Consider the following 58,133-nt stretch of genomic DNA (forward strand, 5'->3'; position numbering starts at 1 on the left):
TTAATAAAAGCCATATAGTATGTTTGGTAATGCCTCGTCTACTTTGGACATGGATTCACATAATCAATAAAAGCCTTGTTCTGCGTTTTCTTCCAACTTTTGACGTGAATTTGAGGGCGAACATGGATCCAAGACACACACAAACACTCACTGTATGTATGCAAAACTACAATAATCTCAAACCAAGTAATGCCTCCAAAAAGAGATAAAATGTACATCTCTTGAGTATGATCTTGATTCATGAGTTTGAATTTTCTAAATAAAAAAATATGATTAAGAAGCTTGGAGACTAGCTCCACTAAAAATAATTAATTAAATTTATAAAAAAAGAAAAAGATAAAAAGAGGAAATAAATATTTTAATAGTATAAATATTTCTTGTTATCTCTAAAGCCAGTTTGTTTCATGGAATAATATTATATTTTCATGAATCATATTCCAAAGAATTATATATGACTAAAAATGTTATTATTCTTGGATATATTTAAAAAGATGTTTGATTACATTTTAATATTTCTAGGATTATTGTTTAAAATTCAAAATAACTTAAATAATAAAAAAATACATTGTATTAATTATATGATAACTTTCCATATTCCGATGCAAATATCACATTCTCCTCCCTCTTTGTGGGAAATAAAAACATGAAAAAACATAATAAAAAATAAAATTATGACATTCCTAATCAACAATATTTGAAAATATTTTTTAAAATTTGTAACATAAAAATGTTACATTTTCATGCTTACATTCTTGCGAATAGACTTTTAATCCATGAAATAAAAACATTCCAACCATTTGTCAAGTAAAATAAGACAATCGTTCATATGACAAGTTAAACTGTTAAACGTTTAAGTTATTATTCATTTTTTTTAATAAAATAAATATAATTTTTAAAGTGTTTTTAAATTATGAAGATTTTTTCTTTTGTAGTGAACTAAGAAATCATCTTTGCCGCTTTTTTATTTTTTACAAAAAATATCGGTTCACTTCATTTTATGCGCCGGAACATGGAAGATTGTGGCCAATGATCGATCTCAAGTCCTTAAACCCCCCTGAAAAAACAGAAAGTTATTACAAGAGATTGAGTTCAATTAACCTGTGTGGGACATCTAACTAATTTGTGAGGACAAAATGCAATTCCAGCACGGTGTTTTGGGAGACATGGGGGAAGAACTAGTGTTTGGCCATGATTCAGTAGGTCGAGTTCACATTGAAGCATTAAACAAAAGTGTGTCACTTTGATCTGTTGATAATTGTCGGCCAAAAAAATAAAACAAAATAAGATGCATGATGCATATCATATCAGATCATCGGTCCATATTTTGGGTCAATGATTTCTGGGCCACACGGTGCCCATAAAGACAATAATCCAAATCTTCAACCAACCAAATTCCACAAGTATCATTGTGATCCATTTTATAAATAAATAACAATGATTTCTTCTTCTTCTTCTTTTTGGGACTTATGTTGTTTATACTTGGCTTTTTACGTCCACCTGTTGTTTATAGTGCTTAGTATTTTATGTCCACATGTTGTTTATACTTGCTAGGTAGCAGTCATCGTATGGGTATTTGAGAACTTTAAGATTGGAAATACTGGCACCATTTGGGTGGCCCAACCTTATTATTATCACTAAACAGCTTCAAAGTTCGCAATGTATACTCTCTGGTTAGTGTCTTGGTGAATTGGAAGAGGGAATTATATATTATTCTACAAATATAGATACTACTTTATTTTACTTTTTAGCCGTACCATGCTTATTGCTCAATAAACCATCTTTATTCAATTTATGAGAGTACTATATACGATGTAAGTTCGAAATGCTTCTTCTTTTGGTATATTATTTTCTTAATGACTTGTATCATTTGAATTCATTATCGGACTAGTATTAGGAAAAAGTTTTTGTAACATAAATTTAAAATTAGCTATATGCATGCTGGATCTTTATCGTCTTAAAAGTCTTAATTAGGTCCTTAAAAAAGTTAATTAGGTAATTTTTGTTTTGTTCGTAAACATATATAATCAAACGTTTTGTCAACTAGACTAAATAACAATGCAAGAGGGTCATCACGGGCATAACCACTCTTCTCTCGAGTTTCTTGAGGCAGGTCAACAATGCATTCCCAATAGGTCACTAACCCATAATTCCACCGAATAAAACTCGAAAGCAAAAAAGATTCCAGTCAATGGTGATTGCCATAGCGCAATTTCCTCCACCCATGTTTGGCTCATTATAAAAGAAAAAAAAAAAAAAAACCTTTTTTTTACTCCTTATAATATTTACGTGTTTGTATTTACCGTGCATTTGTTATTGTCCTAATTATAAATTTGTCAAAATAATATTCACGTAGCAAATCATAAGCCACTCAAAGTGATTTCCACGGAATTGCAAGTTGTGGAAAACGGCTATCCTATTGGTATCCCAAAAACCATAATCAATAAATATAAGTTAAATCAGCTTTTTTTTTCTCTAATTTATTTTTCAAGTTTGATTTGGTTATCTGTTTTTTTTAATTTAATTTAGTTTTCTATTTTTTTTTTTGGGTTCAATTTGATATTCTAATTTATTAAATCAGTTCAATTTTTGTCACGCTGTCTAAATTAATTTAAGTAATCATACCGTTTAAATTTGATTCTACCTTCTAAATGTATGTTTTGTGGTGTTTAAAATAGTTATTAAGTAATTTTAAGTATTCACAAAGTGACAAGATCAAATTAAATTGATTTTAAAAATTAAAAAATCAAATTGAATCTAAAAAAAGTTAGAAAATCAAATCAAACCTAAAAAATAAATTAAAAGACTAATAAACTAATCTTACCATAAATATATAAACTCACGACAAAACTCCAAAATCGGATAAGTTTCTACGGATAATCAGAATAAGCATGTATCCCTATAACTAGGATGTATAATCATAAAAATAAAAAAAAACTAGGATGTATTAACGCTGTCTCCGTATATAACACGTAACATGACATTTATACTACTAGTGATATTCTTCATTTTCAACGTCATGCAAAACCTAATTCTGATTTTGAGCCTTTGAATAGAAGTATGGTACTTGATAGAACATTATGGCGGAAGTTGATCCATGTAGCCGATCCACCTAGTGGGATAAGGCATTGTTGTTGTTGTTGACGTATTGCGAGAAAAATTACATTTGTTTGAGAAGATCATACTTAATTGAGATGAATATATATATATATATATATATATATATATATATATATATATGCATGCTTTTGGCAATTTAATAGGCACTCAAGATGACCTGTATATAATTATGCACGACCGCATCATCTCTTAAATACTCAAGTGATAATAATTATAAATAAGACAATATTTGACGATATGAATAGGAAAAGAGTTGGGAATTTAGTGTGTTGGGTGAAAATCAATATCAATAGCTAAGGAGTTGGCCAAAAATGTCATATAGCAAGATTCCCCGACTCTCCTTTTTTCGATAGCCTTCGAGTTTTCACCAACGGTAAGTTTGGCATTGTGTGGTCTCATCAACACATATTAATTGGACCCAAAATTCTCAATAATTTCATAATGCAAGCTCTCATCCCATTAATTTCCTATTCTATAAGCTCGTGTACTTGCAGCAGAACTTAAATTACGCTCAAGCAATTGCACCCTTCAAGTGCTTGGATCAAGGAGGTGCTCGTTAAGCCTGACTGTATTAATAGTTCTAATAACCTAAGTTGTCACTCAAGTCAGTCATGCAAGTAAGTTGTAGGCCGACCATAAATATTGGTTTAGAATATCATGGCTCTTAGCGAATTAATTAATTTTCATGTTGATTCAATTTATTGTCTCTCTTACTCAATTCTAACACTATGTTACTATTTGAATGCTCATGGTAATAAACAAGCAAATAATGAAAAATATGAACTAAACATCTAATTAACTCCTATATAACTATTTGTTTATGATTTTTAGCTTTTAGGATGAGAAGTGGGTTATAAAGATGGTTAGGGTTCAAATCCCTTCATGGTCCTCCCTTAATAATCTCACCCAGTCCAGTTTATTAACTTAGTCCTTTTTAGTTAATCCCAATGCTTTGATTCCAAGAGCACGTAAATGCTGGTTGACAAGTTGAAATTTGAATTCCAAGATGCAGCGAGAATAAACACGTGTTGGGGTCGCGGGCCACAATATTAAATTGGCAAGGGATGCAATTGCAAATTTGCCACGGAAATTGAAATATATTCTTTTTTTATTACTAGAGGCATGACTCTCTAAATTTTTTGAATAAAAAAATAGCTCAATAAAAAAATAAAAAAGAAATAATATAAAAATAATGAAAAGTTAGTATAAATTAAAAGAAAAATTTAAAATTTAAAAATAAAATTATTCAATAAAAATATTCATTAATTAGGATAATTTTTATTATTAATATTTATAAATTATAGATTAATAGTTATTGATTCTAACAACTTAGGTACAAAGTTACAAGTGCATAAAAATGTGTATTTTTTTTCCCACACACGAGGAGGGGAGAGAAAGCGAAAACGTGAGAAACAACTTGGCTCGCAATTCCGAATATACAAAACGAACACACAAACTCAACTGTCTCGCTTCTCCTTTCAAACCATTCACCAAACTTCTTCACTGTAAGATCCTCTCTCTCTCATTCTCTCTCTTCGCATTTCACACACAACACACACTTAATCCCTCTCTCTTCCACTCTGCAACTTTTGACTTATTCATTTATTAATTAATTAATTTTAATTTTCAACCGCTAATTGCTTGTGGCGGGAACCGGGTTTTTTCGCCGATTCAAGATTGTCCCTTCGTTTCGGATTCGGTGCCTCTCGTGAATGCGGGATGGCGCCTTCGTTCCTTTCTCTGTTTGCGTTTTGGACATTTGTTGCCGCGTTTTGCAGTGGCGTTTGCGTATTATTTCGGTGCCCCGAGAGTTACGCGTTATTATGTGATCCCCTAATAGGGTCGCATTCTAGGGTTTTCTTCTATTCTCTTGCGTCGGGTTTCTTCATGGGATTCTGCGATGCTCTACGCTTTGATTTTCAATGTTGGGCTTTGCGTAGCGTGCATTACTTGGAAAAATAAATATGTGTAATTGTCTTCTCTCTTTTTTTGTTTTTTGGGTTTTTGAACCGACGTCTCGGGGTTTTGTTTCGACCTCGTGTTGCTTTTTTAGCATGTTGCATTGGTTTTAGATTGGATTTTTGTGGTGTTTTTCAATTTTGTCGTTAAGATTGTTGCGGATTGGTTTTCGTTGTTTGTTAGTTATCAATTTTGGGATTTGGGATTTTCTTAGGGTTCCTGCTTCTGAGAATAATGGCTTCAACGAGTGAGTTTGAGTGACATGAGATTGTTATTCGGTTCAAAGTTGTGTATTTCAGTGAGGAAAGTGTATCTGCTGCTTGTTTTGGGTTAGACTGGTCTTAATTTTCATTTGTTTAGTTTTTAAGCTGCTTGTGATTGAGGAAGGAGACCAAATAGAAAACAATGAAGATACTTTTTTCTTCTTCCTTCCTTTGTAACTTTCTTTATCAAAATTCAGATATTGTGATTTTCTTAAAAATAATTCAGACAGTTAGAACTAACTGTAGTGCCGATGTATATTATTTGAGTTGGCTTCTGTGTTGTGGCTCCTCATTGCTTGTTCTGGAACTGTTGAGATTCTTTTATTATTTGCCCCCTAATCAATGGAACTGCTAAGATCATGCCACTGACTGGTTTCTGTTCTATCAAATTGTCGGTGTAGGGTGCAATTCTCTGTTTGATGAGAACTGAGGTTCATCCGCAATGCCACTTTTAAGGAGAAAACCTTTTTCCTTGGCCGAGCCTCCTGAGGATTTGAAGCCAGATGAGCCTGTTTACCAAATTCGATTTACAAAAGAAATCTTTCAAGATTATCAGTATCCTATGTAGTTATCTGTTGTTGTTGTTTTACTTTTGGCATTGTTGCTTTTTAACTGTAACTTGAAAGTGGTTAAAATATATTGATTCGTTTGTCTAGTTTTTTTTAGCATTTTAGGCTAGTTTTTGCAAAGTTAATTAATAATATATGTCTTTGTCATTCCATCCTTAGTTCTGGCAATGAGAGATAATGGTTCCTTAACAAGGAGTAGTGATTATTTGAAGCGATTGAATCTATACCGCCAGAGGGTTTGGATGTGTAAAGTCACTGGAAAAACTGGCTTGACATATGAAGAGGCTTTGGTGTCTGAACAACTTGCTACCGAGAAAGTTCAACAGTTTCCTAAAGAATTAATGACTATTGCTTTAAGGATTATTCAATACAGTAAGAACTACTCTCTTCTGAGTTCTGTGATGAAGTAATATATGTCCATACACTTATGCATACTTTTTTTTTTACTTTATGCATTTCTGTATATATTTCTTTTTGTTCTACATGAATAATTATAATGTTGTCTTCAATTATAATCCCTCTACATCAGCCAAAATATGGTTCTGATTCTATTTTGATCCAATGATGGTATTCAAAAGAGAAAATGACTAAATGAGAGTAGGTTTGTTACGTTTGTACTTTCGTGTTGCACTGAAGTTTGGGGTTCCTGTTTTGTCTGGATGTGTAGTTATCAAGTGTCTACCAAAGGGTTGAAACTAGGTTCCCATTTTTATTCTATTAATTATCAACTTATGTTTCAGTACATACGGTACCTCCAATATGATGCCCTCGATATTGTGTTTCCTGACTTTTGTGGACTAGAGACTTTGACTAACTAGTTGATATTTTACTATTCAGCTGGTTAAACATGTATACATTTTAAGCCTATTCATGTATATCCCACCAGGATAATCCCCATATTGTTTAGATTTCTTCTTTTAGACATTGAGACAACTAGAGTTTCAGTTTTGATATATCCTTTTATACGTATTGCTTCTATTGTGAGCTGTCATAGAAGGTCTTAACTTTTGATCATAGAATGCTGTACAGAAAATGAAAGTGTGTTCTAGGTTTATTTTTTGGATGAATATAAAGACTTCTGTTTTTCTTAGAGAAGTCCTTGACATTGTGAGCATTGACATTTTGATTATTCTCCTTGTATATCATATATTTTTGTTCATTATATTAGACTTTTGACTATTTGGGTTATAATGCTGGCAGCACTTGCTGAGATTAAATTGAAGTGGTTAAGTGATTAACAACTTGTCTGGAGTTAAGACTACTTAAATGTGTTTCGTGAACAGTTATGAAAAATAGTAGAAGACATGTTTCTGAGAATTGAGATTCTCAACTACAAAAACCATGCATGTTTAAGAATTGCTACATAAAATGTTATTGATACATATGCCAGCTGTTGATACAAGTTTGATTATACATTGCTTTTCATCCAAAATTTTGCAATATTTTTCACTTTGTACTGGACTGATTTGTGATCTTTTGTTTTTGCAGGTATGCTCCCTTTGAAGGATCTTGCTGATTCTATTGGTGAGAAATTGCAGGAACAGTTGTTTGTGGGTGCTGAACTACATTGGAAAAAGGATGATGGAGTTCATCCATGCAAAATATTAAAAGTCATTCAGAAAGGAGTTGACACAGTCTCTTATGAGGTAGCTTGGCTTGACAAAAACAAGAATATAAGAGAACAAGCAGAAGTCAGTGCAGAAGATTTGGTGCATAAGAAGCCGCTTTTTAGTAGAAATATTTTGAAGTCTTTTATTCGTGAGTCTACATATCGGAATGCCCCTTGGGTTTTACATGATGAACTGGCTAAAAATCATGGAATATCAACTGACATTCCTGAAGAGTTAAGAGGAAGGGTTTTTTACAAAGATGGACTTTTAGTTTGCTCCAAGAAAAGGAAACACGAGGTACACAGGATAAGGGAAATATGAAAGTTTCTGTTTCTTTTTGCTCTTTTATAGAAGTATTATATTATTGATAAATGAGATAGTATAAGAACATGGTTTAGAAATCCTAATATATGGCTTTTATGATTGGTTTATTATTTTTTTAATTAATTTTATTGCATTATTTTCTGTCCTAAATTTGTCATGTTTAGGAATCACGGGAGGACACCGATACCTGTAAAAAGAAGTTGGATGGTGCACAAGTCGATGATTCTGTCCAAGAGAAAGGTAGAGTTTAGAGATTGAAATCATTTTGGGCCACATGTTAATTTGGTTCTGTCCTTTTATTATGTGAAGTTGTTTAATTCATTTGTTTCCTGATAAAATACTTATCATGAGTCCTGGAGTTTTGGAAGTCATTTTTCTCCCTTATCTCCTCTTTGTCTCTATTTTGTTGGAATTGGCTGGCTGGTGTGGTGGGACTGCAGGTGAATCTCTTCTTGTTGTTTACCTATGTACTACATAGAAAGCATTTTCTCTTATGGTTTAGAAACTACAACGGTCAGATATATTTTCCCTTTACATCATATACCTATAACTATACATAATATCTCTAACAAAAAAATCATGAAACCCCTTTCCCTTGTGATTTAGTTTTATCTAAAAGGTTTCTGTAACCACAAAATTTCCAGAAAATGGTCAACCCAAGGATGCAGCAATCAAATACCCCATTGATGATCTATTGGTGATCCCTAGTCCAGATGATCCTGTTTTCACTGATCGTCCTTCTCCAGCAAAAAGCTTCAATATTCCAATGAGTTGTGTAGGGGAACTCTTGATGGTTTGGGATTTTCTTAGTTCCTTTGGTAGACTGTTGCAGCTGAGCCCCTACTCTCTAGAAGATTTTGAAATTGCAATCTGTCATAAGGATAGCAATGTGGCTCTCGTTGTGGAATCTCATGCAGCACTTTTTCGACTTCTCATCAAAGATGACGATGAATACTCTTTGGCTGTGAAGAATCGAAAATTGAAGTCTAAGGTTACCATCTCACTTACATTAATTTTTTGTTAGTATTAGTATGAGCAATAGATAATTGTCCATATTTCGTGAGATGGCTTGACCCCCAGTTGAATATTTCTTCTTCCTATGTCTGGTATCCTTTGTGACTTGGTTGATGGTTTTTTCATTATTGTTTTTAATGTGACAATGTCTCATTCGTTTTTATTTTCAGATTACAACAAATAATTGGACAGAATATTTATGTCATTTTCTAGAGATGATCAATATTCCTGAACTATGGCAACATAAAACAACTATAAAACGGGGACATTATGGCCTTGTAGATGCCAGTGCTAAATTAAGAATCTTAGGCGAATTGGTCAATCGGGCCCTTGAAACTGCAATTTTCAGGGGAAAGTTAGATGAGATTATTGAACAGCGACAGGCACTTGGGGCCACTAGAAGGGGAGAAGCTTTGGAAAATGGTAGAAGGAGAAGAGAAGAAAAGGAGCGGTTGAAAGCTGAGTCGGAAAGCAATGGATTTGTGGATGGGTATCATCTGAACGGTGAAAATGTCCTAGCAAACAATAGTATACAAAATGGAGATGTGGGAGAGAAAAGAATTATAGAGATAGAACCATCTGGGCAAAATGATCCATTGGGCAGAAGGTTAGATTTTATCATGTGTGCTGTTTCTGCTTACCAATATATATCTACAAAACACCTTATTCTATTTGGAGGTTATTATTAAGTTCACCAAAAAAAATTTGGTGGTTATTACATTTCACTTTATTTCCTTTTAAAAATTAATTTGTAGTGGGATCAAGCATTTAAATTCTGCTCCAAAAAAGACACTTAAGAAGTTAAATTCAGAGCTGAAAGAACCAACGGAAAATGGAAAAGAATTATCCAGAAAGGAATCACCAAAACAGTTGAAGGCTGATAAGGATTCATCAGAGAAGAATAGTGACGAACAGAGGGTGCTGCCTATCTCCCTGTTTAGATTGTTGTCTGTTCCTTAAATTGATCTTTTATTGACATTGCCTATTGTACAGAAAGAATATTTCGAACGGGAGATGGAGAAGCGATTTATTCGTAGGAGCCCATTAGGTAAGGACAGAGATTACAATAATTATTGGTGGTTCTGTCGTTATGGGAGGATATTTGTTGAAAGCTGTGACTCCAAGAAGTGGGGATACTACAGCAGTAAGGAAGAGGTACTAGATGAAAACAGCTTTCTATATTCCCATTATTATTTGTCCACATTTTTCTTTCCTAATTTTCTGTTGGCTTGCTTGAATAGCTTGATGCATTGATGAGTTCACTGAATTGCAAGGGTGAGCGGGAAAGGGTACTGCGAAAGCAGCTAGAAAAATATTATAGTACAATATGGTGAGTCAGATTTGTTTTTCAATGTATGAAGAATACCTAGATGGCTTTTTCCCTTGTTTTCTATTTGCATGATAATTAAGTTATATCTTGATGCATACTTCAGCAGAAGCCTTGGTTTTTAGACTTGTCCAATGTGCACATATGCTTCTAAGGTCGCTTGTACTGTTAGCAGATAAAAATAAATGATATTTTGCTGTTGTGTGTGTGATGTTAGATTGATAATGTTCTACTTATGTAGAAGGATCTTCAAGTTGGGCTAATCAATATTCTGGAGTTGTTGGCTGTGGCTTAAGTGAAATATAATATTCTCTAAATTTATTATAAATGTGGTTATATTAGTGACCATGATAGTGACATTATTTCCATCTATCATGTTTCTGATTTAGATGTTGTGAATAAACGTACTATATTTAACTGAGTACAAGAATTTAAAACTTTAACCATGCAAAATTAAGAGAAAAAGTGGTGGAGAGGAGAGTTGAGAAAACAAAGAAAAGGGAAGGGAAGCTATGGAATTAATACTATCTAGTGGTTTTTACCCAAAAAATTATGTTTCGCTGTTCTTCTTGGGATTTAAATTTACTTTAATAGTACTAATTTGTAGTAGTTTAGGTAACAAACATCTGAATTAGATAGGAATTTTTTGAAACTTTTGGAATAGAGTGAAGATTGAAAGCTGCCTCTGTGTTCACTTTATTAGTTAAGATTTTATTTTTTAATCCACCCCCCCCTTGTTTTCTGAGATTCGTTCTTTTTATTTTTATGTTTTCAGCTCAGAACTCCAGAAAACATCTAAGGATTTGATGCACAGGTTTGTAGATGAGTCTGTTCTTCGTAGGTCTACTCGTGTTAGAGCTCAACCAGGGCAGAACCCCTCCGATGCTTGCCTCAGATATAAAAACAAGTACCATAAAGAAGAATAGGTGGTGCTAGGGGAAATTCAGTAAAGTTACCTTCAAACGAATGGAACTTGGAACTTTTAAAGGAGCTTAGTTTGATTCATTGCCTTGACTGTAATAGAGATTAAGCAGTTTTCCGATCCATTTTTGGATGATGGACAAGCATGCGTGTATGCTTGTTTCAGAAATTTTGTACATTACTTATTCGATTCATCAATAATATCTGAAACTGCAAAAATTGAATGCCGTTTTATTCCCTCTGTTTTATTGACGTAGCAAGGATAAGTAATTCCAGTACCGCCAAGGCACATGTATGTATCCTTACAACTCACTTGTATACCCCGGGGGCATTAGGGAATCTCTTTGGAAAGGAATGGCCATTGAACGAGACCGTGCTTGTCAAAACTCAAAACAATATTTTAAAAATTGAACCAAAAATTCAATAAGCGAGACTTTTAGGTCTTGGTTTAATTTGTTAAACTAATTTAATTGGTGTTTTAACATGATCTGGATCCGGTTATGTAGTTGAATCATAGGTAAAATCTTTTAATCAAATTCCTGTGATCGTGTAAACTTTGACAAATGTGAATTAGGAGTTGTATTGTTATGGAGTTTGGAAAGTTGAAAAACCGTTGATCAATATTTTTTTCTCTACTTTGTTTGTATTGTTATGGAGTTTGGGAAGTTGAAAATTAACATTGGATATTTCGAATAATTTTCAAGGTACGTAAACTCCAAGTTTATTAAATTTATGGAGTTGTTTAGTGGGACTGCTAAGCACTAGGATTTAAATCTATACCTTGGAGAGTACCAACAAATGTGAATTAGGATCCTATTTCCGACATTGTTGGAGATGCAATGATTATTTAACAAAGGATCTTCAAGAATTTGGCTGCTCTAAGTACGTAAAGTTAAAAAGTAAAAGCCACATTCACCCATAATTTGTACAAAAATTCATTTTGGAAACATTTTTTTTAAATTTACTTTCTTGGAGCATGTCTAGCTTTTCTGTTATTTTCCTGCTTTTTCATCATCAGTTTTATGGCATGCCAATGATGAGCATTCAGAGACTATTATTCTTCACCTTGGTGTACCTATTTGATTACATGAGTTAGAACTTAGAAGCAAAGCAATGCACAAAAAGAAAAACAGTTTTCATTTGAACATGTCCCTGCAATGACACATCAGAGGACATCTATCTATTTGTGTTCTCAGGGCACCAACACCTTGCAACTCCAAAGCATGTATATCTTGTAGGGTGTGAGAAGCAGAGCTATTGCTGCTGCAGAAAAGCATTGCTGGGAATATAGAGCTATATTATCTCGATCACAGCTCGACCGACAATTTTTCCTTCATTGAGATCTTGGAATGCTTTTCCTGCCTCGTCAAAGGTGTATGTTCTAGAAACAGCATGGCCAAGATTGAAGATTCCTGTTTCTGCCAGTCTAATTAACTTAGGAAGATCTTGCCTCGCTCTGCCTCCATATGAGCCAATAACTTGTATCTGCTCAAATAAGAATTTAACATTTTTAGATGAAAAGAGAATACAATCAATTAACATTGCAGAAAACAAACGGGTTTTGTTAACATGCGTCCTACACAGGCTAAGAAGCATTTTTGTCCCTGATTATATTATCCTAGTAATTGAAGAAAATATCAAATGCTTTTTGGATTTTCAATATATTAAATGCTTTTACTTTTCAGTTGATAGTTTCTATTTTAATTTCACATGTTAACAAAACGCAAAACAATATTAAACTTAAGTGAGTGTGTTTGATAAACTTAAAACTTTTGTAATGTTTGAATATATTCATTTTAGGTACTGAAGGTGTATTAAGATAAAACAAGGTTCCTCTAAAGTAAGTTAGAATGAATCCACCCTTCATTTAATTTAAAGTACATCATGATCTTAACCCCCTGAACATTCCTTGCTTGCTTCAGAGACAATCTCACTTTAGAGTGGCTTTTTCCCTTAAAATATGCTACTGACATTTAGTAAAATAAATGAGGCTAGTTTGCTACACTAAAGGAATCTATTGTCATTTAGTAAAATATACTGAATATTTTAGCACTTCACTCGAATTCATTTTTGGAAGAAACTAATATTGAGGCTTCTACTGCCGAGGTACCTTCACCTTCCCCTGCAACAGCTTCTTTACCTCAAGCTACTACTTCTCAAAATGATCTTGTCACAATGTGCACAAGAGCTAAAGCTGGTGTTGTCAATCCTAGACTTCATCCTACTCTTCTTCTAGCTCATTCTGAGCCCAAGTCAACAAAAACTGCTTTTTCCAATCCTACTTGGTTTGCTGCAATGAAGACTGAGCATGATGCTTTGATGAAAAATGTTGCGTGGACTCTTACTAAACTGCCTCCATCTAGGGCTCCAATTGGCTGTAAATGGGTGTTTAGGGTGAAGGAAAACCCTGATGGCACTATCAACAAGTACAAAGCAAGACTTGTAGCAAAGGGATTTCATCAGAAACTTAGTTATGATTACAATGAGACATCCTCCTGTAATCAAACCAGTAACTGTCAGAATTCTTTTGTCTCTTGCCATCACTCACAACTGGAGTCTTCAACATTTAGATGTCAACAATGCATTTTTAAATGGCATTCTTGAAGAGGATATTTACATGAGTCAGCCTCTTGGTTTTGAAAACAGCAACAAGCAACTTGTGTGCAAGCTGCACAAAGCCATCTATGGCCTAAAACAAGCTCCTAGAGCTTGGTTTGACAAACCTAAGGCTACTCTTCTTCAATACAATTTCAGGTCCAGCAGATGTGATACTTCATTATTCATCTACACTGAATCCAGCACTGTGATCTACATGTTGGTGTATGTTGATGACATTACTGTCACAGGCAACAATCCTAATTTCATTAAATCCTGGTTACTAAACTTAATTCTGAGTTTTCTTTAAAGGATTTAGGTAATCTGGATTATTTTCTGGGTATTGAAGTCAGACCTCAGCCTAATGTGCTCTTATTCTAACTCAGTCCAAGTATACAAGAGATCTGTTGACTAAAACCAAGATGGATGAAGCTAATTCCATCTCCTCTCCAATGGTTGGTGGCTGCAAGTTAACCAAATCAGGGTATGAGTCTTTTTCTGATCCCACTCTATACAGATCTGTTGTGGGTGCTTTGCAGTATGCAACCATCACCAGAACTGAAATTAGTTTCTTGGCCAACAAGGTCTGTCAATTTATGTCAGATCCCACTGAACAGCATTGGGCAGCAATAAAAAGGATTCTCAGATACTTGGCAGGCACTATTAGTTTTGGCTTAAGCTTCCTTCCTTCCTTCCTCTTCTGGACCTCCATTTTCACTGCATGCATATTCTGATGCTGACTGGGCTTCTGACCCAGATGACTGAAGGTCTACTTCAAGAGCAGCAGTTTCTTTGGCTCAAATCTGGCATCTTGGTGGTCTAAGAAGCAATCTGTGGTTGCTAGGTCCAGCATAGAAGCTGAATATCGTAGTCTGGCTTTGGCTACAGCAGAGGTCACATGGATAAATTCTCATGCAACTCCTATCATTTTGTGACAATATGAGCACTGTTGCTCTTGCTCATAATCCTGTGATGCATTCTCGCACCAAACATATGGAACTTGATTTATTTTTTGTCAAGGAGAAAGTCATTGCCAAGCACCTTCAAGTTGTTCATGTTCCAGCTGTTGATCAAAGAGCATATATTCTCACAAAGGCCCTCACTCCTAATTTTACTACATATAGGTCCAAGCTCAGAGTGGTTGAAAAGCATTCTGCCAACCCCTCATGAGCTTGCGGGGGGTATAGGAGTACACTTACTCGGTGTAGTAGTTTTCTTTTTCCTTCAGCTAATATGTAAGGCTTAACTATAGTTAGTAGTTAATCTATAGTGAGTTGTTAACAGTTAGGACAGCTGTCACTAACTAACTCAGGTTAGTTGATAGTTACATAACTGTAACTGTTATATAAACAGAATTGTAAACTGTTTTCAATTGGGTTGAATACAATCATCTTTTCACCTCAATTTAGTTCTCTTTCAGATTTTCTCTCACGGATTCATTTAGTCTTCAACAAAGACTACTAAATATTTTCAGTCTAAATATTTCTCATAATTTGCACTGAATTAGGTTTCAAAGAGGCCCCTTGGCATGTACAATTTCAACCAAAAGATCATCTTCAATCAGTTTGTTCAAGTAAAGGCAAATTACTTCTACTTTCTAGTCCTTAAAAGCCAAACTTCAGTTTAGCCAGGGAAAGAGGATGGCTACTAAAGAGAAATTGGAAAAAGGAAAACCGAAGTTGATGACAAAACAAACATTAATATGTTATAATCATAATAAGCAGTTTAAATTCATTCTGAATGGAGGTAGTGGTTATATGTGGGAGTACCGGTAACAATCACATTGACAACAGTTAAGTAAGAGAACACACCTTTCGGCGAACAAGCCGATTTATATCCACCTCTCCTAAAGAACCAGCTTGTGCCAGTCCAATCATCACAGCTTTCCCCCCATCCTTCACACTTTGTGTGCACTGAGCAAATGTCTGTGGTTTCCCCAAGGCTTCCACAGCAACATCAACACCCTTTCCACCAGTAATTTCCTGTGTGATAATGTAAACAATTAAAAAAGAGAGTCTCTTCAAGTGAACAAAATGATGCCATGATAGTTTGAGCAGATAACATATCAGGAGCCAACAGGCAGTGTGTGTATGTAAAAAGGTGATTTGGCAGAGTACACAAACCATTAAGTATGTCAAGGTCAATATAAACATGTAATGAATGAACTGCTCTTCCTTTTTACATATTGAAATACACAGCAAATCCCTTTTAAATTTTGTGATATAGAAGTCATTCAAGAGCCATAGAAGGTCTTTTTGCTTTGAAAGTTTTCTAATGGAATTTATCTAACAAATATTGATTCAAGGTAGATACATATAGAGAAATGCACATACAAGTATCTTTTCAATGGGATCTTCCTTTGCTGAATTTACAGTGTGAGTAGCACCAAATGTCTTTGCTTTCTGTAGCTTTTCATCCCGTACATCCACAGCAATTATATCTGAGGCACCAAAGGCTCTAGCTATCTGTAAACAACTGGAATGGGTGACAAAGTTAAAAGGATACACAATTTGATTAGAGCCAATAGAGCTGATACATGGTCAACATAGGAAATCTACTGGTTCCCAATTATACCGTAAATGAGTATTAACTAATCTAGTGACCAGTGGGGTTTCTACAATTTATATAGCTCTTCTCAAGTTCTCAATTGCCAATGGCTAGCACATATAATGTTTTGCATATCACAAACAAGAACTATGTTTTTTTCTTATTAACTCAAGATAAATAAGACAACTACAAAAGGCAATAGGCACAGCTAGGTGAAGATTTAACAGCATAAAAATCTTCCAAAAATAGATTATTTACCTAGAACCAACACCTCCAGTTCCAATAACAGCAACAGAATCACCAGGACGCACTTGAGCTGCATGAGCCATAGCGCCGTAAGCAGTAAAAACAGCACATCCTAGAATTGCAGACTCTGTATATGGCAATGAGTCTGGTAATACAGACACTCCATTTGCTGGCACAACGCAGTATTCAGCAAGCCCTCCCATACTATACATGAATGCTGGTTTTCCTGTAAGTAGCAAACTTTTTTCAGTATTCCAAATTTTCCAATAATGAATGATCCCACAATTAGGGATAAATGCACTTGAAGAACATTGAAATATGTACTAGCTGAATATAGAACATCATAGTAGAGAAAAAATGGGAATAATAGACACACACTCTTAGTATGAAGTTATAATTCATTACAGTTAAGCTTGTATGATAAATGAAAATATTGAGAAAATACACTTCTTTGATGAAAAAGGAAGTTGGCATGCTTAAGGATTAGTAAAATCAGTAGTATGTGTATACTATCAAGAAAAAAGTAGCTCAGGTGTCTGCAGTGGTGATGCTTGTAGTAGTGTGATAAGAAAATAAGATTAAAAAAAGTCAAATTACAAGACTTTTAAATAATATCCAAATCACTACTGCAGCTGCTGGTAGTAGACATAGGGCAAATATAGCAACATAGTTAGGCTTGAAATAATAGGTAAATCATACTAACCACTGTTTCGAAAAAAAAGTCGAGTTTCACCATCATAGAGGGTTCCTTTTGCCCGGTTATAGGCAAAGAAAGCTTCACATAGATCATCATGGCCCTGTATACCATTTGGAGACAACATCAACAATGAACAAGAATCCAGTTAACATACAGAGTGAAGTGTTTAACACAGTATTACCTTTGAACAGTAGGAGCAGTTGCCACAAGGCATGATGAAGGCCCCAACAACTCGAGATCCAACTGGAAGCCTGAAACGCAGAGAAGCAAAATTGTCATTCCTACTGGTCATTATCTAGAATGAAATTATATTTTCGTTAAGTAGAACATCATGACACAGAAATCACATTGCCAATAACTTTCACCTTTCTATGGTTTTGCTGTCAGTGAGTGCTCCATGTTCAACAACCTCACCGGTAATCTCATGCCCCACAACACAAGGACTGGAAAACGGAATTTCACCTTTCATAACATGTAGATCAGAGTGGCATACTCCACAGGCTACACCAAAACACAATTAGATTCAATGATAAGAAACCTCTTCAATAAAAAAACACATCTCATTCCCTCCACTGGACACTAGGATCCTTCCCCAGCCCCCTCTTGTTTTTTTTTTTTTTTTTTTTTTTTGTGTGTGTGTATACTTCGAAAACAATCACTCAGAGTGGTTAGTATCTAAAAACTGACACTCTACAAGCAGGTTTCATTTTTTTCTAACGCCCTTTCATTTCTCACTTGACTTGTACAAAGCACACCCTCAGAATCATATCAGTGTACGACAAAATTAAATGAGGTAAATTTGAAAAGACACATGATGAGCAGTAGATAATAACAAAAAATAAAATTAAAAAATTGAATTTCGGGGAAGACCCTTGTTGCCATTAACGTTGTGGATGCACAAGAATTGAAGGGTACCCTTACCTTTGGTTTTGATGAGAACTTCACCGGCCTTGGGGCGAGGCATGTTAAATTCCTCGATGGTGAGAGGCTTGTTGGGTTCCCAATACACAGCTCCACGCATGTAAGATGGCAATGCATCACCACCAACACCTTGGCTATGAAATGAAGAAAAAGACACAGAGAGAGGGTTGAGGATTGAGGAATGGCGAGACAACAAAGACCAAGAAGAAGCAAACTTGGAGTAGTGGGTGGCGATGTTCCTACGAACCATTGCAGATGTCATTTCTGAATTTCAGAGACAATATGCTGTGATGAATCACGACAACCTACGGGAACTGAGTGAGTTGATGATTACAACAAAGTACAAACAACTACATAGGAATTAAATACTAAATCAACTATGAGATGAGATAGAGATCCCAACTTGACGTGTCATCTTACCTTAGTATTCAACTCAACCTTAAATACAACTTGCAGCAAATGCCAAATCCATTGCCACGACTAATAATATTTGTATAATCAATTATAGTACTTTTTCTTCTTTTTTTTGTGGGTGAACCATTATTTGTTCTAACACTTTTTAATTCCGCGATCAAGGATAGATAAATGGTATGATTCACATTGGTATTTTTTAAGAAATTAATGTTTTCTTTTTTGTAAAATAATAAAATAATGTTGGAGTCATAGGTCGAATATTGAAATTAACAGAGTATCCTATCCAATCTAATTTTAATGCTCAGGTCAATCTGGTTGAACTTAGGCTTTCTTTGACTACCACCCCTTGAAGAACTCCTTACCGAATAATATTCATTTCAAAAAAACATGAAACTTATTAAAATTCACACACACACAGTCCTGCTTCTTTTTCGCACGCCTATTTGGTAAAATTATAGTTGGAAAAAATAATTGTATTATTTCAAAATGGTATATTATAAAAAATAATTAAAATAAATAAACATTTTTTATCCGAAAAATAAATAAACTTGATACTAGAGTTGTGTACGCATTCAAACACCAATTTTCAAACCGATCCCCATACTTTTTTTTTATTGAATTCCATAATTCCTACTATTAAACTTCAATAATTGCCTACGTCTTGAAAAGAAACATTCTTCGTAGTGCTTTGAATTTTTACTTTAAACTATTTCCCGAATATGCAAGTAGTCAGTAAATTATTTTGATAATAACCTTTGGATAAGACCAATCTGGCGTGTTCGGATAAAACATATGACGACACAGTTACTTTTATACAGTTTATTTATATAATAAAAACTAAAAAGGATACTAGACTAGAGTGCTCGACATGCAAAATAATCCATTTTGTGGATAATTATATAAATATATAAATATATAATATTATATATATATATATATATTTATATTATGAAAAAAAAAAGAATTGTAAATTTAGCTCATGTAATTATATAGGATTAGATATAGACACTTACGAATTGAATCGACAATATAAAGCTATAAACAAAAGCGTTTTAAATTTTGGATGATTAAAAGGTGTTATATAACTTTTCTACATTGGTAAGATTTATTTTGTTTTAAATGAATTGTTCATATTTATCTGATCTTTTTAAATATTTTTAGTTTTAGTTTCACTTAAATTAAAAATATATAAATATATGTACAATCACTTGCTCGTTGCTAGTCAAATGCATTTGTGTCACGGTTGAATCGTATTTTCGATATGTTGGTAATGTTAGTGAACAAATCAACAAAGGTTTATAAAGAAAACGACAACGTGTGCTGTACTCCAGAGCCAGAGGACAATACCTGACACTGGGACCAACCACGACCAAAGTCACTAGCAAATGTTACTAATCGCTTTGTTTGAGTGACACTTGTAAGCTATGTTCGTTGGTAATGTCTTTTTTTCTGATTCGATGACTTGGCCTCCGGGACAACTTCACATTCCATGATACTAAAAGTTAAATAAAATCTTGTGAATAATTATTTTCATCAAGGAAACCATTCTCTTTTCTTCTTTTGGTAAAACATAATGTTAGTAATCTTAAGAAATTAAATCAACATCAAACATAAAAAAGGAAAAACATCTTTGTTTTTTTAATACATGTTTTAGGAGTAGGTTAAGGTGGACCACCTCATAAATAACCTATTATGAACAATAAATAATTTTTTAACCATTAGATTAGATTAATGTTGTTATCATATGTACACCACATTAAATTCTTCTAACTCTCTGGCTCCTGCTTATTGCTATCAGAGAATATCCGACAGTATATTTTTTTTACTTTTATTCTTCTCTCTTTTCCCTTTTCATTCTTAATCTGCAATCACCTGAAACCACCCGCCTTAATTTGCATATCCCTCTCCAAAATGAAACAAAAATGATCATATTTGAAACAAATATGCCAAGTGCTCCGTTATGGTTCCATTCGAGATACTTGGTAGAAAACGCGATGGAGGTGTGGAGCTACAGAGTTGCGTAGGACGACCGCTATGGAGTTGCGTGAGACAGATCAAATCAAACCCGTTGTCTGTGTTTTTTGGCTTACGATGGTTCAGCATGATGAGATTGTGGCGGTTGTCAAAAGAATCCTTGTTGGCCACGACGACGACTAAGTTGTTGTGAGTGAGAGGAATATTAATCGGTGATTTGACACATATGATGCACTTAATCTATGTGCAAATCGGTGCATAAGTGGTTCGTAATAGATCATATACAAGATTGTTCATTGTAACATTGGCCCATGTTTTATATTAATTTAAATTTAAAACATTAAACAAACTTTTTTATTGAATGTAGATCAACTTAATAAAAAAAATTTAGTTTAACGGGTTTGAAGTCAAATTTAAATATATAATTGTATTAAATATTTTAAAGAATAATTTTGGTGGATATAGTAATTCTACCGACTTGAGACCATCTCTCATAAAAAACATCTTATTTTTTCGGTTAAAAAAAGAGTAAATAGAGGTATATTATAAATCACATATAGTTATTATTAAAAAAATTAAACAATACTAAATAATGTTAAACATTAATTAATTAAGATTAATATAATATAACATGTGTTCTGATTTGGTTTAATTTTTACCGCCAAAGCCAAAAATTGAAACAAATTGCAATATTTTTTTAATTGATTTTATGGTTTACAGGTTTCTAACATCCATAAAAGTCACAGTAAACACATATTTAATCATCTTTCATTAATTATTAGGTTTTAAGCTTATATATGAAAAAGATTTTCACTAAATGACATAACCTCACCATATAAATACTATAAAATAATATTTTACAACAAAGACTAATTTTATTGCAAAATATAAATACGTTGTACCTATAATTTCACTTAGAATCACTAAAGAAGCTAACAAGTTACATATAGATTAGCTAAGCATGTTATGACTGTTATTGTTAATTTTCATGTTTATTCTTTTGCTCTAAACTCTATTGTTTGTGAGTTAAGAGCTTATATGGCTAAGTCGTCTTCCCTAGAGGCTTTTAGCTTCTTGAATAATACTTCTCATTCAAAAAAAAAAAGTACGTTGTACCTATAGGACACATGTATGGCACAAACTATTATTAAAATAACTTTTAAATTTTTCTAATAAGTATTCTTTTTTGAAAATATTAATATGATTGAACAGAGTCGTTGCAATGTGAATAACTTGAGCATGTCAAATAGAAAATCATTTCTGTAAGGGGCAATTATAGCACCCTAAACAAAGATGTTCTCACATTTATGGAATATAGATATAGTGAATTTGGGATACATTGTCAAATAAATAAAAGTTTGTTAATAAAGAGCACAATTGTTTGTCAACTACATCACATGGTATTAGAATCACTTTTTTAAGTAGTTAATTAATTAAAAATTCCCTTTTACATAGCTTTTAAAATATTAATTATTTCCTCTAAAAAATATTTATTATTAAAATTAACAAACTTAATATTTATCATGATTTATGATTTAATAATAATAATAAAAACATGATACTCTCAGTATATATATTATTTTCTCTTACTTTTTTAATGCAAATTTTTGTTACTGACAATGGTAATACTCTGACTAGATATATCAACCCAAAGTACTATCGAGGAATTCAAGATTTTTTCTAAATTAAAATCTTGAATCATACGCGTCAACAGGTAAAAGGGTGAAGCATAGGCGAGTAGACAAAGGGAAGGTGAGGTTATCAAATTGCAGCTTCTCCTTGGAAAAGAAGATTTAGCTTCGGAAGAGTAGGGACAGGGACAGGTCTTATGGCGGTGCTGAAGTTTGTTTGTTCAACAATTACCTTAACAACGACAAACACATACCAAACCCAAACCTTACTTAGATTTCATTCTTCGTTTCTTCTCTGACCATTTTCAATTCTTCACACAACACACATTCATATAATCATATCTGACAATTTGTCACACACTTTAACTTTACTACTTACTTGCCCAATTAACTATTTCATCGTCATATGCTAAAAAGCTTTCAACTTTAAAGTTAACCATAAAGAAAAGCTCTCTGTGAAAGAAAAAAGCAACAACCAAATTGATCTTCGGTTCTGGGTTACAATTGAAATGCTGAAGCTCTCTGAGGTTTATCACTGAATCCTTGGCATCTTCCTCATGATCTTTGTCCTTGTACAAGTTAAAAATATATATTTTAATTATTATTGTTGTAGTTTTTTTTTGTTTATTGAGTGTGCTCATCTTGGCCCTAAATCATAAGCACTGCAAGTTTGGTTTTTGAGGTTTCATTTTTTCTTTTTATTTCACTTACTTCTTTGATGTGTTAAGTATTAAGATCTGATCGTTTGGGTTGTGGGCATGAAGGATTATAATTTTTGTTCATTTTTCTCAATAACATTTCTTTGAGCTTACATCGAAATTGAGTTAAATGCTGAGTTATCTCGCCTTAAATTTTGTGCTGTTGCAGGTCGTTCATGACATATAAGCAGTTCAGAATTTATCGCTACTTGCTAAGCATTTAGTTTAGCACTACCCTTCTGCTTCTGCCACAACGTGTGAGTTTCATCTCTATCTTAGGTCACTAAGTCACTTTAATTGCCTTATGGTGGAAAATGTTTTATATAGGACAAATTCTGAGTCGTGTGATCGCAACTTTTTTGTGTGTTGTGGATCAGTTAACTTTCACTTCCCTTGTGAAATTATATATAATGGTTAACAGTCTAATGTAACATGGAATCCAAGTTTTAGTTTATAGTACTATATTCTGTAGTGCTATTCATTCAAGGGCAGAAATGCTTATTTTCTCTTTGGTATTCAGTTTGACTTAATATTTAAGGTTGTATTTTGTCTCTTTAGAGATAGATCTCGTTTGTTTCTAGTAAGTGAAAGTGGACCTAATTTAATTTTAATGATATTTACTCTTTGTTTAATGTTTGCCTTCCATTCCGAATTATCTTTTAAATTTTATATTTTATTGAATTCTTATATTTTTATGTAGAAAAAGATGGCAGCTCTGGTCAATGCTGCAACAAGTGAGAAACTGGCTGAAACTGACTGGATGAAAAATATTGAAATCTGTGAATTAGTTGCTCATGATCAAAGGTACCCGACAAAGCTTTATTTTCCTTATATGATATTCAAGGTTTTTTAAAAAAAGTCCTTGACTGTAATTGCAACTGCAACATCAAGGTTTTTGGAGTTTCTGACTACGTTGCAATCACAATTGCAGCTACATCAATTGCTGCTACTTTTTACAATATCAAGGATTGTGACAAAACTGCAATTGCACTGGGACCATAATTTAAAACCTTGATGATGTTGTTTCTTTTTGTTTGATCATTGTTCATTGATTATGGTACTTGTTCACTGCTACTCCTAGATGCGCTAGCCTGGCTGGCCTATCACATGATTATGAAATCATAAATGTGCCAGAATAATCCTAGGTTCCAAGCAATGTTGATGTTGATGATCATCATATTTTTGTTTTTCTGAATATTCAGGCAAGCTAGAGATGTTGTTAAAGCTATAAAAAAGAGGCTGGGTAACAAGAACCCAAACATTCAACTTTATGCTGTCGCGGTGAGTATAACAACTTCTGTATTTCTCTGTTTATAATTTTTCAAGTGAATTTTCTAAATATTTTATACCTACACCATACCTGAAATGGAGAAGATTGATTATGTAATTTTCTTTTCTTGAATGTATTTCTCTGTTTATAATTTTTCATGTGAATTTTCTAAATAGTTTTTACCTACACCATACCTGAAATGGAGAAGATTGATTATGTGATTTTCTTTTCTTGAATATTTATATTACTTGATTTTCTAGTTGCTGGAAATGTTGATGAACAATATTGGAGATCGTGTTCACCAGCAGGTGATTGATACAGGAATTATTCCTATTCTTGTGAAAATTGTGAAGAAAAAAGTGAGTTTTTCTCCACACTGACTATTGTTCTTTAGCAAAGTTATTTTTCATTTTTTCCTTAATCGTCTCTCTCTCTCTTTTTTTTCCTTGGCATGCAGTCAGATTTGCCTGTAAGGGAGCGGATATTTCTCCTATTAGATGCCACACAAACATCCCTTGGTGGTGCTTCTGGAAAGTTTCCACAGTATTATAATGCATATTATGATTTGGTGGTAGGTACAGATATGTGAAGTACAACCGCGAGATTTCCTTATGATTCTGATATAGATTATTTGATTAATAAGTGGAAGCTAGACTATTGTTTCGGCAGAGTATGAAAGAAGTGAAGTAATTTAAGCGTTATGGGTTTTAAAATGTATATGGTTTTGGTTTTTACTATATATGCTAAATTTGGGTATGGTGGTCAGGTCATATGGTATGGGTATGGTGGTCAGGTCATATGGTAGTCTCCGTTATGAGTTTATGGAACACAGTTATAAAATTGTAACTATTGTATGAGAAGTTTGTGTTAAATGGGAAGAATGATCCCAAGTTAGTTCTGTTTACAGAAAATGGTGGTATTTTTCCTTTAGAGAGAGCCTGTGGGTGGTATGCAAATATGCTTGGTATTAGGCTTTAGAGTCTCTATTTTTGCTATAAAAAATCTGACATATTTTCTACCTGAATTATAGACAGTCATGACTCTCCTATTCCCTTTGTGTATATGTACGATTCAAATGATCATATGGTCATGGAAACACTTTTTTGTCAATACTAGTTTATTATTTGTCAACGCTTTGTTTTACTTTTTTATAGAGTGCTGGGGTGCAGTTTCCTCAAAGGGATCAAGTGACCCAATCAAATCGTCCCCGTTCACAACTTAATGGGATTAACAATGTACCGAACAGGGAGCAGGTCCCGCCTAGACATCAGCAAGCAGAGTCCCAAACTGTTCCTGAATCTAGGTGACTTATCTTCATCTTTGGTAAACTTGTGGACAGGATCTATAGAAATCCTTCTCTAACTTGTTTCATTAGATCCTTTTTTTTTTTTTTTGTATAAATTCAGAATCATGGATGATTCTTGATCTGGAGACCTGTCCACTTAGCTGGTGGAGAAATATCATTCTAAAAAATATTTGTTCTGTCATCTTTTTTATCCAGATAAGCACATCTCTTAATCTGCAATTGTGTTTTGCAGCATTATTCAAAAGGCTAGTAATGCATTAGAAGTTTTAAAAGAAGTCCTTGATGCTATCGATGCCCAACATCCTCAGGTGAGCCAAGGACCTGTCATGCTGAAATCAGATTTTGCATTCCTAGGATATGACTTGCTCTTCATTTTGATTCATACTTGATCTACCTTTGCATTGATACATCTTGTGATGCTTCTTCAATTTTCGGTCAAAGTAATAGGCCTCACTCTCAAATTTGTTTTGCTTCTGTTTTTGAGATTGACAACAAGGAATGAGGTTGAGAGCCTCGAGATAGTTCTTGATGATGATAAACAGAAATAGTATGGAAACAATAGGAACTTCTTCAAGATTCTACAACAAATTAAAAAAATCATGAGGCATAAGCTGTCACTTGGAAGGGATTTGACATATGACTATTATGTTCTTTAAATACTTTTTATTTTATGAACCAAACCTGAGATACACGTATGTAAAATGTAAATAATCACATTCCTGCATTAGCTAAAACTTATTTTTTTTTTTTTCTTTTCTAGGCTGCAAGAGATGAATTCACCCTTGACCTTGTTGAACAATCTTCATTTCAGAAGCAAAGGGTAATGCATCTTGTGATGGCTTCTCGGTAAGGCTGCTGTAAATTTTTCTTTTCTGCTAAAAGCATATACAATTTATGTTTCTCATTTCTAGACTTGAAATGTTTAACAGGATGGATTATAATGCCTTTGCTTTTGGTCTGTCGCATCTATAGAGATTTTGCTTTGATACTTGATCCACTTTAACGATTCATAAGCAGCAGATTTTTGCTATTGAACTAAGAAAGGCATAATTTTTAGTTTTTTCATGTTGCTTCTTTTTTATTTTTTTAAGAGGTACACAATTTATTAGATGTACATTTTATTTACTTTTTCAATTAATATATAATATAATGGAAAATTGATATATTAATTTAGGGAAAATTATGAAGGAATAATTTCTAGAAATTTGTTTTAAAAAATTAAATCAATAAATGGCTACTCATTAATCATTATTTGAATATAATTTATTTATTCAATGGTTATTTGTTATGAAACTGGAAATATTTTTATGCAAAAATGTTCTTGTAAATTTCCCTAATATTCATGTTTTGCACATTCATGCATTTATTCTATGCATTTATTCTATGTTTAGTTTGTACCTTCAACTGCTTTTTCTCTGTTTTTTTTAAGAGATGAGAGGATAGTTTCTCGAGCAATTGAATTAAATGAGCAACTTCAGAAAGTTCTTGCAAGACATGATAGCCTTCTTTCGGGCAGGCCCACAACAATAGCTAATCATTTGGAGTGTGAAGAAGCTGAGGATGAGGAGGAAGAACCAGAACAGTTATTCCGGAGGTACCTTGCCTATTCTTTATCATGCTAAACTTATTTCCTTTTCATGAAGGACGAAACTGTATCTTGAATATTCATTTCCTTTTTGTTTTATTTATTTTACCAAATGAACAGTGTAATCAAATGAAAGCAGTTTTGATTACTAGAGTCCTAGTTGGTTAAAGTTCTCAACAAGTACTTGTAGGAGAAGAAATAAGGAGATAAAATGAATCAAACGTCTCTGATAAGTTAAAATCAAATCATGCACCTTAGCTTTATAAAGAACTTAGATGACAGAACTTCTGAAAAACTTATCCAAACTGGAGAAAGTTTTATGTTAACTTATAAGACAAAGTTTGATTCATTTTATTTCTTCATTTTCTTCTCCCATTAAGAGTTTGTTAAAAAATTTATCCAAACTGAGCCTAGGAATATAGGGTCAGTGTGAGTTAATAACTTTTTTATGGCTGGCAGATTACGCAAAGGAAAGGCTTGTGCAAGGCCTGAAGATGAAGAAAGAGAACCTGAGTTTCCTCACTTGTGTTTTCTGGAAGAGAGACTCAACCGGCCGTTAATAAGACCACTATCTTTGGAGCCATCTCGAGAAGCTAATACTTATTCTGCACCTGCTGTGATTCCTCCTCACATGGCAATTCCACCACCGCCTTCAAAGCACATTGAGAGGGAGAGATATTTTCAGGAAAATAAAAAGGACGGTGCTACTTTGGCTGGCCACTTGAGAGGCCTCTCCTTACATAGTCACAATGGCAGCAGCTCTCACAGTGGAAGCTTTGATTTTAGTGATTGATCTCTTAACATAAGAACCTCTTTTTTAAACTTTTATTTTTCAATTCTATGGTGTTGGGAATTGAAGTTGATGGTTTCTGATTTAGTCCTTTTGTGTGTGTGCGGGGGTGGGGGGAGGGGGTGATATGCCTGCTTCAGTTTGTAAGAATGCATGTAATTAAGGGTGTTTATGAGATCATGTGCTATGAGACCGGAGGTTTTGTAAGTTGCAATCCTAGTGTGATAATGCTTTCTCTTTCTAATTTCTAGGGAACTGTAACTATACATTTTCTTCTCTCAACTTACAAGCACTTATCTGTCAAAAAAAAAAAACTTACAAGCTCTTAATATATTAGGGTATAAAAGTGTGAGTCCTACCTCCTTTGGATTACTCAACCACCTCTTCTTCATACATCACCAACCTCTCACTCCCAACCATTTTCCTTCATCTCCCTCCCTCCTTTCAATGAACCAACACATATCCACAAACGCTCTCCACGTTCTTTGCACCCTTCAAACCATGTCTCACACCTCCACAATCTTGCCTCTAGTATACTCAGACCCACACGAGAACATGAACAAGAACTACTGCACCCTTTTCAAAATACCACCCTTTTTTTGTCAACAAAATATTACATCTGACAAGGTCAAACCCACTAAGGTTGGCTTAGTAGGCGAAAAGGGTTGGGTAATTTGCACAATTTAGGTTCAAACCTTATTGCAGTCATTATACAAGTGCACACACACAAGAGAGAGAGAGAGAAGGTCTTAAGAGTTCACAAGGAAATTGTGATGTCAAAAACTGCTTTTAAGCTACAACCACCGAGTAGGTATCATGGATCATGGAACCCAAGTAAAATTGCTTTAGATACGTACAAGAGGTACTCTGCGTAGTATACAAACCAAATCACTATACATTACTTTTCTCTCATTTCCATCCACAAATTATGTGTCTAAACTACATTTGAGAACTCCTGAACGCACGCCTTCAAGGGCCATATGATGCTAATGGTATACATATACAAGCAAAACTAAATTCCACTGCCATAGAGGGTAGGTGAGGACTCACTCACCTAAACAAGGGCAATATTCCCCACTGGTGCAGAAACCCTTCACCAGTGGTGACTTCTAAAAACAACAGAAGAAGCACAGCAAGCATAGCTGCTCTTCCATTCCAAGTTTCAGCACTTTTGGTCCATCCCCATTCCCACACAATTACTGGTGGCGGCAACTCCCTACGTTGCGAGTCATATGCTGCCAATAACTCTTCTACACTGCCCAGTGGAACCAAAGACTGCCAAAAAAACAAAACTTTCTATTAGATCACATGATACAAGTAAAAAACTACAAAATACAGAATCACATAATCCTATACAGCTCAATTTGTATCAACAGTTTGCTGAAAAAAGAAATTGTCTAAGTCCGTGTTTCTGTAGCAACTCAACACAGAACATTGAATAAAATATTTCTGGCTAGAATACAAAAATGTAAATATCATGCTACCTGTCGAGCTTCAAGGTTTGAAACCGCCATTGCACCAACATAAGGGAGACTCTCAATTACAGCATCTGCTAAATCTGAAATGAAAGTGGGTTCAGTTCCTAGAGCAGGAACACGACCCCACTTTTCTATACCAGAGTTTAGAGCCAATTCTTTGTACTCAACATCAATTTCTTCTAGAGTTTCAATATGCTCGCTGACAAAGCTGTGAATCAAGCAGATTTTAACAAAATACTAGGGTCACTTATTCTCGTGTAGGTATGAGACAGAGGAACTAAGAATGAGAGAAGGAAACAAGTCAACAACTATATAGAGAAAATAAGAAACGGTAAAAATAATGAAGACTTGTGTCACCTAATTGGTACAGCCAGCAGACTTTTTACTCCCTTTTCCCCAAGTTCAATTATTGTCTCATCTGTATAAGGTTTTAACCATTCCACAGGTCCAACTCTACTCTGTAACAAGAATAATAGCCAATTGTAAGAAATTCAAAAAGGGATGCATCTAAAAGCAGTAGCCGGGTTTTGCTATAGGAGGAGATTGGTACAGATTAATTGTGTGAGATAAGTAATCTGCTGCACCTATTGGCCATGATGAGTAATCTAGTCTACAGTCTTTAGCAACAATGCTGTTTTGTAGTCATTTCCAAATTCCCCAAGATCTTTTATCAAACAGGCATACATTCCGCATAGATCTTTCTTTATGTTCTGATGGGTGAATTACATGAATTGTTCAGAATATTATTGCCTAGTTGAGCAATCATTTTTTAAGAAAAAATCCAATCATGATTTCAGCACCAATAGCTTTATAGTTTATACATAAACAGAGATCTCACTCTAGAGTCTAGATTTTTTACTTTCTTGTGCTGGAAAATTGCCATCCTTGATAGGAATGTTCATTTTTGGATGATGTTACGGTTCCCCTTGCAGTGTACCTTATTCCATATACTAGGTTAAACCCCAGTACTTATGTTTTTTTTTTTCAGTTTCCCTTAGTATAAATCAATATCATGTATTAATATTGAAACAGAATATCAGGATAACAAATCAAAAAAAAAAGTAGTGACCTGATAAGCAAGGGTGTATGCATTAGTTATCTTTCTCTTTTCAAGTTCTTCCATGATCAAATCAACACATTCCTCCATCTCTGCCTTGTATGGATCACCAGCCTCTTCTACATAAGCAAGAGGCACCCCATGTGCACTAAAGAATATCATGACCTACAATGTGCATCAATCACCAGCAGTAACAACAAATGTTTACAATGAAGTGACTACCTAGCTCAAGCTAAGGGGAACTCAAGTTCAGGAAAAACTTCATCAACAATGCCAAAACAAGATATAAAGAATAACAGATGGTGACAGAAAGATCTTGATGAAAAAAGAAAGAAGCACAATGCCATTTCACAAAGTAGAGTAAGTCACTCTTACCATCATCATTCCACTATCCTAACCAGAAATAACTGGTAATTTGACTATATAAATTATGCTATCAACATTCAAAGGGGAATAACAATGATATGATAAAAATGTCTAGAACCACACTCTTGTCTAAGTCAAGTAAACATAACATGATGTGGTACCTCCTCAGGGCAGTCAAAACCTCTTAGCTCCTTTTCAATTAAATTTGTCATGGCCTTAATGTATCCTTCACGCTGGTACCATGAAGGAATTACTGTGTGCTGCATGTTGACTAGATACTCATCATCTCTAAAGAATCAAATACATAATTCATAACAGACTGAATGTTAGATAATGTATTGGAGCCTAATGATATTGATGTGATAACAGTACATTTTTTAAATTTATAGTAACCACCTGAATATACTCTCCAAGAGACGAAGACTTGAACCACTGGTTGAAATTGAAAATTGTGGATAAAGTGGAAGCACAACAAGCTTTGTAATTCCATCCCTTTTAATCTACTCGATATATTTTGAGGCAAAAATTAATTAATACCAGATTGAAAATATATCAGACAGACAAAGGACCAATGAAGTTCTATTAATTAGACAAATATTAGTCCACCCTGTTCCCTATATCGTATCCCCAAAATGAATAAATCTAGTTTTCAGTAGTTTATTACTCAAATGACGTATATACATAGATAGATTAAGGTATGAACCAATTTAACGGTAAAAGATTATTCAAGAGGATAACCTGTTAGACTGCATATCTTTGATTATATAACATAGCAACCTTCAACTGTCCCAAAGAATACAAAAGTTATGCATTAAGAATGGAAATAATGTCTTATTTCATTTGATTCATTTGAATGTTGTTTAAATAAATATTAACAAAATAAATTGACATTTTTGACCGATTATATAATCCATTTTCTCACAGCAACTTTAGCATTTTTTTTCAACTTTTTATCACTAACATATTCTTGTTTTACCCCTCCACCATCCCCCTTTCTGTATATATTTTTTGGGTTAATTTTTCTGAATCTTTTCCTGCAAACACATTAGTGTGTGTCTGCTAGAGTGTAATGAAAAGAGACCAAGTTATTTAAAAAGTATCAGTCTGAACTAAAATTAAGTTTAGAAAATTAAAATTAGATATATGGTCAACTACACCAACTATCCCAATTCCCAAGAGCTCGTGTTTTAGGTGAAGAAGCATAATTGGTTTTATATTACATCTCTAACACACCCCCTCAAACAATAGTCATTTGGGCTTGAAGCATGGGCATGGGCAGTGCACATCGCACAGGGGCACCTACCTTGTATTGAAATTCAAGTTTTTATTAGAACAAAAGGAGGGTCACAAGAATCAAACTCAAACTCTAAACTATATAGAGTATAGACCACTTGGTCATAAAGGCTCTACTGTCTAATACCATGTCATGAACCAACTAAACCAAACTTTGCTCTTAGGTAAAGACACATGCATAGTTTTATATGACATCTCTAAGAAAGATATCAGCCAAGAAATCTCCTAATAAAGAGAAAGGCAGAGAATGTGTGTAAACATATCCCACCCAGTCATGCAGATTTTGTATTTTCAAATCAGTGAAAAATGAATATTTTCGTATATGTATAAACAACTAATCAGAGAACATCAGATAACAACCCATTGAAACTTGTTAAAAAAAGGCACTATCAGACATAATCTTAATGAAATGCTATAGTGATCTAAGAACAAGATGACCAAATACCTGTTCAATAGCCTCTTCGGTGAATGGATGCCAGTAACGCATGCCAACATACACTTTGGCTGGGACATTCTTTGACCAAAGAGATTTCCTCAACTCTTCAGCCTGTGCACAGAACCATCAAAAAAGCTAGAACAATGAGAATGAAAAACAAAGACATTCAATATCTGATAACTTGAAATTTGAAATTCCCAATGCACACTATCTAACATGTTGAAAGTGAAATATATGTACTGTAGTAATATATGGAAAATAAATTATCGGAAAGTGCCGTGCCTGTGCATCAGTTATACGTCTAAGAGGAGATCCACCACCAATTGAAGCATAGCCTTCTTTGCTCTTTGGTGCTCTTAAAACAGATACAAATTGGGCCAATGGCTTTTGAAGAAAGCTAAATAACCTTGGAAGTCGTATAATATCCTGCATAACCATCAAAAATATGAAATCAAAAGTTTAGGTTATCTCAACCTAAAGGAAACATGAGGAAGACAATTAGCTCAAATGAATAGAGTTAAAGCTAGTGTATTACTGGGTCAGCGAAAAGGTTAAACAAAAAAGGCTGCACATCTTCTAAAGTCTCTGGACCTCCGAGGTTCAACAATAACACTCCAATCTTATCATCACCAATAAGAGGTGTATCAGAAAAATCTTGAACTGTGGGAGTTACTAAAGCTTCCACTGGCAACAAGCGCCTGTTGAGTAATTGCTCAGAAACCAAGGGTTGGGTTTCAAACCATCCTGAAGTACTTCTGCCCACTACATAATTTTTCAAGGGATTAGTGTTAGTAGAACCCTCCACATGGCCTCCAGAGCAGCGATACATCTTTTGAGAGGTACGGATTGCCTGTGGCAACAGCCTATGAAAATAAAACATTAAAAATCATTGGAAAATTCTGCTTACATTTAGTAATAAAATAATAAAAATACAAGAAAAACACAGTTGGCATTAAGATGAAACTGTAAAAATCAATTATTTTAAACATGCAAATGAAAGTTATATGTTAGCATTCGAGGCATGCAAATTTAGATAGCCAAGACAGGTTGGGCTCTGAAGCATAATGGGAAAGAAATTTATAAACATAAAGACATTTGGATGATTGTAGCGCTTCACGGCTTCAAGAAAACAGGGCAGGAAAATGGAACTTGAGTTTAAATCACGACCAATTGACCACTTTAAATGCAAAAAAACTTGTCATGGAAAATTTAGGTAAACTTGAGAGGAAAGAAAGAGTACTTAAGATATTTTAACTCTTGTTTAAAATAAATCTGGAATTGGATTCAACAAAACCCTTACATGTTTTTAAAGTATAGAATAGTTAATTTAAAATAAAACTTCTTGAATAGCAACAATTCAGAAGTAATAAAATATTTCATTCTAAAATACAAAGATTGTATTCAACTACAAATACCATGTAAGCAACGCAACATAACATTAGAGATCAACCCTCACTATACATGATCTACACATGTAAAGCCATCTTATAACAGCTAGGGCCACCAATTCAGATTTTAGAATACGATTTTTCAAATACTTCCGAGAAAAAAGTTAGTTACTGAAAACTTAAAAACGCAAATAATAGTTATGTCATGGTAAAGGAATACTTACAGAGGAAACTTGAAATTACGAGAAGCATGAGCGAGACATGGAGGAGGACGGTTATAGGAGCAAGAAGAAGAAGAAGAAGGAGGTGAAGGGGCATGAATTGGAGAATTCATACTTTAACCGCTTGCTCGTCTTTCTGTTACTGCGCAATACCAAATGCATGCTTGAACCCTTAGCATCGAAACTCAAAGCTCAAAAAACAAAACCCAGAAATAATTTACCGAAAAGTAATAAACTTTACCAAATTCCCACAAAACTGGAAGAGAAGGAGCTACTCCTAAGAAGAGGCTGCACTGTGAATGAAGACCATGAAAATCTCCTTTTTAGTTTATTTTATTACATATTTTTTCTGATTACAGTGGTTTTTATACAAAGGTGGAGAATGTTATAAATGTTCAAAGGCCATTTGCATCTGAAATCTGAATGCAGAGAGGGACCCTTGAGGTTGAGAGTGACGGGTGAGATTGAGAAAAATCCACACCTCCAGACTTCCTTCTTTCTTTTTTTTTTTTTTGTTATTATCATCTCATCTCATCTCCAACAAATTTTACTGCCCACCATTTTCCAGGATTATGTGTTTTTATCCTTGATTGGTATACCTTTTTTGGCCTTATTTGTAGTATTAAATAATTTTGTATTTATGCTCTTGTTTTTACAAATATTTTGATACAAGAAATTCATAAATGAAAAAAAATAAAATTAAGGGAATTTCTGAATTATCCGTTGGAGGTAGGCACATTGCGCCCATCAGTTATTTATGGTATATATATTTTTAATAAATTTTTTCCAGATTAGGGATAGATAAATAAGATGAATTTGATTTTTTTAGAAGATGAATTTGATATTTTCTTATGACGAGTATAGTGTGACTCCAAGTGGTTTTACTATTTGTAGTTTGTCATTAAAAAACGTACAATGACGAATTTTTAGTTAATATTATTTTTAACTAATTAATTATTCAAAATTCAAAAGTTAATGAAACATTAATGTAATAATTAACAGAAAATGAAAGAAATTATCAGAGTAAAAGTTTCAAAACATAAAAATTTAAAATGAGATTTTTTAAAATTTAGTGAATGAAAATTTAAAACACTAAAGCATAAAAGAGTAAAAGTAACATTTAGCTAATAAAATTTGCTAAGAACCAATCATTATTTGAATTAGCTTATTTTTAAAAGGCATATAACTATATAAGTAAAATATTACAAACAAAAACGTGGCTAAAACTTATTTTAAATGTAATTAAGCATGCAAAAGTGCTTTATTTATGAGATTCTTTCTCATTAAATAAAAATAGTGGATAAATTATGAATTATGAAAAAAAAATTGGTGTGAAATGAATTATGAAATATTTATCAAGTTAAACTATAATGAGTATTTTTTATATTAATCCTTCGATTTATAAAAATAAAGAAATTCTGATTAATTTAAAACTAAATAAAAAGATAAGAAAAGTCATCTATAATTTATATTGGTGTGTGTCTGTTTTTACTTCTGTTAGGACGTGTTAGTTAGTTTTTTTAAAAAAATTGTACTGTACTGCATCAGCTATAAATATGTGGGCAAAGTCATGATTTGGGCTATTGCTAATTGCTATTATAAGGTAAGTCTGAGTCAGATACTCTGGGTGCCATGTAATGTAAGGCACAAATGCCTAAGCTACCATGCGTATAGGTACACAAATGTTTGTCCTTTATTTTCTCGACCGCAAAAAGGTGCACAATAATTTGTTTGATTGAGTACAGCACAATCTGAATTCCAGATTTTTTTTAATCTATCCCACGTGGGACGTGGCCTGTGGCCATATCTAGTCCCAGCTTGAATGTAGTAATAAACACAGAATTCAGATTCAGATTAGAGAACTCCTTATATTAAAAGGTTATCAATACTAGTAATTATTTGGAATCAACACAAATTAAGTCCAACTCAGCATCAACCCCAGAAATGGTCCAAGTCCATTGGGATGAGGACTCCTGTGAGATTCTCATTATTAGACTCAAACTTGTATCGCTTGGTATTTCTTAAGTTTTAATAATAAGACCCTCAACACTTGTTTATACCTCCATGTCCATGGCTTTATAATATTCAACACTTAAAAGGAGCCCATTTTCTGTTAGGATTATCTCATGGCATTATAATGTTATCTTCAGTTAGGTTCACCCAAAAAAGTTATCTGAGTTATATATAATGTTATGTTATGATTATGACTCACTAGCGGTAGCATCCACGTTATAAAATAAAGTCTTGCCAACACTACTAAGCACACCTACTTTCTCATATGTTATCACTATAAGTTGAGCGTTCCCTCAAATCTCAATTATATGATTGAAATATCTTTACATATACTTAAACCATCGCCTTCATGCTTTGCTTGAACGAGGAAAAATAAATTGAAGAGAAAGAGAAATAGGAGGAAAAAATGATGCGTTTGATGATAAGAAAATAAGGGAGAAGAGAAATTTAAAGTTGTAAACTCACATTCTATATTCACTCTATTTGTCACCATATATTCACTTGTTTCTATTTCTCTTGAATCAAATATTTTTTATTTTACTTTTTTTATTCTTTTTTTTATCTATCATATTTCTCAAATATTTCTTTTCTTTTTAGGTCTTACTAGCCGGAGCCTCGAAGCTCAAGATTAACACCTGACCTGTCACACCTCGGGAAATGACTAAAATGAGGTGGAGCGGAGACTTTTTAGTCACTACTGTAAAACATATCAATCTTAAAAAATTTTCTAAAGTATTTAAAATAATACTCTGCCCATGAAATCTAACTTAATTGATTGAACAAATTATAAGTTGTTATAAATCCTTTATTATCATATTTGATTCCCATGAATAATAAAAAAAGAATAGTACTACTCTTAATGGTAACTAAGATCTAATTTAAATTTAGATTTATAACATTTAATGTCTAGTCTAATTATTATTCTTTTAAAATCTGATCTTAACCATTTAGGATTATATGATTAAGATTAATTTAACCTGAAAAAGTTCTTTTAACACCATTATCAACGGACAACTTGAGAGAGATAGAGAGAGAAAAGAGAGAAACATCAATATGATAAATGATGTGATGTGATAGTAAAGGAAAGAGACAAAAATAAGAAGTGTTGATTGAGTGTTTAAAATAAAAGGTTATCAAAATATCACCACTTTAATTTCACACTTGAGCAAGTTCATCCGCTTGCTATAATATGCGACTCAAAGTAGAGGCAAAGCCAAGAACAAGAACTTTAGGCACAAGACATGACTGAGGCCATTCTTTCATCTACTATATTACTATTAAAAAGCATTTTAAGCTTTAACTATGCGGGTTACAACAGGCATGAGTAATTTTGAAGTAATCAGATAACTACTGTTCTCATACACGGCTTCCATGGTGATACAGGTAATACTAATACATTACATGGAAAGTGCCATAAGTTAGACTGCCTCGATGGTTTATAGTAGTTATTATAAATTATAGTACACATAAATAGATGACTTCTAGCATAAAAAATAATAATACTTTAACCAAGTACACAAGAATTATTATACTGCTTAACTGATTTGAAATTCTCCACTTGCATGAACCTCTTTGACCCTCTTGTCATACTCGTCTTCTTCATCCTCCTCTTCCTCCACGTCTTCTTCCCCTTCATCTTCTTTGCCCTCCCAGCCAAAACCTTTGACAAGCCTAGATACTGGAGGAGGGTCCCTTGCCTCTCCCACAATTTTCATGATCTCCTCCACACTTTGAACAGAAAAGCTTGGATTGCCTCTCTGGTAATAGACAGCTTGAGCTGATTCTGTTAGCTCTCTTGGAAGATTCTTTAAAAACCATGGGTGGTTCTTAATTTCCTTAAGAGATATTCTCTGTAAACCACAAAGATAACAAGATCTGGCAGTTAGCTTGATGTAAACAAGATATTGATTCCTAATATCAAATGTAGCAAGTGTATTTTCAAAAGCACCATGCTTATGTTTAAAATATTGTCTTTTGCTTAGGTATGTGCATCAAAACTGGAGAATGAACTGAAGACAACATTAAGCAACATCAAAATAGGGAGCTGTATATAGATGGAAAAACCCTTACAAAAAATTTAATTAATAAGGACTGAATGGAATATAAGTAAAAAAAGATCTGTTTGTTTTTATATAAAAATATGCAACCAATAGCCAGCAAAGTTATTATTGAGTCAGTACATGGCACCAAAATTGCAAAAGGCAAACACCATAAGTTCTCAATAAAATATGATAAGAATTCTATTCAAATTGTATATGCCTCAAATTTTGCAGTGTCTGGTTCTACGACATAAATCTAAGCAAGATAATATGGAAAACAGTGCAAGGGAGAGAAAAGAACACCAAATTCAAGTTCTGGTATAAACTAACAAGAAGAAAAGGGGTTGGGTCATGGGTGTAGAATTTCTCACTAGGTATAGCTTTCAGTCAACAGAGTTTATTTTTCAAGCAAAATTTCTTTTGATTATATTTCATTGACATAATGATTCGCAAGGGTTTTCAAGTAAACACAATAACAAAAGTGTACTTCTGGAATATAATACAAACAATGCATGCATGATCTAAACAGACACAACAATCTGTCCAAATTGTAATAATAGAAGAAGAAAAAGTTAACCATTATAGCATACCCTTAATGGATTTGCTACAAATATACGAGAAAGGAGGTGTCTGCAGTCTTGGGATATGTGAACATAATCAGGGATTTTGTATTGAACAGCCATTATACGCTGCAGAAGAGAGCAAGATATGTGGGTAAGATGATGTGATTGTAACATGAAACAATATGAAAATCAGTATTAAAAGGGTGTATACCTGAATTGTTTTCCTAAAATTCCTAGGGTCATCCTGATCCTCAAAGGGGTAAGCTCCAACCAGCATGACATAAAGAGTCACTCCACATGACCATACATCAGCCAACTGAAACAATTTTTATAATAGAACATTAATAGAATCCTGAATATATTGGTTACCACTTACCAATAGATGCACATAAAATACTTTTCCAGGAAGCATGATCAAAGGAACAAAGCTACAAAATTATAGATCAGCAAGGCTTAACAAGAAATGAAAACAAATCCCTTCCCCCCTTTCAAAGAAAACAAATGATTCTGACATGCAAGAAGGCAGAAAGATAAAGTTAACATCCAACATACACACACACACACACACAAAGATGTACGAAACTACAAAGAACCAATTATATGTAGACTAAATACCTTGCCATCATACTCCCTCCTGGAAAGAACCTCTGGTGCTATATAAGCTGGAGTTCCAACAGTTGATTTTGGTCGAGAATGAAGCAATGATGACTAAACCAAAAATATGAAAAATTCAGAAATATGAAGGCTAAAGTACATATTATTAGAACTTTGAAAGTAGATGGTATTCATTCCAGTACCTTGGAATAACCAAAGTCACAAATTTTCAGACGGGGTGCAGGACTTCCATCTAAAAGGGTATTTTCTAGCTTCAAATCTCTGTGACATATTTGCTGCAAAAAAGTGAGTAAAAGCATAGGTTCTCACTCTCTGTATTTCTGAGTACAGGAAATCCAATAATTTCTCAAGAACTTGAGCATGATTATACCATGGCATGACAGTAATGTACACCAGAAATCAGCTGCTGAAAGAAATATCTAGCCTGAACAATCAAATGGAAAAATAAATGAGATATGGCTACAGTAGGCATGACACTAAAAGCAAGAGGGTGAAATAAAGCAGAAAATACTAAGAGTAAGCTGTCAACCTCATCTTCACTGAACCTTCCAGCATTGCATATCCTCTCAAAGAGCTCTCCTCCAGCCGCATACTCCATCACTATGGCTAAATGGGTGGGGGTCAAAACCACCTGCAAAACCAAAATCCCATTTAAATAAGAGTACATAATTAATTAAATCGAGTACTCAATAGTCAATACTAAGTGATCCAACAAGTTCACAAATAAGGTCCTTGCCTCCTTGAAGCGAATTATATTGGGGTGCCGAAGGGATCTGTGGTTGATAATCTCTCTTGCCACATTCTCATCAATCTGAAATTGGAGGAGGGGGCAAAAAAAAACTTATAATCACAGATACCAAAACAATAGCTTTTCAATTTCATATATAAAAAAAATAAACAAGAAACAAATAGGAGTATCATGCTTTCCCATCTAGCCTGCTTTTACTTACAGAAGAATACAAGCAAATGAACAACCGATTTGTTGGATTTGCTAACTCAAAGATTAAGTGATAACTTTTTTTTTATTTCTTAATTCTAATTAGTAATCACAATCAACTCTCTCCGGGAAGGAGCTGCCTCACACCTAAAAACTAAATAGTTTATAATAGTATTTTCCATCCCCTTCTACATTATTTATTTCAATCACGTGTAACGAAATTGTGACAAATGCACATGTTTAGATTTTTCACTTTTCACAAATCAGAGCTTCAACCTCACAAGTCCTTCGTTGATCATCTCAAACGGAAAACGTTGGAGTGGTAATAAAAAATCGAAGATTAAAAGCAAGGAAAACAATCAGGAAAAAAAATTTAAAAATATGAAAAGAGAAAGAAACCTTTTGGCCACGCTCGATGTATTTCATGGCAACAAGCTCCTTGGTCTCCTTGTTCCTCATGAGCCTAGCCACCCCAAAATTCCCAGCTCCCAAATCCTTGACAGCCTCATACTTATCCATAATCAAATCCCTCGACTCAACCAAGGATGCTACCAGCTATGGTTATGGATTACAAAAAAGGGGGTTCAAAATTGAAAACTGAAACTCAAAGGGGCATGCAAGACCCTTGTAAAATCACATCACCATTTTACACTCTGATCAAAAGGATAATATAAAGGTGGTCGCTTTCACTGAAAAAAAAAACGGTTCTTTTTTCCACACACATATAATAATAATGTATTGGGAGAGAGAGAGAGAGAATGATGGGAACGGAGAATTATTTAGAGCGGGGAAGAGGAAGGTGCACGTGGGAGAGTGAAAGAGAAAGAATTAGAAATTTGGGGTGGGATTCAATAAATGAACATGAAGAAGAGGAAGAGAAACCAGCTTGAATCCAGTTGTGAAAATTAGTAACTGCCCTTTTGGTTTTTTTATTTGAGTTTGTGAAACTGAGAAATGAGAATTGAGATTGGAAATTTGGAATGGGATCTCTTACAACGCCGATGCTGTAGGGGACAGGAAAGGGACACCTTTCTCTTCATTCCTCAATCTTCTTTGTCGTTTTCACAAGCTACCTTCCCTTCTTTTTATTTTGGTTTAGTGTTTATAGTTTTAAATTTATTCTTTTTAATTTCTATCATTAATAAATAAATTTTTAGTCCTTAAAATTTATATTTTAATTTTTAAAAGGTTATTATCATTTTAATTTTTTTAACTACAACTAATGATATAGACCTCTTGGGAATTAAAAATATAAACATCAGAGATTAAAAAATTTATTTATTACCTACAAGAATTAAAAAGGATAAATTTAAAAAATATAAGGATCAAATGAATAGTTAAACCTTCTATTTTTTTATTTTTTATTTTAATTTAACAGCATCTTTTCTTTTTTTCAGTCACCCAAGAACCACTCCACTATTTAATTAATTAATTAATCAATCTTAATAGGTAATGTAACCCATGTATATACATTAGGTTGGTGTAAAATTTTGGTACATCTTTCCTTTTATAAATTTTTATTAGGTTGTGCTACTTGCATGGTTATCAAAATCACGTTTTAATTCGTATGATTCTACAATTTTACAAAGCCTCTGTGAGTTTAAACGGTAGCAAAATCGAAATTCGAGTAGACTCAGACGAGTTTGCGGAAAAATGAAACGACGTCATTTCATTTGTTTCATTTTTCTTTCTTCATCTTCCCTTCATGCCTACGCCCCAGTGCTTGTTGTTTGAGGGTTTGTGTTTTTCTTTCTTCCTCACTCTATATCGGCTATTCCGTCACTCCATCACAACGGTGCGATTGCGAAAGCGAAGGCAAGGTGCTCCGTGCTCATACATGGTGGTTGCGGCGACGGTGAGAACCAGAAGTGTGAGTAGCCGAGACGCCGAGTGCATGTTTCTTCCGTGAGACTGCAACCGTGCAAGTGCGTGGTGTCCGCGATGAAAGTGAATTGCGTGGTCGCAACGATGTTGAAGGGAGTCAGACAGAGTCACTAATTACTATTCTCTTATGTGTTGTGTTTTCCCTTTTCATCCTCCGCGGTAGATTTTCTTCTTTTCCTATTCTCTATTTGAAGTTCTCTTTGATGGTTAAATATTTAGGTTCTTGTTAAATTTGTAGTCTAACTCTTTTGCTTACCTTGATGTGGTCAATCTGATGACACTCAGCTTTATTGATCTTCTCTTTGAGTTTACGTTTCTGTTGTTTCCTTGTTTGAAAAAATGCAGCATCATTTCAAGTCTTGTGCATTTCCAAAACTTGCTTCAATTGTCAAATCCAAATGTGTTTATTTGTTTGTATTTTTTCTAATTTTTCGGATGGTTAATCATGTTCATGTCCATTAATGGTTTACCAAGCATTGAATTTTTGTTAAACAACAATAAGTATTATTGTGAATAAATATTACTCAGAGCCCCAAATTAATAACAGAATATGTGTATATGTGTAAAAATTCACTTCCTTCTCTCTCTGCATTCATCTCCTGAGTGTGTATTATTCTGCATTCAACTGCAGAATCACAAATAGCCATTGTAGTGAGGCATCAAGTGTTATACCTGCAACATGAGTGAGATCCAGCTCCAACAAATATAACCTTCCTTAAACGATAGATATAAGGTCAGTTAGAATATCTAAGAAACATCTCATAATATGATGATTATATAAGATTATCTTAGATGAAATATTGTTAAAGTTTGTTATTTTGATTTATTTTAGGATTGAAATATTTAGTTATGATTTTATATATAGGAATATTAATATATTTTTTAAATTGAGTAAACTCTTTCAAGTTTACGATTCAATTTCTATAAATCGAGTGTACGAAACCTAAATGAGTCTACATAGAATCGCGAGTCTTACAACCTTGACTACTTGTTTAATTTTCAATTTATTTAGTGAAATGATTAAACATATTTTTGTTGTTTAAATTGAACCTGTACATGTATATAACTAGGTAAAACTACTTGCAATTTAAAAATAATGATATTATTGTTTGAAATATGTAAAACCCTCTTTAGAATATGTAAATTTACAAGTATTATTTAATAATGATAGTGATATTTTTATGTAAAAAAATAATGATATTTTCTTATATAGTTTGTTTTAATTATTATACTTACACTAAAATATTCGTAATATGTATGAAAAACTTGATAATATCTTTATAGTTACTCTTGTTAGAAAGAAAAACATATATATGTAAAAAATACCAACATGATAAATAAGGAAGATAAAAAGTTAAAGATACAAATAATTTTAATTATAAATAAGAATATTAAATTAAATTTAATAGTAATTTACATTTTATAACCTTAAAAGACATATAAGACTTATATTATTTGTTTTTTTACCGAACGAAACTTAACTCATATATATTAATAAAGCAATACAGAATAAAAAAAGACTAGCATGGCGTGTAGCCTATCCTGCAAGAGAAGGAGCTAATATGTGTATGGATTGGTGATGATAAAATTGATTTTACACAAATGATTATTATAGAATTGATTTTGATAGAAATAAAGCTTCAGTTTTATCATATATTTTTGTATCATATTTAATTTTACCAAAATTTTGAAAACAATGTAAACATGAAAATTTTGATGAAAATTAAAGTTGACTCACATCATTAAAATCATAATTTAGAGGCTATCCAAACACACATTGCATTAGCTTGTCTCCTGAACAAAACATTCTGAACCTTGAATTCAATTCTCATATTTTTCTTATTGATAAGGATATGTAAATTAAATTAAACTTTATAAATTCTTGTTGGGGTTGATGGTCTTCTGTAACCATACAAAAAGGCATATCTTCTCCTAATTTAATTTTTTTCATTAAAAACATAGAGGGTTTGACTGAATGTTGTAAAAAATAATATCATTCCATAAGTAAATTAATGATTTACAAAATATTCCATGTAAATAATGTGTTTTAAGTACCATCCAATATCTGATAGTATATTTCTGAAAGATTAATTTGCAAAACGAAAATATTTTATTATTCTTTATAAATTGAAACAATATATTTTATTATAATACACTTAACTGAATCTTATTTCTAAAAATAATTAATGATAATATTGGATCTTATTTACCAACTAAATAAAATCAAACTTGCTTTCAAAATATCATATTCAAATATAAATCAATTTTTCAAAATCGATACCATTGATAGACAATGACATAAAAAACTCTTTATAATAAACAAAAGAGCTGAGCGTCCAAACAATAATAATTAATTACTAAGTAAAAATATATTTTATTAAATATTTAAGTATTTAAAAATAGTAAATACTTTTTCATATTTTGAATAGAATAAGATTTTTTATATTGTTAGTTACTATGATGAATAATTTAAGAATAAAAAATACTATATTTCATTAAACATTTTTATTACTTAAAAATAGATATAAAAATATTTTTTATTTTAAAATATAATGATTAAAATTTAGCAATTTTTTATTAGTATCTGTCAAAAAGGGAAATAAATGTGGATATGTAGAAAACGCGTTGAGCATCCTGGACTTTGATCCCGTCGGCGCGTAAGAGCACCACCGTCGTTAGATTGTGATTGGCTAACTGACACTCCTTTCCTCAAACAGTATGGAATCAGTTACTACTGCAAGCCTACTTCTCTTCGTAAAGTACGTTTTTTTTTTTTCTGACACCGTTAGAAGTCACGAGTAGCCTTCTCTCCAGATATTTGACATTTCCACTAAAAAAGAAAAGGACAGAAGTTGTGAGATCCATACACATACTAAATGTCACTAAATAAAGTAAATCTCTACTGAATCATAATACTAATCTTTCAAACAAATAGAGTATTAATTAAGAAGAAACTCTTCTCTTCCTATGTGTGGCTCTATTGGTGTTTGGTTTGGTTGTTTCTGTTTTTATTTTTATTGGAAATTTTTATTGGAAATAGAAAATGAGGATGAAAATGTGTTTGGTTGGATTTTTGTTTTAATTTTCAGTGAAAATATTTTCTCAAACGAACCAAAGACTGAAAACATTAAAATCTCGTTTTGAGTTGAAACCACGAATCTCATTTTGGATAAAATAAAAACAGGATGACAAGGAATGTAATTTTAAGCCAATCTAAAAATATATTTTCTTTTGAAAACACATTTTCAGTATTTTTATTTTTTTGAAAGCAGAAAATAAGAAGTTAAACTAAACATATTTTCATACTTCTAATCTTTTAAAGATGAAAATAGTTTTTAGAAAATGAAAATAAGAAATAAAAACAGAAAATGAAAATATAACTTAAATACACCCTAAGTTTCTAACATATGTTTAAATGATCCAAACTAGTTATTGGTTTGTCAAAAAAATAATTAATTATCACTTATATCAGGCTTTGTGGATCTTTCCGTCCGTCAAATATGCATTATTTTTTTAACTTGTATATAAATAAAAATAATTAATTTTGTACTAATTAAGAAAGTTAATTGATATTATTTAATTTTATTAATTTCAAATAAAAAATAAAGTTATTTCTAATATGTCTTTTATTGAAACTTTATATTATGAATAAAAAATAGTTATTGAAAATAAAATTATAATTAAAATAAAAATACTTTAGGAATGATAACATTAAATAAGATAAAATTAGTTATATTTACTTATATTTTAAGTTTAACATATAATATCACTTTTTTGCTTATATGTAAATCCATAGGAAGTACTATAATAAATATTTTAGAATATGAGAAATATATTTTTTTAACACTATTTTGAATATACTTTCCTTTAAAAAATTACAAGTCTTAGACCCCTTTAAATGATCCTTATAATTTTGTAATGTTAAAAAAATAAGAAAAAATATATTAAAAAGAGTATGTTATACTCTACTCCTTCTATATTCATATATAAGCAAAAATAATTAATTTTGCATTAATTAAGAAAAGTATTTAATATCATTTAATTTTATTAATTTCAAGTAAAAAATAAAATTATTTCTAAAATGTTATTTATTACAATTTGCTATCATGAATAAAAAAAATCATTGAAAATTGAAATAAAATTAAATAAAAGATATTTTAGAAATGATAACATTAAATAATACAAAGTTAATTAAAGTTTATTATATTTAAATCCAATAAACAATATCACTTTTCTCTTATATATGAATTCCAAGGAAGTATCTTTTAAGTATGTGATGATAGATTCAATTCTTGATATGTGCATAGAAAAAAATATAATAAAAAATATCAACTTCTTAAATGAAATGATATTAATTTTTTACTTTTGACCGAAATATACATGTTCACAAGAAAAAAACCGTGTTATAAAAAATATGTTCCTATCATTCTTCAAATAAATTTCACATTTTAAGAAATAATTTAATTATCCATTTATTCTTTATATTTATACATTCTTTTCATTTTAGTTTTTACATCTAAACATTACTTATTTCAATCCCTATATATTACATTTTAAAATATTTTTATTAAAATAATGTGAGATGACATTTTAAAATCTTAGGAGAGTACATTGTTACGTGTTTTCTACAAAAAGAAATTTACTTTTTTATTAGTGTCTTTACATTGATTTTTTTTTACAAATGCTAATTAGTTAATGTAATTGTTAAGAAAGTAGAAGAAAAAATATTTATTGGAATATAAAAAATTAATTTCCTTATAATTTCTAAACGCATTTTATATTATTTTCAATAAATAAATTTAATTTTTTTAACTAGTTTTCTTTGAGTTACTAATGAGCAAGATTTTTTTATTTTATTTTTAACCTGTGTAGTATTACCTTAAACAATTAAGAAATGTTCGGTGTTATTGTTCTCAATCTGTGCAACGTCGTCACACGTTTTCACCACATGCGATTGTCAGTATCATGTGTCATCTCTCAATTTTTCATGTTCTTCCTATTCATTACCCAATCATTTGCTTGCATTTATTATCTTCACCTATCGTTCACTTTTTTCTTCTTCTCTCATTCTTGGTCTCTTGAATTCTTCCCTTCATTTGTTGAGTCCAGACTAAGTTGATACTAAAAGGTTTATATATTGTCTTGAAATTAAACAAAAAAACTATTTTAAACTACTAACTATGATTAAAATATATTAGTTCTGATCTTATGTATAAGTAATATGATTTTTTTGTGTTAATTATAAGTAATAATGATTAATTTTTAAACTTATAGTTAAATATTTTTTATATTCTTAATTTATTACTAATTTTATTTATTAGGCACCTATTCATTTGACTATGAACATTAACATTAAATCAAATAATCACTTATAAAATTTAAATTTACGGATACTTTTGAAATAAAATTTTAATTTATGAAATATTAAATCTAACCATCACTTTGCTTGATCTTGATAATTTTTACTATATTGCTTATATATAATATAAAAGGTAATATTAAATTAATCTAAATCATACATTTTGTATTTATCTTTCATAAAAAGTTAAAGATTAATCTCTCAACCTATTAAATTTTAGGATATTACTAACATGTACCATTAGTTAAAAAAAACTAAAAGAAAAAAAATATTTATCATATAAATCATAGAAGAATATAAAAAAATCATGAATAACACAATTTTTTATCTCCCAATAAAAATATTTATACTTTAAATTTCTTATTCAATGCCCACTAGTTAACATTTACCTAAATTTTATTTGAGAAACAAACTTTTTTTTAATAAATATTTTTTCATACACAAAAATTTAGAAATCAAATCTCTAATAACTACATGATTCAGGAGTAAGATTATTTATCTATAATATTATCACACTGTATTTGTAATGTAAATTTTCTATTAAAACACGCGCACTATAAAATTTATGATTTTAGAGGTAGTATATGCAGCATAAATTGTAAAAAAACAAAAAATAAAACAATATAAAGAATACTCCCTTTATTTCAAAATAAGTGTCATTCTAATTTGTTTTATATAGATAAAGAGAAACTAATAAATAGACGAAAAAAAATATTAGTTTTACAAAACTAATCTTATTAAATAAATGAAAAAAAATATTAATATTAGATTTAAAACTAAGGTGACATTTATTAGGAATATTAGTGGAAAAAATAATTAATATTACATTAAAAAATTAAATGCAACACTTATTTTAAAATATTTTTTTTCCAAATTTGGACCTAGTCCTTCAATTCCCATTGACAGTTGGTTGGGGCTGGGTATGCAACATTTCTCGAGCATCTTCAATGGAATATCTCATTTTGAGATCTTAATCATTTTTTGTATGAATCCTGTAGTATTGCATCACTCTCAAAATCTCCTTCATTTTTTACTTTTTACTTGGATAGTATATCTCATCTTGAGATCTTGAATCAATTTTGTGGAGAGAGAGCGAGAAATCCTTTTCTTAGATGAATGCAGGATTTTGACAATTATTCTATTGGATTTTCATTTGGAGAGCCAACATTATGCTCCAATAATGAATCTTAACAAAATCAGATTTTAATGCTAAGATCTCTTTATAAGATTCCTTATTGGAGATGCTACCTAAAGATCCTTATTATTTGTAGATAAAACTTACCTGTCATATTAATTGTATGTGTTGTTTGTTACTTTTTAATCATACTCGATTTTACATTATTAATTATTAAAAGTAAGAACCAAATTCTCCTAGAGACAAATCTCCACACAGTTTTTAACAAATTTCCCTTAATGGATGTATTATGTATAGAGGTTTATGCAAAATAGGTTTTCATCCAAGATATACAACATGCATAGAGAGATTTGTTACTATTATTACAGGATTGATACAAAGAATGATTGATCAATTACAAAGATATAAGAGATATACGAAATTACGTTTAAATTTTGAATTTCAACACTTGTTGAGTCATTACACCATTCAAGATGAAATTATAATCACATGTAACTTTAATCTTGAACCTAAGTTCTTCAAATCTAGTGGTTGGAAGTGGTTTGGTAAGTATGTTTTTTATTTGATCCTTTGTTGAGACATGAGAAACTAGTAATTTTGTCATGTGAACGTGTTCTCTTACAAAGAATCCAAAGAATTAAATGTACTTTATACAAGAATGTGTTATTAGGTTTTAAGTTTAGACACAAGTATGTAACACCAATATTATCACATAACAACTCAAGAGTTTCATACAATGTGATGTGATGTTAAGTAAGCAATTTTGAAAGCCGCATAATCTCGATAGTTGCACAATCTCTGTGGATGACCTTGCAACTTTTCTTTGTTTATTGGAGTGCCATGATATGGGATTACCTCTAAGGAAGGTGGTGGTATATGTTGAAGTTAAGGCTTTGTCATTAGCATTGCTTGTTGGAAATAATCCAAGTCCCACATCGGCTAAAAGTAATCCCACATTAGAATATATAAGTGAGGGACAACCCTCACCCCTTAAGCTAGTTTTTGGGTTGGATACCTGAACCTTGGGTGGCATAGGAAAGAGGGAGAAGAGGTGTTAAGAAGATGACTTAAAGGAATTAATTGATACTACTCATACCAATAAAATGCATCCTCAATTGTTTGACTTTGAGTAATTATGAGATGACTCACCTTCTAAGAAGTTTCCCAGAAAACGTGAGTGAGGACAACATACACTAAAAAATCTCATGTTAGTTTGTGGGAATAGTCATTGATCCTCAAAGTAAGAGAAACAAATTGTTGAGATTTTGAAAAGGGATACTTATGAAAGATTTTGACCAATAAAAAATTCTGATTAATAAATATGTTAAGTGAAGTGTCGTCATATAAAATATAAAATACCGTAAAGTGCAAACTATCAAAAAGTTCACAATCAGATATGCTATATACCACACATAATGTTCATATTAAGGAAATTATATATACCTATGCACCTAGTATGAAACTAACATTATCTACGTGTGTCTAGCTTTAATGGTTTACTCTTTGAATACCATTATGGGTCTTATATTCGAGACAAGAGACCCACACTTTCAAACTATCAATATCTATATAAATAAAATACACCAACAAATTTCACGTGATGTTCATATTGTTTTTAAAATAAAAAATTTATTTTTTTTAACTTTTTTTAAAAAATCATTGAACAACAAATATAATAACTTAAGCACTTAATTTTTTATTTAATATTTAAATTTATTTAATTAATAATATATGTATATATATTGTTTGTAAATCATTATTATTATAAAATTCTATTAATTAAAGTAATTTTGACTTGTTTAAAAATTAAAGGCTTTAAATCATCGTTATTTTTTATAATTTTTAAAATAATTGTATATAAATAAAAAGTTCCATAATTTAATTATATATATAATTTTTCATTATATATATATATATATTTTTTTTCTATGATTTTATGAATATAATTTTACCAACTAACTTATATCTTTAAATGAACTTTTAAGCTAAAAAAAATCAAATTTTACAAACAATTTTTACTTATATTTTAACTCTAATTTTTAACTTAAACTCAAAAGTCAATTTTAAGCTAAAAATAAGATGAGACAAACATACTCCTAACACCCTATTATTTTTTTTTAAGATAAGAGGTATTGTTAATGGACCAAACAAAAGTGTTGGGTCTTGTCATCTAGTTTATATTGACAGATCGGGTATAGATTCCCATCTCTAAATTTGTTATTAACTACTCTTAAGTACTCTTAAGTGTGTTTTAAATTTTATTCTCCAAAAATATTCTCTTTATGAAAATATGATTCGATGGGCAAAATACACAACGAAGAAAAGGAAAAGTGGTGTGTTGGGAAGTATAAGTACCTTTTGATTTCTCTCTATTTTTTAACTGACTTTGAATCTGAATTCTATTTCGTATTTTTGCGAACTGGTTTCTCTTATCGTCTGAGGTGTACTTGCAATAAAGATTATTACACTTCTTTACAAAGTTATCTTCACATACAATTTTTTTTATTGATTTAAAAAAGTTTCATCAACAATTATGATAAATCACTATTCAATCCATCATCTTTTTATAATATGTCTTTACATATAATTTATTAAGAAATTCATATTAAAGAACAATAGTGTATATGTTAGCAAAGCAAACCCCACGGGCAGTTGCCAACTTACACATCCTTATTTTTTTATATAAGTGTATTAACTAGTTACACCATTATATGTTGTAAGATATTTTCTAATTATAATTTACTGATATAGTTATACTGAAAAAATAAGAATATATATATTAACAAAACCTATATATATACACACACGCACAAGAGTTACCTAAACCCATAGATACAAACAACAAACAAAGACAAGGGTTATAGAGAGTTTAAGGGTACTTATGAACCTATAAATTCAACATAACCCACAGATAAAAGAGAAAAAACATAGTACAACTAGCTGTCCCATATAACAGAATATCATATTCTCTTCACCGTTCCTAATGAACAAGCATCCGCAAGCACTCTTCATATCATCGAATATCATCAACGTGGCCCTCATACAGCTCTACCATAATTTATGGCTCTAGGTTACACAATCCCAAAGGAACAACTTCGGCTATGATGACCATTGTGGGAAGGATGCTTCAAAATCTTTTCTAGCAAACCTTAACGCGAACACCACGTGTGGAACATGATGTTTTGCATTAGGACTTTTCTGTCAAAAGCTTGGTCTCTAAAAATGCAGGAATTTCTAGCTATCCATGTGTTCCAAACAACTGAGCACCAAAGGATCTTCCACCTCCTAATAAGCTTGTCCGAAGTTACACCACCTGTGAATTGACAACCATGGAGGAAATTGTTTCTCGACAAGGAATAGTTCGGGTCTAAAACAAATTGAGGCTCTCTTATAAAAGAAGCCCCTAGATAATAGACCCCAAAAGAACCACTGTAAATGTAAAATGCCGTAAATCACAGGTGAATTTTGTAGATTAAATCTAACTTTCTCCAATTCCTTTTCTCTAATGTGAATTTTGTCTTCGTTCTGCTTAATGATATTCATGAACTTCAATCTTGATCGTCTGTGATCATAAAATCCTCTAGTCATACTACCATTCTTGCTTAATTACTTTATCGCCAGTAATAAGTCAGACAATTTGTCAGGGAAAAACAGTGTTATGCAGTGTTACCGACAATGAAAAGAACTAGGCCAACCTTCTAGTGTTATGCAATCCAGACCATAAGTACGAGCAACCCTTGAAGCCACATCCAAATTCTTGCAGATAACTGTTGTAGCAAATACCTAAGAGAAATATCATAAGTAATGTTAGTTAAGAGGTATCAAGTGCAATTAAATAATTAATATAGTATACTTTGACTTGTTTTTTTGAGTTAATTAAGTTTTTAGTTCTTTAAATTTTTTAGGTTTTAATTTTCGGTCTTTCAATTTTTTTATAAATTTTTATCTTTCATTAATTTTTCATCAGTATTTTTGGTCATTTTAAATTTATTTATTTTTAATCTCTTGTTTATTTTTATTACTCAAAATTAATCTATTTTTAGTCCCTCATTTATTTTATATTTGAGATTTGAGACTAATTTTAAGCAATAAAAATAAATGAAAAATTAAAAATGGGCAAAAAAAATTAAAAAGACTAAAAATGATAAAAAAAAATTAATAAAGAAATAAAAGTTGTAAAAAAAAGAGACTAAAAATTAGAAACTAAAAACTTGAGAATTAAAATCTTAACTAACCCTTCTTTTTACTACATCAGCATATGCAACTATAAATATGAGATACCTTATTTCAAACAAATAAGCATGACAATATCCTGACCTTCTATGACAATCCCATTCAATAAATATCCCAAAACAATTTTCTATAAAGTTGTTCAACTCAAATGTCTTCTCTTATCTCAGATCTCATAAGCACAGGTCTAATTTACCCAGCCAACCAGGCACAAACCAAAGCACCAGGGACATACATAGTTCTGTACCAAAAAAAGAGACATATATACAAAGTCGATTCACCATTACTTTATTACCAAGACATATTAAAAATTAATTATACATTTCCATTTTCTTGATTGGCAATACTCAAAGACCAATTATTATTAAATATTAATTACAATATTTATATTGAAATTTTTCTAGTGAACTCCTATGAAATATTTTGAAGTTGAATATTACACAGATTTCCTTTGAGTTTTCATACATATACAGAGGGAGTGTATGAGTCTAGTAATTAGTAAATATGCAAACAAGATGTTTATCTTGTGAAATTTATAACACAGGTGAAGAGATGAGTCCAATTGAAGCAAAATCAGGATCAGTACAAACAACCTGATGCAGGTTCATAGCTAACATAAGGCCTTGTCACTATATGCTTGTGGTGTGTGTTACAGTAGTTTGGAAACTTGTTAAGGAAGAAAGTGTAGGCACTCTGTTGTGATATTGAAGTTACTTAAAATATGTTTTTGTTTCAGGGCCTAGACTACAGTGAACCAGTGAGTTAAGTTGTTCATTTTGGTACATTTTATAATATCCGTTAGATTTATTTGTAAGATAATCGACGATTAGGATTTGTCTTATGAACCCTTTATACCAGTTTCAAGTAATTAAATTAAGTTGTTATTTGACTCATTTGTCCTTTTGTTATTTGGAACAGTTGGTGATACAAACAAGGACAGTGGTTAGCCTTGTTTGGAGGACAAGGACCTCCTTACTGCACTAAATCACTTTGATCAAATTCATTCTGTTTTATTCAAACATTTGTGTATTTATAAGAATAATGGGCTGCATCGTAACAGAATTGATTCTCCAATATAACAGCTTTAACATTTCACTACTAACAACCTATAACACAACATTTGGCATTTTCCTAAGACATACAATTGCTAGTGCTTCCTGCATACACTACACGAAATCATCCAAATAGGCTGGTCTGATAGTGTTCCTCTTGGGCCTACCGCTGCATCTTCCTATCAGTTGGTGTTTTGTTTTGTTTTTTTTTTTCCATTTTTTCTATTTCCTTTCAATCCTTCTCCTTCCTAATTTATTTATAACTAATTTACCAGTTGAGAGGGTTCCAAATCTCTGATCTACAATTTTGATTTCCCAAACCATTTGTGAAAAGCTCGATTGGTGATCAAAACACCCCACAATATAACCTCACTTGTCAACAACAAACCGAAATCACAATTATAATCAAGCATGGAGTATTTCAGATATTGGTTTCTACAATATTAAAGCAAACAACAAAACCCACCAAAATCAAATTGAAGGAGGGAAATTCCAAATTCAAAAATTGAAAAGACTAATGGCAATGGTCGTTGAAGGGGCTTCTTCTCTCCAACCACCGTCACCATTTGTGATATGCTAACCATTATGCTTTGTATAATTCCTTTTCCTTTTCCTTAACAAAAAGTGCCACTCAATTTGTACCTGTTCACACCACAAACTATGCCCTATACCGACGACGCTACTTGTCTGGGGGTTTGTTCTTCAATTCCGACGACGACATCTACCAGTCGAAAGCTCTCCTCTGCATTACCCAGCACCTACTCGGCGGCCAGCCGGTCAAAATCGTCGCCGTTGTCGTCGACGAGATCCTCGTCGCTCTTAAAATCGACGCCATCATCATTGTGTTTATCCACTCACATACACTCTAATCAAAACCATTTCCAGTTTTCGATTTTCAGACACTTTCCGACCCAGATCCCCTCTGATCTCCGATCACTCTTCGGCCACAAACCACTTCCTAAATCCACAAAATGTGCCAACTTTGCCACTTCTATTTAACGTTGTTTTGTCGAATCTGGTCCAAAGTTGTGTTCTTTTGGAGGTTTGAAGAAGACTTTTTTGAGTCTGAGATTGGAGATGACGCCGGGGACGAGACCACCCATGTGGCTTAATTTGGTCTATTTTTTTTTTCTTCCGAACAGGAATTCCACGCTTATTTTTTTATCAAGGGTAAAAAGGTCAGTTTCCACTTATTAAAATATTAATGACATAAAATTATATAAAAAAAAATACCTAAACAACCAACTGTGCCAGGTTAAAGCGCATGATCCATTGTATGAACTTGTAATATTGAAGTATTATACTTTATTAATTTTTGTTTAAACTTACGAGATTGAATTATTTTATTTTATTAACTGTTGTTTGGACATATGGGTTTGAAGTATTTTAAATTTAAATTTAGTTTTTAGATTGAATAATCTTCGTTAGTATATTTATATAGAGTAATTGTGTAAAATATTTGAATAATTTTAATTTTGTCTTTTAAACTATTTTTAAAAAATAAAAAATTAGAATAAATAAAAATATAATTTAATTGTATTTTAAGATATTTGTAAATTATTTTTTATTTTTTAATAAATATCTATGGGTATCCACAAATATGCAAGTGTAGATACCCCCGAAAATTAAAACAATATGTGAGTATTTTATCCAACAAGACAAGTAATATGTAGTTGTTATGTGTGTTCATCTCACTCAATTGTCATCTCTAGTTGTCATTTTGTACACATGGCATGCTACATAGGGCCCTCCATCCAAATTTAAGAAATGAAAAATAAAAATGCTGATGTGGCCTGGAACCCTCTGGTGTGATTAAGCATTGGGTTTTTAATCAGGTCAAAACAACCCTAGATTTTGGTACAGTCTTAATAGTATGTTTCATAACAGTCTTATTAGTTTCTAAAAGTGCTTTATTTTGTTCAATGATCCGACAAGAGAAGCATTTTATACCCGTTATAACGTACTCTGTTGGACAAATACAAGGCTCATAGTTGCAGCTGAAAGCACGTCCATGACCATGAGAAAAGGTACATAAAAAAATAAAAGCAACAATAAGATGAAGCCTCGCACACAGTACTGGCAAAGGCATCTAGTCAACTAAAGTGGCACCATGTTTGTTACTTTGTTGCCTTGGCGTCTCTGAATCTCCCTAGCCTCCTCATTAGTCATAACATCTTTGGAAGCCATGCCTTCTGCTTTACCACTTTACTTTTACCCTTTCCCTTATCACCGAATCATATTTTTGTCACTTCATTAACACTTGTAAAAGTAATGTGAACTCCGCCATTGAGGTAAATTACAGTATTGTTCTAAATCCCGTTACTCCTTTCCTAATTTCCTTTAACAATCCTTTTCTTTTCCAGAAAAATTTCTGTTTGACTTGACCCAAAGATATAACAATATTTGTACTATTGCCACTTTACATAAATATAAATAATGCAAGTAGATGACAGGATAGAGGGAAAATATTGCCACAAGTACTCCAAAAGATTTTAGTTAGTTAAAATTACGAGAGAGAAAAAAAATGAAAGAGAAGTTTTTGTTTGGACTTTGAATGATGAGAGAAAATAAAATAAAATAACCGAAAAGTTATTTATTTTCTATTGTTTAAATAAAAAATAATTAATTTTCTCTCTTCTTATCTAATCAAGAAAATGTGAGAGAAATACAATATATATTGTCAAATAATTTTTATATTTTTTAAAATAATAATTTATAAATGTATTATTTCAACACATTTTATTTCTCTTTTTCTTCTTTCTTTTACACGTAGAGACCAAAATGTTATTATAGGTTCCATCTAAATTACATACAAGATATGATTAAGAGATTGACAAATAACATGTTTCTTATGTATGTAATTAGGTTTGATTTCTTTATTCATGAGTATTTAAAAGAACATTTATTGAAAAAAATCCGTGTTTTTTAAATGATTCTTAGTATTACAAGATATTAATCTCTGATTTTCAACTTGAGAATATCCCAGGTTAAAAAAAAAATCCAATAAAATATTAATTTCTCTATCTTTTCTTATAACTAAGCAGTAAAGATACAATATGTCTTCAAATTTATAAAACCATTTTTCTTTTTTACTTTCACTTTTCCTTAAACAAACAAAAGCAAAATGAGCAGTGTATCCACTTATACAAGTAACGTTATTGATGATCTGACAGGCATGATCAACGAAGAAAAAGTACCAAGATGTTTTATGCCTTTACCTAACTAAAGAAACAAAAACATTTCTATAACTTTGCTGCCTGGCTGGTCTAAATGATGGTATGATCGTCCTCCTCTTCTTGCACTTCATGCCTTAAAAGGATCAAAAACTTGTTTGAAAAAAAGAAGGCAAACAAGTGCCTAAAGAATATTTAAACAGATAAAAAAAAAACAAGCTAGTTTAAAGTAATCAGTGGCCAGTGGGCTTTATGGTGAAATTCGGTGCACAAAAGATAAAGTAGCCACTGCACTCATGGATATTGAAGATCTTTGGGGCTCTTTCAATGTCTTCATTTTTGTCAATTTACACATGCGAGTTGTTCTTCATGGCTGGCATATCCAATTCGTCGAAGATTCAAGGGTCGATATACTTGATAAAGCTTGACGGTACATTTTTACTACTAATTAAAAGCATATGATAGCTGAAAAAAAGGGGGAAAATACTATAGAGTATGTGTATAATTATACAAATATCTTGCAATACGTGGTTGCCTTGCTGATGGTATACGAATTATAATATTGGTTGCTGGTAAGAAAAATCGGCTACAAATATAATAATTAGACTAATCATGTTTATAAGTAATCACACTCTGGCATTTTTTAATTGAGAAAATATAGTTGATTTTTTTTAATAAAATGAAATTTCCTTTGAGTCTTCGAAGTAACGTTGTCCCCTCTATTGATTAAATGGATGGGTATTAGAAAAATTTAATTGCACATAGTGAAATCTCTTGGCGACTTCTAGGCACTCTTGTGAAGAAGCGTCTATTTTAATGATAGAATTAAGGAAAATGCTAAAAATTACGAAATTTATTTTAGTCAAAATACCAAGGTTGATTTTCATGAAATTCTTCTTTAGTTTTATAATTATCTTCACCAAGATATGCTTTACAAAAAATCTTACCATAGATGTTGTGATTCGTGTGATTCGCACAAAAGAACTTTTGTACTAAACAGCACTGCTCTGAAATTAAAGTTGCTTAAAAAAAATATTTTATATTTAGGACAAATAGAGAATTGAGAGATAGAGTAACAATTTGAATGGAGGACGCCGATAACGACATGGTTAATGG

The 58,133-nt window shown here is 32.0% G+C and overlaps 5 protein-coding genes across 13 annotated transcripts; 2 read left to right on the forward strand and 3 right to left on the reverse strand.

Annotated features, from left to right (window-relative positions):
* The first annotated feature begins 4,481 nt into the window (after window positions 1–4,481).
* On the forward strand, window positions 4,482–11,323 carry LOC100801902 (DDT domain-containing protein DDB_G0282237). Of its 2 annotated transcripts, none has more exons than XM_006580302.3 (11): window positions 4,482–4,622; window positions 5,741–5,894; window positions 6,108–6,280; window positions 7,397–7,815; window positions 8,007–8,082; window positions 8,487–8,833; window positions 9,027–9,463; window positions 9,612–9,774; window positions 9,850–10,011; window positions 10,098–10,186; window positions 10,959–11,323. In XM_006580302.3, exons 2-11 carry the CDS (start codon window positions 5,782–5,784, stop codon window positions 11,107–11,109), a joined length of 2,130 nt encoding a protein of 709 aa, XP_006580365.1. In that variant the 5' UTR covers window positions 4,482–4,622; window positions 5,741–5,781; the 3' UTR covers window positions 11,110–11,323. The 2 variants fall into 2 exon arrangements, with proteins under 2 accessions (XP_006580365.1, XP_006580366.1); XM_006580303.4 differs by lacking the exon at window positions 4,482–4,622 and adding an exon at window positions 4,732–5,085.
* A 719-nt stretch (window positions 11,324–12,042) lies between these two features.
* LOC100802431 (alcohol dehydrogenase) lies at window positions 12,043–18,659 on the reverse strand. Of its 5 annotated transcripts, none has more exons than XM_041015617.1 (10): window positions 18,531–18,581; window positions 18,358–18,415; window positions 18,111–18,244; window positions 17,555–17,690; window positions 17,371–17,440; window positions 17,196–17,289; window positions 16,505–16,718; window positions 16,033–16,174; window positions 15,511–15,681; window positions 12,043–12,589 (listed from the first exon to the last, which is right to left on the reverse strand). In XM_041015617.1, the coding sequence occupies exons 3-10, from the start codon at window positions 18,208–18,210 to the stop codon at window positions 12,398–12,400; spliced, it is 1,119 nt and encodes a 372-aa protein (XP_040871551.1). In that variant the 5' UTR covers window positions 18,211–18,244; window positions 18,358–18,415; window positions 18,531–18,581; the 3' UTR covers window positions 12,043–12,397. The 5 variants fall into 5 exon arrangements, with proteins under 5 accessions (XP_040871551.1, XP_040871552.1, XP_025984293.1 ...); XM_041015618.1 differs by having other exon boundaries at window positions 18,358–18,424; window positions 18,531–18,562; XM_026128508.2 differs by having other exon boundaries at window positions 18,111–18,415; window positions 18,531–18,659.
* A 3,554-nt stretch (window positions 18,660–22,213) lies between these two features.
* Window positions 22,214–28,022, forward strand: LOC100802949 (TOM1-like protein 5). Of its 3 annotated transcripts, none has more exons than XM_014775801.3 (10): window positions 22,214–22,656; window positions 23,528–23,631; window positions 24,030–24,108; window positions 24,358–24,456; window positions 24,555–24,668; window positions 25,252–25,400; window positions 25,636–25,711; window positions 26,164–26,249; window positions 26,833–26,997; window positions 27,448–28,022. In XM_014775801.3, the coding sequence occupies exons 1-10, from the start codon at window positions 22,639–22,641 to the stop codon at window positions 27,779–27,781; spliced, it is 1,224 nt and encodes a 407-aa protein (XP_014631287.1). In that variant the 5' UTR covers window positions 22,214–22,638; the 3' UTR covers window positions 27,782–28,022. The 3 variants fall into 3 exon arrangements, with proteins under 3 accessions (XP_014631287.1, XP_040871553.1, XP_040871554.1); XM_041015619.1 differs by lacking the exon at window positions 22,214–22,656 and adding an exon at window positions 22,994–23,084; XM_041015620.1 differs by lacking the exon at window positions 22,214–22,656 and adding an exon at window positions 23,002–23,084 and having other exon boundaries at window positions 23,534–23,631.
* A 524-nt stretch (window positions 28,023–28,546) lies between these two features.
* On the reverse strand, window positions 28,547–34,569 carry LOC100803481 (ferrochelatase-2, chloroplastic). 2 transcript variants are annotated; one of them, XM_003525104.5, is made up of 11 exons: window positions 34,259–34,568; window positions 34,021–34,159; window positions 32,944–33,271; window positions 32,691–32,834; window positions 32,418–32,519; window positions 31,076–31,179; window positions 30,841–30,967; window positions 30,326–30,478; window positions 29,614–29,714; window positions 29,263–29,464; window positions 28,547–29,053 (listed from the first exon to the last, which is right to left on the reverse strand). In XM_003525104.5, the coding sequence occupies exons 2-11, from the start codon at window positions 34,128–34,130 to the stop codon at window positions 28,829–28,831; spliced, it is 1,596 nt and encodes a 531-aa protein (XP_003525152.1). In that variant the 5' UTR covers window positions 34,131–34,159; window positions 34,259–34,568; the 3' UTR covers window positions 28,547–28,828. The 2 variants fall into 2 exon arrangements, with proteins under 2 accessions (XP_003525152.1, XP_006580371.1); XM_006580308.4 differs by lacking the exons at window positions 30,841–30,967; window positions 31,076–31,179 and having other exon boundaries at window positions 34,259–34,569.
* Window positions 34,570–37,261: 2,692 nt separating this feature from the next.
* Window positions 37,262–40,886, reverse strand: LOC100804018 (serine/threonine-protein kinase SRK2A-like). Its single transcript, NM_001255671.2, has 9 exons — window positions 40,584–40,886; window positions 39,984–40,058; window positions 39,777–39,878; window positions 39,618–39,671; window positions 39,430–39,522; window positions 39,248–39,340; window positions 38,844–38,948; window positions 38,660–38,758; window positions 37,262–37,880 (listed from the first exon to the last, which is right to left on the reverse strand). Exons 1-9 carry the CDS (start codon window positions 40,701–40,703, stop codon window positions 37,566–37,568), a joined length of 1,056 nt encoding a protein of 351 aa, NP_001242600.2. The 5' UTR covers window positions 40,704–40,886; the 3' UTR covers window positions 37,262–37,565.
* Between the last annotated feature and the right edge of the window lie 17,247 nt (window positions 40,887–58,133).

This window comes from Glycine max, chromosome 5, assembly GCF_000004515.6.
Source record: "Glycine max cultivar Williams 82 chromosome 5, Glycine_max_v4.0, whole genome shotgun sequence".
Classification (NCBI taxonomy): domain Eukaryota; kingdom Viridiplantae; phylum Streptophyta; class Magnoliopsida; order Fabales; family Fabaceae; genus Glycine; species Glycine max.

Coding starts and splice junctions, on each gene's coding strand:
- LOC100802431 (XM_026128508.2), bottom strand. CDS start 18,372: ATGACATCTGCAATGGTTCGTAGGAACATCGCCACCCACTACTCCAAG. Junction 15,682..16,032: donor ATCCCATTGAAAAGATACTT/GTATGTGCATTT, acceptor ATTATCACACAG/GAAATTACTGGTGGAAAGGG. Junction 12,590..15,510: donor ATCGGCTTGTTCGCCGAAAG/GTGTGTTCTCTT, acceptor TTATTTGAGCAG/ATACAAGTTATTGGCTCATA.
- LOC100802949 (XM_014775801.3), top strand. Junction 23,632..24,029: donor TTAGTTGCTCATGATCAAAG/GTACCCGACAAA, acceptor CTGAATATTCAG/GCAAGCTAGAGATGTTGTTA. Junction 26,250..26,832: donor CATCTTGTGATGGCTTCTCG/GTAAGGCTGCTG, acceptor GTTTTTTTTAAG/AGATGAGAGGATAGTTTCTC.
- LOC100801902 (XM_006580302.3), top strand. CDS start 5,782: ATGCCACTTTTAAGGAGAAAACCTTTTTCCTTGGCCGAGCCTCCTGAG. Junction 8,834..9,026: donor ATCGAAAATTGAAGTCTAAG/GTTACCATCTCA, acceptor TTTTATTTTCAG/ATTACAACAAATAATTGGAC. Junction 10,012..10,097: donor ACTACAGCAGTAAGGAAGAG/GTACTAGATGAA, acceptor TTGCTTGAATAG/CTTGATGCATTGATGAGTTC.
- LOC100804018 (NM_001255671.2), bottom strand. CDS start 40,703: ATGGATAAGTATGAGGCTGTCAAGGATTTGGGAGCTGGGAATTTTGGG. Junction 40,059..40,583: donor ACATCGAGCGTGGCCAAAAG/GTTTCTTTCTCT, acceptor CTCCAATTTCAG/ATTGATGAGAATGTGGCAAG. Junction 37,881..38,659: donor TTGTAGCAAATCCATTAAGG/GTATGCTATAAT, acceptor TGTGGTTTACAG/AGAATATCTCTTAAGGAAAT.
- LOC100803481 (XM_003525104.5), bottom strand. CDS start 34,130: ATGAATTCTCCAATTCATGCCCCTTCACCTCCTTCTTCTTCTTCTTCT. Junction 32,520..32,690: donor GACGTATAACTGATGCACAG/GCACGGCACTTT, acceptor TTCTGTGCACAG/GCTGAAGAGTTGAGGAAATC. Junction 31,180..32,417: donor CCGAAGAGGCTATTGAACAG/GTATTTGGTCAT, acceptor TATATCGAGTAG/ATTAAAAGGGATGGAATTAC.